This window comes from Anarhichas minor, unplaced genomic scaffold (genome assembly GCF_050575085.1).
Source record: "Anarhichas minor isolate MPS153535 unplaced genomic scaffold, ASM5057508v1 ptg000043l, whole genome shotgun sequence".
NCBI classification, from domain to species: domain Eukaryota; kingdom Metazoa; phylum Chordata; class Actinopteri; order Perciformes; family Anarhichadidae; genus Anarhichas; species Anarhichas minor.
This window is the reverse complement of record NW_027466489.1, coordinates 7,726,413-7,795,364: the sequence shown is the minus strand read 5'-3', so window position 1 is coordinate 7,795,364 and position 68,952 is coordinate 7,726,413. Positions and strand designations below refer to the sequence as shown.

The window sequence follows — 68,952 nt, the reverse complement described above, 5'->3', positions numbered from 1 at the left end:
TACAAATGATACAACAGAAATGAAACATTTGTTATCTAGCCATCACTTTTGTTTATCAGCTAATTCATCTTGCACTGTTATATATATAAATCATTTCTGTCATCCGTGAGAAACAAAATACACTCTCAGCGCTGTGCCAACAACAAAGAAGCAACGTCTCACGCTCACATCGGCAACAGGCTCACTGGAACAGCATTCCGTCTGCTATTTCCATCCATAATGTGCACAGGTGCAGCTTAATTCAATTGGAAGACGTTGCTGTGGTTATACACAAATACGTCCCTGTGTTACCAGTAAAGCCGTTGTCATGGAGATGATAAGGCTTATATAAGCTCAAATGTATTTCTTGTTAAAAACGAGGGTATTGTCTTGACTGTGCTCATTTCATTATGATTTGTTTATAGCCACACATACAAGCAAAATTGATTCGACTGTCTCTGTCTTTTTTCTTCTTCTTTTTTTTCAGACGGGCAGAGAATAAAGCAATACACTTTGAGAAGCATTTATTTCCTTTGGATGGCTAGTAAGGCATGAAGGATCTGCTCTCAGGCAGACATTTTATGCCATCTGCAAAGGTTGATAACAGGCATTTTGCATTTCCCCTCAGTATCACTTTCATCAGTATCACTGTCACAAGCAGAGCTACAGCCTTGATGTTAAAAACTCAGATGTCTGGTTTCAGGAAAAACAATGAGATCCTTACCTTTCAGCCAACTCTGCTCCGACAGTGGAAAATGCTCTTGCAGGGTGGGGGGTTGTCATTCACTTTACCTTTAACCTCCTTCCTGCCTCTCGATCCAGCACCCACCAGCTTTCAGCAGAGGATTAAACAGCTATTGACAGAAGGGTGACGTGATTGACAAGTTAAGGTTTCCTTCCTTGTCAGAAGGGCCTCTGTGTCTGTCTGACCCATGTCTTCCCAGAACTCACATTTCACATTCCTGCGTGACTTGAACAACTTCTGAATTTCTCTGCTGTGAAACGCGAGGGAAATTTCTGTAGCCCCGCTTTTCACACAGTTTGTCTAAAATGACTCCTGTACACCAACGTTGGGGGAATAACAATTCTTGAATAAACTAGTATTTGAGTGTTATGTAAAGCTCTTACTTAGCCGTGAACAGGGTTTCTCTCACGATGCCTGTGTCCAGTGTTCATCAGTGCAGCAACACCTACAGTCTGCAGCAGACGCTCGTCTCAGATGAGGGAATTTTCAGCCTCGGTGGAACATGTGGGAGTAGGTAGTTACTGTATATTCATTTTAAGCCTTTGACTATATATTTCGACTGAAAGAGGGGCAGTTGGCAGTAGGTATCGCCTCTCGTGCTAAAACAACTTCAAACAGACACCGACAAAAAAGTTGTGAATAACCTGTTTGGTTATGATTTTGTCTGGAGAGCCCCTACACTCACAGGTACAGCACTCATGCTTTCATTTATACACACAGCACAGTTACACGATGATAAGCATTGTGTTTCTTAACATTTTGACAGCTAAAGTAGAGAGAAAACAGAATGCTGGAGGAGGGAGGTCAGAAAATGAACTGACGTTCCTCCTAATGTTCTTGTCAGATGATACAATATGTATGGCAGGTAAGTTAGCTCTATATCAATAAGGAGGGACAGAGAGTAATAGCATGAGGCGTAAAGCTGGGAGGACTTGTCTCTCCGTCTCTCTCAGTCATCTGGACCCACCTGTCCGCAGTCAGAGCCCCGCAGAAGATTTGCTGCCGGTTGGGGAATTTGTGGCTGAACGATGCGTCAGGGCTTGTCATATAAAATGTGAGTGCTTTCCCCTGAGTAATTTAATCACAGACTTTTATGGAGGCATCAGCCAGCACACTGAGAGACAGAGTAAAAGGATTGTAATTGGACTTCTTTCATTCAAAGTAATATATGGAACATGTGGTGTAATTACAGCGCCCAGTAATGGTCCGTGCACGACTGAAAAGCTAACGCACAATGATTGGTTTAATGTGTGCTCATCAGGGGGAATTTGCACCATATTGACTTGAGAATTTTCTGCGGTGGTATTTTGTTTAGGCTTGTCAGGCGTTACCGTGTGGCTTTCACAACCTCCCAACGACTCATTGCCACCATCCAAGATGATGGAAAACTTTGTCTTCTCAATAAATGAAACTTAGCAGAAATGGTCTATTATGTGCAAAATGAGTAATTTGCGTAGGCGATATTTAAGGTCAACTCTACCATCATTAACAAGCTCTTGAATAGTCTGGAAACCCTCTTATGCAACTGTGCCGTTTGAATAGAAATTGCTGTCCACTTTATGGCTGCATATTATATTGTTGCTGGAAAAGAGGAATTCATACCCTAGAGGTGCAAGAAATGTCATCAATGTTCACTGCGTTTTAGAAATCTCACAAATAATAAAACTATTGTTTTTCTCACGATATAGTGAAATACAAGTGTATAAAAAAAGTAAATCTCTCTTTTACAAACTCCTACATTTACTGAGATAAATAAAAATTTAAAATACAAAGTTATGTTCTTTTTTATAAATTTGTCTTGTTACTGATTGAAGTGCTAATTACTGTGTTTACTATGCATATAAACAATCGATATTTCACTGATCTTTATCAGTGTGTGGTTTAACGCCCAAACCACCGTAACACCTCACTCCTTGTTCCTGACAAATCGTACATCAAACAGTAACTGCATCTGCGCTGACAGAGAAATAATTCTTTTCTGGAAACCAGGCAGTTCCTGGATGGCTTGGGAGTTGTCATGCTGCATGCTACATGTTTACGGTACCTTGGGCCTTTCAATTCACATCAGCCGACTCGTTTTTCTGTTTCTCAGCTAAACCAATCGTGTGAATCTGCTGTTCCACACAGCCTCTGTGCAGCGTGTGTGTGTGGAGGCATGTTTTACCCGTGTTGTGGGGACATACATCTGTTTACACAGTCACCCTGTGGAGACTCGCCTTCCTTATGGCAACAAAATGCACGTCCCCATAACATAAATTATTACATTTTAGTTTAAAGACTTGGATTAAGGTTAGGGTTAAGGTAAGTCTCCAGGAAATGAATGTAAGTCAATGTAAAGTCCCCAAAAGTCATGAAAACACAACTGCATGTGTGTGTGCCAGCAAAAGTATTGTTGAAACCATAAAGCATACAACGTATTTTATGTAACAGTTATAGAAGACTCAAAATGACAGAGTGGTGCTTCTTACTTCATCTCCTCCACGTGGACTTGTCTAAGATATTTTTATTCGTGTCATGTGACCTCATCTAGATGAGCTCCAGACCTCTGCTCCATATATACAAGGAAGAGGAATGCATTTTGCCTAACAATTAGCAGTGTAATGTAACCTGATGACGGCGCCACCCAAACATTCAAAACATTAGGCCCAGTCACACTTTCCATCATCTCTCTCATCATGAAACATTACTGAAATGAGATCCAGGTTGGGCAAGAAAAAGAGAGAGAGAGAGAGAGAGAGAGAGAGAGAGAGAGAGAGAGAGGGGGGGGGGGGGGGGGGGGGGGAGGAAGAAGACAGCGTTTCACAATCTTCAGATAAACTCAATGTGACAAGATGGTTACTTTCTCCCTCTGCTGTGACAGTTAATTCTGGACTAGGAAAAATGTCAAAAATGTTTAGCTGTGCTTGAGTGGAGTTAATTACAGAGCCCAAGGCAACTCAGACTAGGGCTGCTAATGGCCTTGACTTACAGATAAAGCTGCGTTTTAAGACAATTTTTTTTAGCTACTGATCTAATTTACTTGAAATCAAACATTTTGGTAGGAGCAATTAGATTGTCACTGTTTAGAAAAGCATTAAGACTACATAGCAGCCTGGTTTCTATTTCACCTGCCATCAACCTGATTAATGTTGGTTGCCGTTTTTATCATTTTGTAACACTGTAGTAAGTTGTGCACATGTGTTATGCGAATGGATCGGACAGATGCATGAGAAACATAACCGCATACGTGCAAAAATATCTTCAACACTAGTTTGACATTCATGCTCCAAACTGTCACCACCTGACATTTAGACCCTCTGACCGCCGATAAAACTCCCTCTCTCTCTCTCTCTCTCTCTCTCTGTCCCTCTCTCTGTGTGTGTCTCTCTCTCTCTCTGTGTGTCTCACTCTTTGTGTATGTCTCTCTCTCTCCTTGTCTCTTTCCTTCCTTTGAGGTCACCGAACCACAGTGTTAGTGTTTTCAAGCTGCCCTTACATGTCTTTGTGGTTGCATCACTTCCTCCTTGCAGGTCCCTTCGGCGCTGCTGCATTGACATGTGAAAGTCTATGAAACAGCAATCAAGACATCAGTAGCACAGGGCCAGCGCCAAGTGAACCCAGTCTCAGAGATCGGGACCCAGAGATGGCCCGTGAAATGAGTTGGAGTTGGAAAATCACCGGGGGGATATTCCACGCTCCGCTGCCAATTTCACTATCATAATCAACTTCAGCTTGTAGAATGATATTATGGGGCCAACTATTTTCGCTGACACTCTAACTGTGCATAGATTTTTGTGGTGCAGAAGATAAGAGAGCGGATAAGAAATATTGTGGGGGCTGAATTGTAGGAAGACAAAAATGAAAGGAAAAGTGATGAATTTTTGTTAATCTGATCTTAACTGTTCGTGTTTAAATTTGTAAATTAGTTTTATGAGATTGAAGCTTGGTCTTCGTGTATTAATTGCATTCATAGATGCTGACACTGGGCAAAACCGTTTCAGTGGAAAAGTGCGAAGCAAATGTTTGACCATCATTAGCGTCTGTAAATCTAAGAGGCCATATTAATCTCAATTGTTGTCCATCAGGTGATTGCTTAGTATTAAAGGCTATCTCAACATTTTTCCCAATCTTACACACTATTACTAAAATACATTAATGATCTGTATTCTCTTTATACAATAGGCTACATAAAACATACAGAATGTATCTGCAACAACAATCAAACAGACTAATACCGCTCATTGTATTGAATCAATAAATATACATCCAGGTTTATGGACACACATATATATATATACCTAGGGGAACTACTAAGAAACATATGAACATGTGGCACATCTAAGGCCTCCTGACAATAAATACTTTTTATGAGGCATGGTTGTGTTGTTAAAATAGAAAGTGGTTAGTTGTTCTATAACAGTATTCTTCAGTATTCAGGTCTGAGGTTTATTGTAAATCGCAACTGGGTCAAGTACAAGTTATGATTTCCAACATTTCACAATGTTTTTGATTGACTGACTTGGATGGTTTCCTTACAGTTGCAATCAGCCACACAACTGATATATGGGGAAACATCTAAAACATCATCAAGCAGGGCCTCATGTTTCTGGCCCTGATATAAGAAACTAGACAGGGCTATGTTTGCTGATCATCAGACACATAGATGTGAATGTGAATGTGAATGTAAATCTGAAAATGGTAATCAAAAGCCGTGCTTTCTTATTCCAGCTGTCTCTGTCATGGACATGTATAATGACTAATAGTGCATTTATACTGTATCTGCTCAGGTTTACATTTTATAAAATGTCTCTTTTGACCACATATACATATAAAGGACAAATTCACATACATTGATGAGTTCGACCTGCGGGTTTTGTGTTTTTCAACTGACCTTAACTTAAAATATCCTCTGTATTTACAGACACGACTGATATAAATATGCCTTAAAACAGATTCAATTACTTGGTGGTGATGTGTCTAATTTTAGTCCCTGTATTACTATATCAGATGTGTCAATCAATTTGACAGTGACGGCAGGTTCCAAACATGAGTTTTGAGTTTTGGTGGTTGGGTGACCTATTTGTTTACATTTTTATTATAGATTACACCTTTAATGAGCACATCAACCTATTTTTAAATCACCAGGATCTCTTTAGGACCGTAGATTCAAAAGAACTTAAACAGTTAATGGTTTACCTTAAATAGACCCATGCAATTTCTTAAATGGCCACTTGAGGCTTGCTCCAAAAGCAAGTCAATCCCCATAGACCCCCATGTTTAAATCCCCAGAAAAAAAACATGTTTACAGCCTGGAACATAAAAATAGTTTGATCTTTATAGCTAGTTTCCCCGTTCCCGACAAATGTACGGGGGTGAATTTTATATAACTCACCCCTTTTTCATGTAGAGTAATACGATTTCAATACATCACGTGTTGCACTGTTGTGTTGGCCTGCTCAGAAGTACTTGAACCTGGTTTATTTGGACCTTGAATCAGACCTTCTTCCTGTGTCTCATCTCGAGTTGTTGAGTCTGAAAGACGAATATGCTTTCCTAAATTGGCCTTAAATGTATGGCGTAGTGTGCACATCCGTTGTACTCTGTTTCGTTTTGGTCCAATAAACACTCAAGAAAGCAGTTTCCTACAAATATAAAGTGTATCGTGACACTTGATAATATCTTTCCTTAAAAGTTTTCACTATTGATTTGAAAAGGAGAGAGAGAAATCCAGATCAATATACATCTATTATAGACTACAGCAGGAGACCTTTGAAAATCTATGTATACCGGGGAATAAGCTCCTGCCTCAGTGTGTGTCTGCGTGTTTGGCCTTTCTTACTGTAAACCTCCGGGACATTGCAGAGATTTCTCAGGCAGCCAAAGCCAGTCATCTTCATTCATTTGCAATGTACATCTGCCTTTGGTATGAATATGGCTGTCAGTCCCATAAAGACCATTACAATAGAACACGCTCATTAGTATTGTGTTGCACTGTGCTTCGGCATCAAGCGCCCACCGCCCTTGACTAATTTTCTGTTTGTGTCGTGAAACAAACGCTCTCCAAATCCCCCCGTGGGCTTCAGAGTGGCTTTACTGCACATCAAACTATGCTAATTACCTTTTGCATGATTAATTGGACCAATTAGAATTAGTAGAGGAAGAAAATGATTCTTGGCAAGGTGCGAAACATTAATTAGTCATAAAAAACGTTTATTAGTGTTCAAATTTAATCTCACAGAACACAATGGGATTAAGAGGAAAAGACAGTTAATATGTGGCGTGTTCAATCACTCTCGGCTGCAGATGGAATAATGAGTGTCAGAGCTTGCATTGTGCTCCATCACACAGACACACACACACACACACACACACACACACACACACACACACATACACACATACACACACACACACAGCCTCAATCCCATACCACAGTTACTGTACTGTTAGAAAGCACCCATCTTCATCCATCATACAAAGTGGCAGTTGTAACACAAACATTCCAGCTCTGATTGATGAGTCAAGACCATACAAAGGACTTATACACAGTAATCCCGTACAAGATTTATGGCCTGAAGGCGATGCATTACAAATTTGCGATAACAAAATCAACAACAATAGCAGCGGCAGCAGCTAATGGTGATTTAGCTGTGGCAGCATTTATAATGGTACGATATGGCACCGGTAATAACAACGTTGCATTACACTAGTTTACACACTGTGTCGGTAGCGTGGCAAATGACAGCTGCAGGGCATTTGTATATGATGGTGAAAAACAAGCAGGTAGGCTACAGTGTGGTGAGAAGCGTCTGGGTGTTTCCACAGTTTTTAACATTCATGAAATAAAATAAAACAGGGAGTGGCTTTACACTTAACTAAACCGTGGTCTTTTATAATAGATACATGTAATCTGCACACACACACACACACACAGAAATGGTTGGTGTGGCAGTCACTGCACCATGTGACATGGTTGCAGATTAAGTGTATTAGAAAAGCAAGTTGTTTAACAAAGTCAGCTCACAGCCTGTTGTTTAAGTCCTCCCTCTCTCTTTCTCTTGTTTTCAGGGGAATCACCCAAACATGCAATGAAAAACTGAGAGTTAGAGGTGGAATATGAAACTTAAAGATATCACACTTCAATGTCTTTCCACATCATAGACACAATCAAACAAGGCAACGGCTTCAGTGATGAGAATGTTTGCTGGCTTTTAACTGTAACACGTTTATCATCAGTTTATCATGCGCGTGTGTGTGTGTGTGTGTGGTTTTGTCACTTTTCTACTGCATCACAAAACAAAATGTTGCCACATCGATGAGGTTCCTGTTATGCATGTATTGTATATGTGACAAAAACATGTTGTTAACTCTTAATTTTAAGTGTGAAGCTTCCATGCGGACATTGCTGACTGTGAGACTTTAAATGCTCCAGTTAAACATGGGGGAGTGTGTCTATAAAACATCATACAATGGAGTGAAATCAACTAATATTGTATCATCAACTTGATGTAAATACATAAGTTTTAGTAGTGTCATGTTAAGTCATCTTATAAAGTCAGAAGTGTAATGAATCAAAGAGTTTCCCTCAGCATCAGTTTCAAAAGAAACATGATTAGGCCTACCTTAGATCACATTTGCATTTTCATAGATTCTTGATTTTCAATGAGGGAGAAGGAGCTAGTAGATGTAACTTAAAGAAAGTCAAAACTGAAAGTTCTCTGTAGAAAAACAGACAAATTATTATTCAGAGTATTTTATACGCCTTGAAACATGCCTGGAGGGGATCTTTGAATCAAGTTTGTTCCCTCTGATGTTAATCAGAATGAAGGTTAGTATTCACTTCAGTCCTCACATTACTACATCAACAAATTAAGATATGAAAAGTTCAATCAACGGTTGTTGATTGAACTTGTTTTCTCAAGTTCAGTTAACTCGGGCCCCTCCAAAGGCTCGTCAGATGAATCTGAGGCTCCTTGAGATGATTGATGGGACAGGAAAGAAGAATAAATCAAATGTATATTATCTTTCTTTTGTGTAATATTTAATGATTTGACCTGTTTGGGCCTCAAACTTTAAACGTTAACAACCCTAATTTTTTTCTAAGAGATCACAAGCCAAAAGGATCTAACAATATCCTGAAATGTATACACTTATCATATGTTTTCAGATGTAAAATCCTGGTAACTAAACCTGTCAAATAAAGTACAATATTTGCCTCGTAAATTTAGTAGAGTGGAAGTATAACGCAGAATGAACTAAGTTAAGTACAAGTACCTAAAAATTGTACTTAAACACAGTACTTAAGTAAAGGTAGTTTGTTACTTTCCACCACTGTGACCACAGCAGAATGAATTTGAACGGTCAAATGTTATTCTGTACGAAGAAGTCCCTGGTACAGCTTTCAAGCGAATCAGTTCTAAAATCTCATTCCTTTTTCTGTTTCATGTGACTTATATGAAAATCTTTTGAGCAGAAGTGATATATAGTAGAGCAATAATGTCCAGCACTAATTTAATACCTTATTACCATAAGCCTGGTGCAATGCATGCATAATAAATTGTTGTATCTTTTACACGGCTCAGGCATATGGTTGGGAGACCGGATTCTCTTCAAACTGCACCAAATTTGCATGATAGGATGTGAGAGTTGGATGGATTTGGGGATTATATGAAACACAGCTTCCATTTCCAGTTCATTGTACTAAGGAGAGGTATCACATTCACGCAGATGGCTAGAAACTTGGAAATGCACAGCTTCTGTGAAACACAAAATGTGCACAGGATGAAAAAAAAAAATTACTTCAAAGACAGAATCTATACAGTTTTGTTTTTTTCTCCCTCCAAAGGAAAACGTGTGTCTTTCTTTTTAGCGTTGAGTATTTTTTAAATGGGCTGCAGCTTTCTGCAGATGGAGCTGATCAGTGTTAGTAGTCTTTAAGCCGCATGGTCACAGTCTCACTGTGTTTCATGGGAGAATCCAGAGACCCTGCCAGGACAATCACGATGTCTATTATGGTTAGATCTAGAGCATATTACTGCACGATTGACCGGCATCACCCTTTTATTTTACATACATTTTACATACATTTTACCTACATTTTACCTACATTATATTGTTTTGTCAGGCTACATTACATAATGTCTTTTACTTCAATGCTGTCAATCATCTGATTTGACAAGGACTGCAGTATTTAAAGCACTGATCTTCTTACAGTATAAAAGCTTTCTACTTTGTCATCATAGCGTGTGCATTCACAGTACTTTGCTGTGGAATATTTTTATCACACCAAGCATGGGGGGGGGGGGGGGCAGCGAATGCAATTAACTTGCAGACACTTCAGATAGATTTTGTCGCTGGGCTTGAGGAACATGATCTTTACTTTGCCCCAGATTTTAGTTTCATATAAAAAGAAGAAGAAAAAATGGCTCCCATGAATATGAAAGGTGCTCTCCTACATGCTGTCAGTCTGAATCTGGTTGTTCCTGACATCTGACTTAGTATTCCACCACAAATACCAGTGGCCAGGTAACGTTGATTTGTAGTGACGTCAGGGACAGGGGATTAGCCGTGTTAATCTGCAGCGTTTTGTCCAGGTGACACTAACGTGTCTTCTTTCGCTGTAAAAGGTCAGAAACACAGCGGTGGAACGAGCTGTGGTTTCATTTGTTGTTTTGTTTTCCGTCAGTTTCCAACAGCCATCACTTATACTGTCCGCTGTGCTGACAAGAGTAGATTTTATTTTAGTGACTGCACATACAGTATATGTACAGATGTTTTCTATACATAATATATTATTTAACTAAAGTTCATTCCCTTCATCCCTTAATCTTTTTTTTTTTTTCTGCAATTAATTGGCAGTTAAAGGCCTGTCAGTCCAATATAATACAACATTTTCTTCATGAAAATAATGTCGTCAGCGAAAGCCATTAATTTGGTTGGTAAATTATTTATTTAAATTATTAGATTAAATTCATGAAAGACTTTTTGTTTCTTCTCCTCCACTTGCATTCACTCTTCAAATAAGGTAAAAGGTGTGTTAGCAACAGCAGTTAAAATGTTCATTGGTCCAAGGGTGCAATGGCCAACGTATACAGCTCTGTATGTGTGCACTTGCTCTTTATCTCTTATGCACACACATAACAAACAAATAGCTTGACTTATTTACTTTATTCGTGCTTTTTTTTTTCAACCAGCGGCCTGCTTTAGGTTACTTTGTGTGTTTTGAAAACGTTTTTATTTTTATTTATTTATTAATTTTAAAACCCAAGACCTGAGCTTCTTTCAGCTGTTGTTTTTTGCCGAAGCAACTCAAGAGTTTCCTGCAGATAATAAAATGGTGCATCATGAGAGAGCCCAAGGCATACACTTATGGCTAGATATTTATTCTACAGACAGGGGTACATAAACCAGCTCCATATTTGTATCTTTAGACAAACCTGTAGCTTGTGATGACTCCTGATCAACACATCTGGTTCCATAGAAACAAACTTGTGACAGTTTCATTTCACGTCTCTTCTAGTTACCACATGCACTTGGGGTCGAGGTTGGTCTTTTTACATTTGTCTAAAATAACGGTAAAGGCCACTCAGACCTACTATCCAAATCATCAAATTTCACATTCCACATATATGATTGTTAGGTCTACGTAGAAATGTATTAAAACCACTGAGAAGCCACGAACCATTTGTGTAAATCATCTCATCTAAATACTCAAAACTTGCTTCCAAATTCAAGGCTGTTTTCTCCTACTTTTTCCATTGAGACTCAACATGAAGCGGAGTGTGTTTCTTTCTTTGTCTGTGTCAGTGCGTTTCATGTTTTATAATTGTATACTTCAAGGCTGATCTAAAGCATAAAGCCCTCTAAAATTAGCTTGCCTATGAGTCATCTTTGAAACCATCCCATAAAGGTTACATGATTCTCAACAGCAGTGACTGCAATCAAGGCCTGTTGACTGTGATGGAGGACTCAAACCACAGAGACCCAAGTGCTGTTGTGTTATTTCGTGTACGCTCTCAGTCAGACCTCATCAGGTTCTGTGAATGGAGTCAGGTAGCTTCAAGGAAATGTTGATGGTTTAAAGCAGTGGTCCCCAAACTAAGGCCCGCAGGCCAGATACGGCCCGCCTCCACATTTGGCCCGGCCCCCTGAACAATACCAGAGACGCATTATGATTTTTTTTCAGTCTGGCCACGCAAATCCTAGACTAGCCCCTGTCAAATAGAACGGAATAATAATAAAGGTTAGGTAAGAGAAAAATTGATTCAGAATGCAGGGTATTTAACCTGCAGTGGTCAAACGATTATTTTTTTTGTTCAATGCAAAGAAAAGGCTGTTTGTCTCATCTGTCAAGAGGCGGTGGCTGTATTCAAAGAATACAATCTGCGCCGACACTATGAATCCCGTCACAAAGACAAGTATGATAACTTGCAAGGCCAAATGCGAGCAGACAAACTCTCAAAGCTAAAAAGTGGACTGTTAGCTCAGCAGAATACATTTGTACGCCAAGCTCAGCTGAACTTTTTTCTGTGAAGATCCCGGAAAGGGTTATTAATATTTGGTTATGTGTGGCTTTCTGGAAAACAATAAATGTTTACATTTAGGCACCCCTGCGATCGTCACACTTTTTTCTGTTACAAACTGACCCCGGCCCCCATCAGAGAAGGGAAAAGTTATGTGGCCCTCACAGGAAAAAGTTTGGGGACCCCTGGTTTAAAGGGAAGGTTTGTGAGTCAGTTAATTGTTGGATCCATCGTCTGTTATTGTTGTGATGTGTTGAAGATCACAGGGAACCATGCTGCCGACAAGAATGGCAATGCATCTGTCTGTTAATCATCGGTTCAGGCTGTAATATATCAACAACTGTGGAAGGGATTGATAGAAACATTTGTACAAACATTTGTGGTTCCTAGACAATGACTCCTACTAACTTTAGAGTTACCTTGACTTTTCACCCACTGAAAATGGTACTGTAAAATGCTAACACACTTAACGAAGATGGTGAACCCCTGCCAGGCTAGCTAAGCTAGTATTAGCATTTAGCTCAAGGCGCCTCTGTGCCTAAGTACAGCCTCACAGAGCCTTTAGCAGGGCTGTAGACCAGTGCACAAAATACGCAGGGTCCATTGACACTTGAGACCCCCTGAAAGCCTCAACAGCAAAATTGTTTGTATTAAAAAAACCTTAAACTCTGTATTCTCTGATGAAGGTCCTTTAGACTGAAAGCATAAAGTGTACTCTGCATAGATCTAAGTGTGCAGATACCTCTTCTATCAGTTTTAATTTTTTGATACTTCGAGCACCTTAGCTAAGATCAAGCCAAGGGGAGCGGTGATTATCCTGCGTTTTCAAAAATATATACTTCAAAAAATGGTCCGTCATTAAAATAGCTTACTAATGTCCAGCAGTATTAATTCCTCAAATTGCAAAACATTAATTCACGGATATGAATATATGTTTGAGAAAGGATTTTCTGCCATAAATGACGCAGCGCAACCAGCAGGTATTTCACACACTGCTGTACTCTTTTTTTTAAGCATATGACTGAGACTTGTTTGGGTGACTTGACCGAAACAGTCACAGTAGGATTAAGACAATGCATAATAAAAGGTAAATAGGACAGATTTAACTTACTGTACAGTAATTCACCATGCCTGTCTTTTTCATTTGTTTGCAAGTGTTTCGCTAAATACACAGTGACACGGCGACTCAAGAGCTCATTTGAGCATGTCAATTGATTTGTGTATTGCTGTTTGGGCTATACTTTCGTTTATATAAAGATTCTGATTTTAACAATCACCCGTAGCCCATATATGCTTCCTCAACAGTGACAAGCAAAATAACTGACCTGCTGGGAAAGACTATAGAAAGAAAGGCAACACAATACCTCGACTGAGCAATGACGTCAGACGTCCTCTCACAGTTCAAACACAAGAAGCCTTATTAACATTAAACAGGCAGGATATTTGCAGCTATAATTTTAAGTGCACAAAGACTTTCATTGCTCTTGTTTGCAGTTACACGCCACTTAACACCTTTCTGAAAGCACTGTAACACCTTTCAAGCTCCTGCAACTATTGACGCACTGGTGTTCGCTTACAATACCTGCGGTTTTTATCTATGCACCTCGCCTTGTATTTTATTGTTTCTAAAAATGATGTTCTTGCAGCAGATGGGGGTTGGAAAAATGACCCTGACTGCATGAAGGTAATTCATATGTATTATTCATCTCTGCCTCTTCCATTTATACCTTACAGTTGGCCAGAGTTGTATACGATGAAGTAGCCAGCATACACCCTGCATGAGAGGCTGCTTGCTGCACTCTTAAGCTGTTATTACATGTTTTGTGTTCTCATGTTACTGCTCGCACTGATAATGAGGATGATTCAGCTTTATGTTTTCCGTTTTATTTGACATTCAAGGCTATTCATTAGATTCATCAGAAGCTTTATATTCCTTTCTATCAAAATCAGTCATAATGTGGGGAAATGTATAGTGTGCATGATATGCATCTCCTTTGCTGCTGTTTTACTGATGGGTATCCTCTCTGCAGGAGCATAATGTGGTGTAAATTAGTCATTATTGTAGTTATGAAACAGCAGCAGAGCATGTCCACTCGTCCTCACAGATTTACAGAGAAAAAGGTTGAAATGTTGCCACATGGTCTCTGAGCCTGTCATGGAGGAAGTCATTTTTCTGCGGCACCATTGCTTTCAGATGTGGTCAAACGGCACGGTCTCCTGATGCAAAAAAAAGAACACACATCTTCTGAAAATGAAGTGTTTTGAGAGAAATGACTCTTGGGGGGAGAGTCCCTTCATGGAGACAAGTAATACAAACTCACAAAGAGAAAGCAGTGTGGGAGACAAGAAGCAGTTTCATAAAGTTTAAAGTTTTCCATCAGAAGGGACCACCAGATACAGAGCTGACAAACGATCGGTCACACAGTATGTACACATGCACTATAGTGCTCAGAGCAAACTTTATTACTCATTACATTTGCATTGCATCTAAATCTCTGCTCAGGTTGTACTAAAATGTTTCACTGACATCAAGCAGAATTAATTAGAATGTTTATACGAAGTAATGAAATTATATCATTACTTCAAGCCTGAAATGATCAAATATTGATGTGTGTTTTGTATATTTTTAGCCTTGTACATCCTCATTTGTTGTAACAGCTGGCTTATTGAACAATATGATCAAGAGAGCACCGGGTATTTTCAAGCTTTAAAGAGCAGCCTCTTAAGTAATAATGAGAGTGAGAAATGCAGTGCATTTAAGTGAAAACCCTGATTAATTATGTATGATTAGAGGACTCTTAAAAGCTTTGGGGAGAGAAAAGAAAGAAACTACATAAACAGAACACGAAGTCCAGAATGGCTGGATGGATGCGAGACGTGAAATTGTAAATGAACCTTAAGTATACAGGTGACTGCAGAATGATGGGAGATATTGCTTCTGCGTGGCTGGACACTGGCTGACCGATTGTGTTCAGGTCATGTCACACTTATTGTCCATTGCTTGCAATTTTTATATAAATCCTGTGTTTTATATTTGCAATTTAGCTAACTACTAAAATACTTACTAAATGTAGGGTAAGTTAACTTTTTGTGCTTTTTGTGCTGAATAAAAAATCCAATAAATGATTTTTTTAAATCAAGATGTGTGATTACGATGGATACAGAAATTCTGCAAATGTCCTCGTATTCATCTAAGTCTTATTTGACTGCGGTCCAGATGTAACTGATATTAGGTGTGCAGTGTAAATACAAGAGAAGACAACACTGTTTACCCGGTATATTCCAGGGAGCTACATGTATGTTTTTATCAAAGATGAGTCACTGAGCAGAGGTCATTTGGAAATATCGTTTCAGCTTGGAATACATTCAGGTCGTGCTATACATCCCCGATAACTTCTAGAGACCTCTGTTGTTCCTCTTTCAGTCTTCCTTTCTTTTCCCCACTCTTCCTCCCTGTCAGTAGCATCATGCATGTTTTCACCTGTAAAGTGATTGTACCTGATTTATATGACAGGCCTTTAACCCCGCGTGTGCTTGTCCATCAACATCAGGCAGAAAACACCCAAGGACATGTGTGAGCAGGACCAAATCTGGCTCTCTGTCATGCAGTGGCTGTAACCTCCAACTAAAATGCACTCCAACAAATCACATTTATTCCTGCACTGTTGGGATGTGAGTCAATCGCAAAAGGTGAGAAGTGCCTGGTGGTATACATCCAAAAATAGACTTGCCTTTTAGCAACGATATTACTGAATTGTTTATTTTTGACAAAGTACATCTATGGTTATGTAAATCATAGGAATAGAGAGGAGCCTACTCTGTATGTACAATGATTTGGCAGTTTGAACGAGGTCATAGCATTTGGATCTTTAGATAAGGCCTGCAAAATTAGTTTGGTTATAAAAGGAGGAGCTTAGAATGAAAGAGTACTCACATGGCTGAAAACATGAATTCCTAAAATATTGTAATGAATTCAGAGATTACAGGGAAGTAAACAAAACTGAACGTTGTCTCCACCTGCAGTCAGTAGATGGCATCAGAAGTGAATGCATTAATGTTGTAATAGCCCCACTTACTGGTCATGAATAATAGCACAGGCTAAAATGAGCTTGTGAAGGGTTGCCATCAGTAGGCCTGACGCTGATATAGTTACTGGATTACTTGATCAACAGAAACCAAATCACCAACAAATTGAATAATCAATTGATTATTAGTTGATCACTTATTAAACAAAGAAGCCAAATATCATTGGATCCAGTTTCTAAAATGAGAGGATTTGGCCATTTTTTCTGTTTGATATCATTATGTATATCTTTTTTCAAAATAAATGCTAAACTGATTGAACAAAATAATAATACGAAATCTTGATAATTGTTATCTGAAGCCCTGATATTAAAAGGAGGGTGGAAGAAGTACTTACTAGAAGTACTAGCTATTACTCACTAATTACTTAAAGGGACAGGTCACCCCAAAAATGAATATACATGTTGTTTAAAACGCCCAAAAAGTACATTCAAAAATCATATAGTCCTATTATATTGGAGAGGAGGCAGACATCTCTACTGCCGATACCTCCAAAACATAGGCAACTCACACCAAAATAAACTAGATTGACAAATAGCCTTCCTGGCAAGATGAAAAATATTATTTTTTGATATAGGGGTGAACTGCACCCCTATATTAAAGTGAAGCAATAACAAAGTGTCCTCGATCAATTGAGTTGAGTGAAAAGCTCTGCACAATATTTTATATAATGCATAAAAAGTATCCTATTAAGTAGCACAAAATAGATATACTTAAAGTCCTACTCACTCAAGTACAGTGGGTTACTTACTTGTATTACTAAACTGATTAAGAGTCAGATGAAATAACTCACTTCGTTGATTAAATATTCTAGGTTGGTCCCCTATGCAACTAATGTCTTTTTCTTTGGACATATTTTGTCACTTAGCCTCGAAAGCCAGACACAAGCTTTGATTTATCTCAAACTCAACTGCAAGACATTTGTATAAAACCAATTATTTCTGTTTGGATGATGAGTAAACAACCCTATTCGTGGACAAAATTATGATTATATATTGTTTCCGTCGTCCCCCGGAAACGGATCTTTGTAGAAATTTCAAAATAGAGGTCATCTTCCTTCGTGATCACGTGACCCCTCTGTTTACAGGCATCCGGAGAAACATGGAGGACACCGCTGGCAGTAATCCTCAATCTCTCGGATTTACAGAGAAATTAAAGTCTTGGCTCTCTTGGTCATGGACCTACGTGTGCTTCATTTGGTTCGGCATGGTGCTGATCATGATATACGTCCTGTGGAGCCCGCTGAAACTGCAGGAATCTCTTACCTCAGGTGAATTAATGCAGCTGCTAGCTAGCTATTGTTAGCCTTCGGGTATCTGGCTTTAGCTGACAGCAAGCGCGAGCTGTTGGTTTGACAGTTCGGTGTCGGACTCATTCAAGCACAAATAGTACCGACTCTCTGGTTGTATTTAAATCGAGTTTTTACATATCTATTGCGTCTTTGTTGTATTATTTTCTGACAGCAGGCTGTATTGCATGTAGTCATAATTCGGTAGGTTATTGTTGTATTACCAAGTAGGCTTCTTCACTCCTCGTATAGTCAAGATACTGTATGGGGCTACATGTCACCTGCTATTCGAGACCCACTTCCAGTGTTTGTTTTGATTCTGTTGGCACCGGCATGTATTTTAGTGCATGGTCACAACAGTGGACACTGACTTCTCTCAGTTCTGGTTCTACTATGACACTATCCTGACTGTCGCCTCTTCTTCTTCTTCTTCTTCTTTCAGCCTCAGTGTTTTTGAATACACTGACCCCCAAATTCTATGTGGCTCTCACTGGAACCTCTTCTCTCATCTCTGGACTCATCCTTGTGAGTTATCGTCTCAGTTATTCCTCACACCGTCTAATACATGTTAAATAGTCACCCCTTTGTAAAATGACATTTGCTCGTAGGCCTCTTAGCAGACACAATTTGCAGTGACCTCGTCTTAACTTTCAAATTCGTATTCGGGAATCCAAGATTAGACACGCGTGGGTGTAAGCATAGTTTTAGAGAAGTGTCACTATTAAATGCAAGGCTGTAATGAAAAATAATTATATTAGACCCATTGCTGTTGTTCCTAATACGGGAAGGTGCAAAGCCATTGAAAGGGAGACAAAACATTATGAAGCAGATAAAAAGTTGAATTCATTTTAATTATTTGGGAGCAAATAAACAAACACGAGTGCTTTAATGTTGGCACGGTTGTGTTAATTCGGGTTAGCAAAACTAATGCGGAGCGATAAATTCCATGTAATGTACAAGATGGACAGATTTATGCTGAAAAACAAAATTATGCGCCTGTCTTGCTCTCTAATTCATTGGGATTGTAGCCGCAGAGCTTAGTTTGTGTTTTACGGCAGTGTGGACAGAGTTTAAGGCGCACAAGTTAAATCCTTTTTTTTTTGCAGCGTCCACAGGGGGGGGGGGGGGCATGACATGGAAAATAAACCACTGTTTTAGTGATATGATAGCAATTGCCACTAAGATATAACTCAGACATTTTTGTAAAGCATGTCGTCACCGTGTGTGTTCTCCCCGCAGATATTTGAGTGGTGGTATTTTCGTAAATACGGGACCTCGTTCATTGAACAAGTGTCAGTGAGCCACCTGCGTCCTCTTCTGGGTGGAGTGGAGAGCAGCTCCTCTACTGGTCTGTTTGCATCAGTCAATGGAGAGGCAGAGCCTAGGCCCAGTGTTTCAGGTAGATATGTATGTAATACAAACTATACCAGCGATACTACTCATAATACCACAAGCACTAACATCTATGGCATCCTTTCGGCAGAGTGTAAGGTCTGGAGGAACCCTTTGAATCTGTTCAGAGGAGCGGAATACAACAGGTATGTGTGACTCGGGTATTTATTTAGCTGAGTAGAAGGCATCTAATAGTACTTTAAAATGGATGGTTCATAATGTCTGTTTATAAATACTTTGTAACTTCGGTGAAGAGGAATTTGGTTTAATTTCATTTGATTCATTGTGGAGCATGAAACATTTTTACATCTTACACTACAGGTACACCTGGGTAACAGGGAAGGAACCCTTAACATACTACGATATGAACCTGTCTGCTCAAGACCACCAGACCTTCTTCACAGGAGACACTCCGCAGATAAGACCAGAAGATGCTGGTGAGTTAGAATCAAATACAGACTAAATCCGTTTCGACTGTACAAGCAAAAGACTGCCAGCATATTCCGTTGGAAGATATTTCTGTGGCACTTTATAAATGTTCATATGGAACTGCTTTTTGTTTTTTGTGGTGTTTTTCTGTTGACTTGGAAGCCTGCAATTAAATATGTCGTATGGTCGCATCTGTAATAAGTCAAATCATGTCTCAACAGTGATGCAGAAAGCCTGGAGGGAGAGAAATCCTCAAGCCAGGATCAGAGCAGCTTACCAGGCCATAGAAATGAACCAAGAGTGAGTCCTGCTCTTCCACACTTACATATTTCCTCCTTAAATACTGTGTCTATAAACACAATACTGTAACTTCTAAAACTGTTGTTGCTGAATAGCACATATACATTAATTTAGTCATATTATGGCCTTTTTATGGGCGGTTTTACGTTTTTTTCATGTGCATGCAAACATCCCATTTGTGTGCAGGTGTGCTGCAGCGTATGTGCTTTTAGCAGAGGAAGAAGCAACAACCATCACAGAAGCTGAGCGCCTCTTCAAAAAAGCACTAAGTATCGGTAAGAATGGATTAAAATCTACATTAAGTACTCGCAATGATTGAACCGTGAGGCACAGTAGCAGGAACATAGCTGACCAGTTGAGGAACAACTACACCCGGTGCTGTGCAGCACTTCAAAATGCACATTGAGCAACTCCACTAATTGTGTTATAAATAGAATAGACAACATCTGTTCACGCCTACCTGTGATTGAGGATGTAATCCCAAGTGTGTGTACAGTCCATCAATACGTCCGTGCTTTTTCTCTGCACACGTTTGAAGTGGTATCATACATAATAAAACAAATCAATCCATCTTTGTCATGTTTTTAACGTCTATGGATTGTTAAGCCTTTTGTGCATCAAACGTCTCATGTTTTCCTTTTTTTGCCATCCACAGCTGGAAAAGACATCAACTTACTGGTGTACATAAAACGCAGACTGGCAATGTGTGCACGCAAGCTGGGTCGGATTAAAGAAGCGGTGAAAATGATGAGAGATGTGAGTTTCTGTCCAAAAACTTGACTCCTTCAGAGCAGCGCCTCAAAATGCTTTCTGCTGTAGTGTGCTATTTGTGGAATTACGCATGCAACTGAGTACCGGAGGCAACATAGGGTATTCACTGTATTTAGAACAATGGCAGTACAGTAGTACTTCTGACAAATTGTATTGTTGATGTATGGTGTTTCTTCTCTTTACAGTTAATGAAGGAGTTCCCACTTTTGGGAATGTTAAATATACATGAAAACCTCTTGGAGGCCCTTCTAGAGCTTCAGGCATATGCCGATGTCCAAGCAGTCCTCGCCAAATATGACGGTAACACTGAACCGAGCTCAGTGCCATTGAACCGATCTTGAAAATGTATGACACATGTCACATGACCCCAATTTCTTCTTCCATTATAGACATCAGCTTGCCAAAATCAGCCACTATATGCTACACATCTGCACTGTTGAAAGCACGGGCTGTATCAGATAAGTACGTGTCCGTATTGGTTCATATAGTTTTAAATATATCTTTTCATCCTTGCATACAATTCAACATGAGTATCTCTTAAACGAGTTTCATTTGTCTCAGGTTCTCTCCAGAGGCCGCGTCACGGCGAGGGCTGAGCACAGCAGAGATGAATGCTGTGGAGGCCATACACAGAGCTGTTGAGTTCAATCCACACGTGCCAAAGGTCAGTTATTAGACTCACCATAATAATAACCCATTGATCACTTAATGCTGGGCTTGTTCCCGCTCCTGTTCCACAATTACCAAAGACTTATTTTTGAGTTTAAGTCTATGTTTCGGGCCGCATGTTTCCAGTTTTGTTTCCACACTCTCAATAAAAATGTGTGCGTTAAAGTGTATTTCCATCCACGCAGCTGCTATGCTGCAAGTGGTTTGGGTAGATTTTATTTTTTCTATATTTAGTCTGATCACACAGGTCTCACATGTCTGCCATGCGTCACGGTCACATGCAGAACAATCAGTCAGACAATTCTAGGTGAGGTGTGTCTGCAGTAACAGGTGGTGCGACCTAATAGAGCTTAAATAGAGCAGACGCTTCCATCCAGACATGATGTATAGTGTCCCAACAGCAGGTGTCAGTGTCGGTCTTAATACTTAGCTCTTAATTCATTCGATCACACCTGACGTGTCACCTTAAGCACTTACAGCTGCATGTATATTTGTCTATTATGTCTCTATTTCAGTAATTTGGGTGATTATTGTATTTATCAATTCAATACAATTAAATGGGACAATATAGAAAACATTCGCCCTGATCATCAACTACTGTTACAAGAAGTCGTATTTTTGGATTTATACATGCCTTGTGTGTTTTTACTGATAGTGTAAAAAAAGATAAACTGTAAACATACAACAGACTGGTCCCAGTGCAGAGCAGCTCTCTATAGAACTGAACCAGGGAGAACATGGGACTACAACTGGATATCTCTCTGGCCTTTCCCATCAGTTCCCACAGGATTAGATGACACACACACACACACACACACACACACACACACACACACACACACACACACACACACACACACACACACACACACACACACACACACACACACACACACACACACACACACAGTCATACACAACTAGTTGCAACAGAGGTTTGTCTCCGATTAGCCTTTGTAGTGTGGTGTTGTTTCATCTCACGGACTGAGAGACGGAAAGAGAATCAGTGTGTGTGTGTGTGTGTGTGTGTGTGTGTGTGTGTGTGTGTGGGCGTTGGTGCAGGGGTGTCAGCCAGCACTTTGATCCAGCCTTTGATTTTTTTTAAAGTGAGGGCCCTCATTTTCAACGTCGTTCCAACTGCTCCCTCCCCACTGTGCCCAGAGGCAGCCATCCTCTCTCCTCTCATCACGTACCCTCATCCTGTTTCTTATCCTCTCATGTTCCCTCATCCCCTGTCGGAGCCAAACAGAGAGTCTGATGTTGGCCACCACTGTCAACTTTAGGGCGTTTGTAACACACCTTTCACAGAAGGGTTATTGGGAGGCTCATCTTTCAGCGTTTGACTGGCATCTGGTACTTACTCAGGCCTCATAACAGAGTTGTGTTACGTTTTTTTGACCTGCTGTATATGAAAATGTAACAGAGGGGGGGGGGGGGGGTGTTGCTTTGTGGTGTCTGGCATGACGAGTGCACCTGTGACCTTCTGTTAAGAAGGATGTGTAAAGGGCTTTATCCAGAAATGCTGTACTCTTGTGTAGAGTTGACTTACTTAAGAAGGTCATCATCTAAGAAAATAACACCATCACGTACATGTAGGCCTTCAACTAATGAACGCCTTCGTCAGTGATCAATCCATTCTAGTCTATTCAGTACAGTAACGTAACAAGAAGTCATGAATCTTATTTTACGCCGCTTCATTTCTAATGTGACTTTTCTAACAAATGTATTTTCCTTGTAGCTGATAATAAATAAAGGTGACACTTTCTATGACGCCCATGTCTACAATGCATTATAGAAATACTTGTAATGCGTTATAATCAGCTTATAGTACTGTATTATATTTATAAGCACTCATGAATATTCATTATGCTTCATAACAACAATTATAACACATTATAAAGCATTTTAAATTACTTATAAGGTCAAGTTTGGTAATACTTAATGATTGCTGGTCACTTTTGCAAGGATGATAGTGTAGTATAATTCACACAGTTGTAATTCATTATCATATTTTATCATGCATTATAACCATAGTTATTATGCATTTTAATGTATTTATAACTGTAATCTAAGTGGTCATTGTTTGCTTTCAGTAAAGTAATAGTTCATTTTAAAATGTTTGTTTTTCTTGCATATATTGTTTTACTGTATCATTTAAAGTAACTTATATGACATTATAATGTATTATAAAAGGTATTACTCTATTATAAAAAATATTATAATGTATTACAACTATGGGAATAAATTCAGTGAGTGACCAGCAATTATGATACTTGACCTTATAAATCATTACGTTATGGTTTATAATTTGTTACGTTTTTTGCTATAAAACATTATGACATTATTAAATATACTAATATATATATATGTATAAAATATACAGTATATGTATACTGATATATATATCGGTGTAAGGCAGCAGGAATTGCATCAAAGATGAATCAATAACAAAGTCCGTGTGTGTTTGTGTTGCTATAGAAAGGCCAAAAGAGATACCAGTGTTGCACTGAATCAAGTAAAAAAAAAAAATAAGAAGTGGAGTAATGAAGGAACACTGTTAGTGTGTGTGTGTGTGTGTGTGTGTGTGTGTGTGTGTGTGTGTGTGTGTGTGTGTGTGTGTGTGTGTGTGTGTGTGTGTGTGTGTGTGTGTGTGTGTGTGTGTGTGTGTGTGTGTGTGTGTGTGTGTGTGTGTGTGTGTTATCAAGCATGCCAAGGAGATTATATCTGAATATCACACAAGGCTTCGTCACATGAGTCCATTCAAACTGCTCAAAAAGCTACACTAAACCCACACATGCAGTCTGTTTCAGTGCCCCCCCCCCCCCCCTATATTTCCCTCCCCTCCTCCCCCTATATTTCCCTCCCCTCCTCATCTTCTTGTCTTTCTCTATTGGTCCTCCTCCTCCTCCGCCACCCCGTTCTCCATCTGTCTGTCCATTCCAATCAGCCTGTCTACCAGCCAGTGGTTAACAAACTGACAGTGTGCCGGATGCTTGGACAGCTGATCAAGTGTTCCTGCTCTCTGAATCTGGTCTACATTTACATTTAGCACCACTTTGGTCCGTACGTGTTCATTTTGAGGCAGTCTGGGTGACCCCATCCCATCTACCTTTGCTAGTTTACTCCACTTTGGAAGGCGGTTTGTCACCGCACCCCATTCTGGTTGGCATGTTCTCATTGATGGCCCGTCAAGACTCACAAAATGCAGACCGTTGCTAAGTTTACCTCTGAAATTGGCTTTTTTTGGTTTGTAATTTGAGAAGGAGCAGCAGTCGAGGGTTTTGCTCTAAATTAAGATGGATGAGGTTTGATTCAGACGAGGCAAAGGGAGTCTGAAGGAATTGCCTCGTCCTGGCCCACTTTGGAATAAACGCTGTGAGTTATCCGCCGCTGTCCTCAGTAGAGGTTGGAGTACCTAGTAGATGTTTTTTACTGACTATAAGATTCTTAATCTGCATCACCTGTTTTTTTTCACTGTACAAGTGTATGTTTGTCCGACCCTTATAGAGTAACTACAAGGCTGATGTCATTGTTGCCTGTGCGTCCCATTGTGAGAAGCAAAGTGCTGCAGATTAGAATCAGAAGGCAGCTTGTGAGTTATGCTCTGGGCTTATGACTGCCCAGGGATAAAAGGAGAACACATGAAACTCAATCCCTCCATCAAAGAGGCGACAGGGAGTGGAGAAGCGGACCGAGGAACGAGAGGGTGGGGGGGGTTGGGCGGTGCGGTCGGCCAGCACAGAGGACCGAGGTGTCACCAGGTCTAATGGCGTGGCATGCAAGGAAGGACAGCTGAGCAGCCAGCCTCTCTAAATGGTTATTCTTAAACCACAGAGGACCCAGATCTACATGGCTGCCGTATACTGGTCATTCATTGTCAGCAACAGAATAGCATGGAGGTAGTAATGTGTGTAAAACATCCCAGTTGACCCACAATAACAAATTCGCTCGCTATCAGATCGTCAAAAATGATCGAATCTGAAATTCAGGATTGGCCACCAAATTAAGATCGCCTTCCCTACGCGTCATGCTTCACGTGTGTCCTTAAGCGTTAGCATAAAACGAATGCCTGTCGTTTCATCAGTTGCCGTTCTCTGCAACAGAGAAGCGGCAGGTTTCCTCTTGAGCTGGCTGGCTGCCTCGACACCGATGCCGGGGGGAGTAGAGGATGGTGAAAGGTTTGTGCTCGGAAGAAAGGAGAGCGAAATGGTGAGGAGGATGAAGGCGGACAGTCAAATGTCTTTGCTGGAGCAGAGAGAGCTGATTTTAAGTAAGTCGGACAGCGTAAGTGAGAGGGTCAAACGAGCAGCTTCTGGTTGTCTCGAGCTGCCGAGCGTTGTAGCGGCTACAGAGGATGTTAGCAAGAGAACAGGCTGGAAGACATGACAGTCTGCGGGAACGAGTGGTGTTCACACCTGTTGGGTGGTTGCGTGCCTGATTGAGCTTTTAGTCCGAGTCGGGAGGTGGCGAGTGAGGAGCACACAACAGAGGGGTGAGGGTGGGCCTGCACAGAACACAATATACAGAAATGTTTCACGAATATTGGCAGCAGTTCAGCAATGAGGTAGAGAAAGCAGAGTGAGGACATTGACATGGCTGACGTTGCCAAAGACGGATGAACCAGGGGACACGATGGGACCCGGGCTCGCATCTCGCAAGCTAAAGGAGCACGAAAGAGGGTCGGAGGAAGGCCGGGATGAGCCAGGTGGAGGAGCCCCGGGCACGCTGTGATCACGAGGGTGAGAGTGGAGAAAGAGTAAGGCAGGGGGAGATGGGTGAAGCGGCATGGTCTGGCTGGCTGGCTGGCTGAGCCTGTGACCATGGAGGGGATTAGGCAGGATTAGCTGTGGGGTAACCTTCCCAAAGTGTCAGTCTGAGATCCAGAGCGCTGTGAAGCTGGCCGCCTGGGAATCCAGCCCAGGGGGGCCCCCGCACACAGGTTTTTGTTTAACACGGACCCATGCCACACTGGGCACCACAGACATAAAGTACATAGAGCGAAATGTTATCAAAGTCATCGTACATCTATTAATGACTCCTCTACGGACAGAGGCCTTAATTACAAATATATATGACAGAGAAGCAGCACACGATACGCTCGCGTTGTTATTTCTAGATGCTTGTTTTCTGTTATTTCAGAAGGCATACCTGTTCTATAGGCCGTAACTCTGGGATGTGGGCCTTTGTCAGCATAGTGACTCACTGGGACCAATTTACACAGTAGGGAAAGAGAGGAGGGGTGAGCGGGGGGGGGTGTTGCACATTCATGGAATGAATGTACTGTAACAATAAAACACACTCGGAGAGCTTTGGGAAGGGTCCCCACACACACACACACACGCCTTGAACAATTGCAAAATAAGGCTGTCAACGAATACCTCACATCTAGAAAATATGTTTTCAGCCTGCAGGGAGCTGGCCGGGGGGGAATTGCCCAATAGAATAGAATAAGTGCTGACTGACTGAGAAACAAGGAGGCGTGATGCGATTGAAATCATTAAAGCTGCATCCATTAGTTTTTTGACCACAAGGGGGCAAGAGTTTGCGTTAACAGCTGCCGACCTCGCACAAATAATGTAGCGCCCCATTCGAGTCGCCTCTTTCTCACACAGAATGCAAATATTCACTGGGACTTTAGTTATAGTTTGGTTGCCTAAGAAAAAAATATTTTGGGTTCCTTTTGCTTGCAAAATGTTTAAAAGAAATGTCCATTTTCGTTTATGCGATAAAAGACTGTGGTAAAGGAGTAGGAAAACAACAAAATGTCAAACGTGCAAACGGTGGACGTTGCAATTACGTGCTATTCAACTCAGCCCACGAGTGTCCAGGCCAATTTTACATCTTCATATAGAACTATACTCAACCAAATAAAATGTATGAATAAAAATATTACACGGAAAATGATGTGAATCCAGTGAAGCTGGTTTCATAAGCTGAGAAATCACCGGACATTATCACAGTGTTTCAGTGCACTGAAACGAGACTTCTCTGCTAGTCTTTACGGAGCTCAGGAGACCACAAAGCATCGAGGTACTGCAGTGTATACTCACCAGAAGTCGTGTATTTCTTTCCTTTTCCCCCCCGTCTGTAGTACTTATTAGAGATGAAGAGCCTGATCCTCCCTCCAGAGCACATCTTGAAGAGGGGTGACAGCGAGGCAGTGGCTTATGCTTTCTTCCACCTGCAGCACTGGAAGAGGGCAGAGGGAGCCTTAAACCTACTACACTGCACCTGGGAGGGCAGTATGTGTAACTGTTACTGCTTCTATCCAATACCACCGCTTTGCATGTTTGTTTTATTTAATGTTAATGAGTTGTATTCATTTTAGTATTCCAAATCATACTTTTCTTTCCCTTTGGCTCTGTTGAGAGTGAGTGCACCCCGTTCTATGCATGTTCAGAAGTCCCAATTAAACAGCATTTCAATAGAGCTGGGCCGTCAGAGACCCACAGTGTCTTCTCCTGCTCTTCGTTTTTACATTGTTGTGTCGTGACTCATGCATGCACAGCCTGAGAGGGATGAGATCATTCCTCAAGTGACGCACAGGAAGAATGTTCTATTTCATTAGCGCGTTAGTGTCTTGTCACTGTGTGATATTGAGCTACTTTAGTGATTTACTGAAGATTATGTCAGCTGTTTAAGTCATACCTGTTGTGTTATTCCTCTTCCTTAAATGTCCTCTTCGTGCCTTTGTCCGCTTTAACAGCCTTCCGGATAATTCCCTACCCTCTGGAGAAGGGTCACCTGTTTTACCCTTACCCAGGATGCACAGAAACAGCAGATAGGGAACTGCTGCCCTGTAAGTATATACATAGTCTACATGCAGTCCATTAATGTACCTAGTCGCTCACAATTTCATTGCGTAATCAATCGCCCTCTCACTATTCAAACCCCACGTCTATTCAAAATGCTTTATTTCTTTGTTTACCTGCACCGGTTACGACTTTGCCTCGCTCTCTTGTTCTGACCGTCCTCGTCTTTTTTCGCTCCAGCGTTCCACGAGGTGTCCGTGTACCCAAAGAAAGAGCTTCCCTTCTTCATCCTCTTCACAGCAGGCCTTTGCTCCTTCACTGCCATGCTGGCCATGCTCACACATCAGTTCCCTGAGCTCATGGGTGTCTTTGCCAAAGCAGTAAGTTCTCCAGCTGTACACATCGCAATTTACATCTCAAAGGTTTCTGCCGTACAATTTCATAGACGCTGATTCAGACGGTCCACGGCTTCATATAAGATGAACTTGTGTGTAAAGTTGGCTGACCGCTCACATCTTCGGTTAATCTCTGATTGGGTCTGTGCTTTACATGCATGTTGTTTGTAACCTGAATCTTTTAAATCCCCGTTGGTAATTGCTGCCTTCCATCACTGTCGGTAACACTGGAGGCTCATGGGAGTCGTGGGCTGTAAAGTCTGTGTTTCCCGCCAAAACAAGCTGTAGCCCAGCTTAAGCTATCAGTGACCACAGTTGGATGATGCAAGCGTATCGCCCTTTATAAGCAACATTTTTCCAAACATAATTTCGAAAAAGTTGAACGCACGCATGACTTCCTTTTACTGTTTATTTATGACAGAAGTGTTGTGCTCTCTGTTTTTAGCTAGTTTGGCAAACTCCTACCTTTGGCGCACCCTTTTGTTTACGGTCCCACTGTTTATTAGGGCCTGCCTTTACATAGACACGTAGTAAAAACAAGGCCGCAGAGAACGTCTAGTGCTCTTCCTTTTGTTATGGGAAAGATTGAGGGCAGATAGGATTCTTACAGCAGCCCCGGCGAGCCTGGTTTGCGTAATGTTCAGATGGAGTGCGTGAAAGCCAGTGAGGGAGGAACACGGAGGGACCTCGCTGCCTTCTGAGGAAAACCAGATTCCTCTGAATCTGCTGCTCTTGAACAGACGAGCCAAGACAGTCAGTGGTGGTGGTGGTGGTCTGCCTTGCCTTTATTTATGGACACCAGACATGTATAGCGTAGCAGTTGATTATGCGTCATATATTAAATGGGATTAGAGGCGTACTTGATTTGCACTTGTCTGGCCAGGCTGATACATCCACTTATGAGGCTATTAAAGTGTCAAGTGTATCACGCACACCTCAAGCAGTTTCAGGGAGAAACCATATTGTAATATTTTAGAGGACATTTCACTGTTATAGCGACCTTACATCACTGACTTATACACATAGCTATTATACTGTATAAGCTAGATCCTAATCTTACATCTAAGTGCATATATTCCCTGCTGGTAATAATGAAAATGAGTGTTTGAGCCGTTCCCTCTAAGTATGAGTCGTATTTGTCCGATTTGGGAGAGACAAAGTCATTATTAATCCTAATAAGTCAATCGTCAGATAACATGAAGTGTATCCCTGAATCAGAAAAGTTAATTGAATTGTATGTGAGCAACGCTTCATTTGGAAAGCATCGCTGCTTTGTTTTTGTCTTCCCTGTACTCTGGAAAAGCTTCTGGACTGATCTGCTGCAACTCAAATACATATTGCAAATCCTGCTGAGCATCTTAACTGCATCCTGTTTTTATTTTTCTATTTTGAGCAAGATCAATACTCCTAATATCACACCGGTCTTGTTTCCAGAAAGAACACCAGGGGTCTTTGTAAACACATCAAACTTTACGGTGGATTGAACATTTGTTTAAGTTATTATTTTCCCCGTGCACGTTAGTCTGCCAGTCTACCAGGGATGAGCTAGAGCACAGCGTCTGGCTCTATGTGCTTCTTAATTAAATCTAATAGAAATGTTTATTTTCCCTTTGAAACGTACTTTTGGTTAAAGTTTTACGTCAGGCTTTGAGTCAGAATGTACTGCATGAGTTGCATAACATGTTAGAGAAAACCGTGAGCGTGTTACACTTAAACATTATCAAAGAACAAATGGGAAGAGGTTTTAAGGCTCATTCTTCTTTTCTCTCTCTCAGTTCTTCAGCACACTCTTTGCACCGCTGGGTTTCTTCGCAGACAAGATGGAAAGCTTCATGCCGTCCAGTTTTTGGCACCAGCTGACTCGAATCTGACCCCATCTCACATACACAAACACACACGACGCAGACACACACACACACACACACACACACACACACACCACCCCAAACCCTCAGACAAAAAGTGTTTGCTCTCCTGTCTTCAGCATTACTGTCCACTTGCTGCATTGTTACTGATTATGTTGGCTGAGGTTGTATCAACATGACGAAGCCACTCTTAAGATGCCCTCCCACACTGTTCCAGCGGCCACAGTTTTTCCAAGAACGCATTTAGTGAACACCATCTGCAACGATTCCAGTCGCTCGTGTGTCTTCACGTTAGCCCTCTGCAACATTGTGGTTTTGGAGTTTCCCACAAAGCCTTGTTGCAGATTTTTGGTGCAAAAATGAAGTAATGAGTTAGAGGCACTGCCCTGTTCCATCACAATAATGAATAAATCACACACAACAAAAAAAACAAGAAGCTAAAACGGCATGTTTTTAATACTAACTACTGTCAAGTCAGATGAGTTAGTTTTAACCAGTGTGTTACTGACAACAGTATGTACCTTTAAGGATGTCCCTTGTAGAATATGTTTACCAATATGATCCTATTCCTCTCTTTTACCTGCTCAATTATTTGTCTATTTTACAAAAGATCCCACTGGATATTTGGGATGGGACCCGATGTGTCCCATGTCAACTCTCCGTGCACCACAGACATCCAGCGGGGCAGATTTAAACGTCTGTAAGGCCTCCTAAAAACAGAGCTGTGATTTACAGCCTCGAAGTACCTGCAGTGTATACAACGCCTCTGCAGCTCAGCAGTTGTTACCACGGGATGACACCTCGGCACTATATCACTGGGGCAACCGTCGCCCCAGCAACATTGAAATGTAAATGGGATCGTCACCGGTCACAGTTCCGCACACTCGTTCCCGCTGATTGCGCGACAAGATGTCATGAGTCAGTGCGATAGTCCACTTCTCAAACGCCAAACAAAACAAGTGAAAGCAGCACACGTTGCAGTGGAATCAGCTGAGGCGACGTGAGGCTTGCTGTAATACTGGAGGTAACAGTGTTTCTAAAATGCATCAACATTTGCCGACGGGTGGCAAAGTGAACAGGCATGCACAGACAAATTCTACAAAGTAAGTTATTATTTTACCTTTTTATGTCCAAATATCACTTGCTCTGCCTCTGACTGCGTCTGTTCATTTTGCCAGTAATTGTACATGAGTTGATTCTTCTAGTTCCGACTTTATTGAATTTACTCATCTCTGTATTATCAATTAAGATGCCAGCGTCACCTTGTTGTAAAGTATAATGTAATAACCTGTCAGAAAGAAACAAAAAAAAAAAAAGCCTCTAAATGTGTTAAATAATCCTGTAATTGAAAAAAAGAAAACATTAATTGTTGCACCACTTGGTTCATGAATGATACGAAACATCCCAAATAGTTTATTACATTAACAGGTCTTTTACATTTTGAACTACTTAAGGCGGACACGTTTACTTTATTTTGTAAAGTGATGTTACTTGATAGTTATTACATTATCGTTACAACATTATTACTACAACAATATAGAGCCCATGCCCTGGGATGTACGTGACATCCTACTTACAAATCTTTACTCTACACGTTATCAAACGTGTGACAATAAAGTGCCTTTTAGTACGTCACAATAGTTAAACCATCTTGACAATGGTTTAGCTATTGTGTAATTTGGCATTTACTGAACGTACGATATTGATGTCAAGTCGAGTGGCAACTCTGTTAAATTTAGATGGATTCAATTTGATAAATAGATGCCTTCAAATGTAATGTGTAACAGAATTGTTGATTAGCGTTGCTAGATACAGCAGTCGAGTAACGATGGCAAACGTACTTGTGTAAAAGTAGAAAAGGGCACGCTGGCGATGATTTATATGGTGATACAGTATGTTGCAAAGTTGGATTATGATTTTAATAACCCTTATCCGCTCCAAACTACACAGATTCTGTTTTGCATCTCACTCTGGTCTGTAATATTCAATTTGTGACACTTGAAATGTGACATTTTACAGTGTACAACCGAAATATGAGAGTTCATGCTGAAGACAGGAGAATGTTTGAACAAATTGTAACTACCCTTGGATGAGTTTGAAAGCAAAACTCACAATAAATTTCTGTTTCAGTGCAATTTATTTCCTTCTGTTTTGGTTGTTGACGTCGTCTGGTTTACTGTTTAGAAATGCAGAATGAGTATTCTCTAAATGAATGTGTAGATGCTGATTACTTCAATTTCAGACAAGAAAAACATTTGATAAACAGATAATCTCCAAAGCAACATATTTTCAACATGAAGTGAAAGATATTTAAACTCTTTACTTTTTAAATGTTGGATGGATTGTCCTTCATATTTTGAAATCACGTGTGTATCGATGGGGAGTCGGTATATCTTGTTCAAGGACAAACTCCTCGCTCTGCCACCCTGCTGCTGCTGCTCCTGGACTATATAAAGCCAAGAGCCATCATTATGATTACACCACTCCACCACCATCAGCAGATGCTTTTATGTGGCAAGTTCTCAGCGAGCCATCATACTCCATACACTTGTGCTCAAGTGGCGAGCAATGCGGTAATGAAAATCGCTGTCGAGGATTGTTGACGGGTGCTCAAGTGTCTCGCTCTCAGTGCCAGAGCACGATTTTCTCGGCTGCATGTCGAAACACGAGTTGTTCACTGACCTCCGGAGTGCATCAAAGTCAGGGTAACCAGAGAGAAAACAGAAGATATAGGGTAAACATGTCAACAACAAATATGTAATGAAGACAGAGTAGACGTTTCATTTGATCTTCTCAAGCCCTGTATGATAAGGTAAGAGATGTTTGAGACATTTATGGCCATAGTCAGAAGGGTTAATAAGAAAAATGAACTACTGAAATGTTGATTCGGACCATATAACTGTGGAAAAGCCACGCAGGGGTTAATTATGTCCCATGGAGACACACAGACACTTTAAATCTCCAGTGGGAACTGTCCTGACAGTTGACCCACTAAATGAAAGTTTTGTGCGCTACTGCCCTGCTGCCAGCCCACTAAGCTCACCAGCACGATGAATTCATGAACTCTTGTGTCCCTGGACCTTTGCCCAGTGTGTCTGAAGGTGACATAAAGTTTGAGTTGGACTGAAATCTCCTGCAGAATCTGCCTCAAGTTAAACAAAAATGAAATGAGGTTTCATAGACTTATGAGTTATGACAACATGAGGTATTTCATATTGGGTTTAGTCTTTTTATATTTCCTGATGACCACCCAGTGAGTTAATAATGAGCTAACAGGCAACAATAGACTACAATGAGTCACTGAGACTGCTGCCTTCTTCTCTTTCTCCCAAACTGTCCATCACATCTGACTCAATAAATCCTAAAAAGAAGCATGTACATATCCAACACTCAGCAGTTTTTTTTGTTTGTTTTTTTACCTATATTGTTGTTGGGTATTTGATTACATGTTATTTTGGTATTATTTTAATTGACTGATTTTATTTACCTCACTACAGGCCTTAACTATTACATAAAGTGTATTATGATTATTATACAGTCAGGAGACATATTCTACCTGCTGGAAAACAAATCAAACGCACCCTCGTGTGATGGGGTCAGTCAGTGCCCTGCCCGCTGCTTTAATCTACTAGCCTGCTGCTAACATTGCTTGTTTGCAAACAACACTTCTGAATCCACTCGTTACTAATAATGTAGCGTTTCATTACGAAGCTTTAACGCCACCTGCTCGCGGTCAAGTCCTCCTTAGTGGAGTTAGCGAGCGAGACAGAATCCCCCGACCTTCCTGCTGGCTGTCAGAACCCAACAACTCCTCTTATCAGCGATTCACCAGCTGTGAGCCGGAAGCACGTCACAGTTCACAGAGACTGCTTCACTTCACCAAGGTAAGCGCTGCCTTTGCTCACGTGCTCATTTGCAGCGGATGTCTTGGCTCCGCTCTGACGTTTCTCTGCTTGGCAATGTGAATGACCTTTGACCCTGCATATTTGCTAATGAGCAGTGCTGTTTCTCTGCTGCTGCTGCTGCTTTGTGTTTATTGTTTTGTACAGTCAATCATGCTGCTTTTATTCTGTTGTGAAAATTCTCATGCTTGAATATTATGAGTATTAGTGAGCGGTAAAGAGGTTTGGTGGCATGTTTCGTCCCTCTGCTTCTGTTGTTTTGGCCATTATTCTTTCTATTTACTCCCTGCATGGTCTATAGTGGAGCCTGATGTTGTTTATTGGCTTTAGGGAGGTAAGCATACCTGTTTCCTTGCTACACTAAACAGCCGTAACGTTTTATCCGTGTACTGTTTTCTGTTGCTTATGAAATTTCACTAAGAGGACATTGTCTGCCTACGCCATTTGTTTTTTTTTCTTAATCTGCAGGTGTGTTGATGGTGGATTGACTTTAGTTCACAAAATAGAATATTCCATCATGGTCTGTGGTGCTAAGCAGGAAAGTGGCCACGATGCAGCTGGTGTTTTTTGCGGCCTGTATGAAATGGATTTCACATAATGGCTGGTGTCAGGCTCTGTGTCTAATGTGGCTCTCAGGGGACAGTATTCATCGCCACTCCCCAGTCTCTTCTGTGCTGATCTTGACTTGGTGTATGGTTGTAGTGAGTGCATATATCACTTCTGCACATAATCTGTATCCACAAGATAAATCCGCTGAATGAATTTAGGGATTATGCATTTTGGTCATTAAAACATGTGCGTCAATAGCCGTGTGCCGTATGCTTGAGAAAGACGCTGAACCCCAATATGCTCTTTTATTGTACGTCACTGGGGACATAAGCGTCAGCTTGAGGCCTTTACATGTAATTAACTGGAGTATTGCTGTAGTAACATAATTCACATTGTGTTGCCTTTAGTTTGTGGGAATCTTTTCCTTTGTCAATCCTATAGAAACGTACTGTACGAGAGATTTATAGCTTGATTCTCCCAGTAACAAATGAGTATGATGTCACTTGGCAAGGACAGTAAATATACACTAAAGCAGCTATAGTCAAGTCCAATTGCATGTCCACATAAAGCCTTTTAATTACTGCTGATAGGGTCATGAGGGGAACCCTCTCTTCCAAGAAAAACAATGAAACTTCTGGGACAGATTTTCAACACTAAATAGTCTAGAGAGCAATAATTTCACAATGTATACATATCAACATATTTCCCATATTGCTGTACATCATAGATATTCATCATATGATTAGAAGGAGTACATTGTTTTGGACCAGTCGGAGAAGTTCAAGGAGAATATTAAACATGTTTAGTTTGAGACTGACACCACGCTGAATTGTTCTCGACTCATTACAGTTTGTAAGCATGGATTACAACATTCCTCTCCTCTGGCTTTTCTGAATGTGAAACATCCGTGTGGACCACACTGTTAGTCTTTCCCTCGGGCCAATTTTAGCTCCGAAATGTTGTCAAATTGAGATGCCCATTTGATATCACTATGATGACAGAGAATGCCTGCGATGCCGCTCCTGTTATTTTTACAGAGTTCAACTGGATCACACGTTGTGGGGGACAAAGCGGCGCGGATACTATGACAGATTTAAACATCAGCAAAGTATTATTAATCCACTCTGTGTGTGTGTGTGTGTGTGTGTGTGTGTGTGTGTGTGTGTGTGTGTGTGTGTGTGTGTGTGTGTGTGCGTGTACAGTTTAGCTAATTGCTCGACGAAAACGTAACTTTTCAAAGAAAGTGACTTCCTTGAAGAGAATGTTACATTTAAACGTTGGAGATGTTTAGTGATGTGCCATCTGCCAGTCCAGTTATGTTTCTGCAAAATGTACTCCGGAATTCCCTGACAGCGAGCTGACCGAACTCTAAAACACCGACGCTGTTGGTTGCATTATCTTGATCCTCTCTCTCTGCCATAACTGAATTCTGGGCTAAAACACAGGAGACCGGAAGACCTCTAATAGGAGTGACAAGGTTTAATATAGAGCCAGTGAGGTATTTCGGGACCTGCATTTCAAAGGTAAAAATACCTCCCTAGACAGTTATACAAACTGGGACACTGTTGCACCCAACGCTGAACGAGGAAAATAATAACTTAGGTGTAAAAATGGGGCATCCCCTGCATAAATTCATGCTATCAGTTACAGATACACATATTGTTTTGTGTTGGCTGAACTGTTATATGAGTTATACATCTAAAACAAAATGTATATCTTTGAATGTGATGTTGGAGTTGTGAATAGCGACCTCAGGTACGGTAACTGTGACGTTCACCCTCAACCTATCAGAGTCCATAGTACGGATCAGTGCGGGCCTGGTGGTTCCCAATGTGGATGCAGGAATAACATGTTAAATTTCAAAACGGACTTAAATTGTCAGTGTTGTGCTTTATCACATTCGGTTGAACTGGGGAATGGAAATATGAACCTTTTGAGGGCCAGAGCCCCCCCCCCCCCCCCCCCCCCACTGTACTGTATATGTGAACGGCTCTCACCTTTCTAATCTTTAAGAAAAACACAGCCAACGTGCTCTTCATGTACATTCAAAGTAGGCTCCTTTTGTTTGCAATTAACTTTTGACTTGTGAACGTTTGACACGGCGTGTCATTTGGCTTCGTTCAAAGCACTTCGCTGCGGCTCCCCCCCCCCCCCCCTTTCATTACGTGGACTTCAAAAAATTTGTTGACCCTCAGCATCCACAGCTTGTTGTCAGAGTCATTTAGATCTACAAGCCCCCTCTGAGGGTTGTGTCTCCAACGGCCGAGCATGATGATGTCTGGCTGCAGTACCAGATGTTGAAAAAGTCAAACTCAGGGTCCACAGCTACTTGACTGCTCCTTCTGCAACGTCTTGGCCCAGTTTCATGAAATACTTCACTCCTCAAAAAAAAGCGGTCGGAGCCAGTGAATATGCACACAAAGGACTGAAAGCACAGTTGCTAAAGATTGCCTTGTTAAAGTTTTCTGTCACAATACGATGACAGAAGAAACATGCTGTGCTGGCCTTTGCGATGAAGACTGAGCGATGAGAAAGGCTGCACAACCTTAAGATACAACTCCGCACTGAGAAGCATTGGAGACAGAGGGTGTATGACAACAAGGACCTCATACAAATATACATTTTTAAACAGAAACTTGTTTTTTTATATTTTCCTGTATAATTAGGATCATCAGCTTTACAGTACATATCTTGCTGTTCAGTTCTAGTTAAGATCTGCGACAATTTAGCAGCATATAAATGTTTTCTAATGTACATTCTCAGGCCTTTTAGTTTGAGGGAAGTAGCATTATACGTTGTTAGCAGCGTAAACTGTTGGAGGCACACAGCTGTGGTGTGGTGGTGTCTGTTAAAGCTGGCAGTATTGAAGGTGAACCACCATTGTTTACTGATGTACTGAACCTTCATCACATCAACGGAAAATCTATTTCTTTATATATCCAACTGAGACCAAACAGCACACAGGGGTAAAACAACAACACATTAGCTTGAGCGTAAAGCTCCTGGACAGTGATCCAAGTTAAAAATAATGAAATGTGCCTCAACATCAGTGATCCGTAGCTTTAAGCTACGGATCACTGATGTTAGAGTCAATGCAAGATGTAGTGAATGTTCTTTTCTTTTTTTCTTCTTCTTTTTTTACATAAACAAAATGAAAAGGCTGCATCTGAGTAAAGTACTGTAAGATTTCCAAACATTTCTATAGCATTCTGGAGTTTACTGCCATCAAAGTGGAGGCATGTGTGGTGGATGAAGAAGAAAAGGAAACAAACATGGCCAAGAGAAAGTAGAAGTAGGTAACTTATGGCGAACAACAAAGGCTGCAGGCATGATGGCTAACCGCGGCAAAAACAGCTGCTTTGGTAGAGGCATGGTGTTTAAGGTACTGATTAGGTTGTAACGGTATGAGATTTTTACTGTTTCTTTGAAAATATCACAGTATTAAGGTACGGCGATGTACGGTATTACATTAGTAGTAGTAGTAGTAGTTGTAGTAGTAGTAGTAGTAGTTGTAGTAGTAGTAGTAGTAGTTGTAGTAGTAGTAGTTGTAGTAGTAGTAGTAGTAGTTGCAATGGCCCTAAAAGGAACAAGAACCGAATTTCAACATACAAAATTAAAAACCTGATTTATAAAATAGTATGGAACTATAATATGTTATATGACTGAAGTTTACATGTTGGCGGCACTATAGGATGTTAAATGAAAACAAACATCAGCTGTTTTTTAAAATAATGTCCTATGATTGTTAACAATTACTGTGTATATATATATATATATATATATATATATATATAAGACAATATTTAATACTGTAGGTGTGCAACAGCGGAGTCGGCCTCCTCCCGTCAGTTTTATTTGATAAACCCATGAGTTTTAGGACTCACCAGACACCGAATCACTGCACAGCAGTTTGGAATATTATTGCACTGGATTTGACAACTTTGGATTCCATCACATCAAAAATATGGTCCTGCATGACTATCATCAGGTGAAGGTGTTAAGTAATCTACATAGTACAATGTATTTGATTGGCCTACACAACGTTTTTTCCAGACAATGTAAAAATTTTTTTGACAGAGTAGCCTAATTGAAATGTATATGGGGGCTGTGTTTTTTTTGGGGGGGGGGGGGTTATGCTGTTCTTTTGTCTTTCTGAACACGGTCTAAGGACAATTGCTTGAAGCTGTCGCAGTAGCGCCAAAACACAACAAAATGAAAACAAAGACAAAGAGCCAGAGGTAGAAATGATAAAGTTCTCCATCAGGAAACACAGCCAGAGTGTGTTGGACCAATTGCAGGCAGAATATGTGGGATACTGTATGGAAAATGTTTCAGACACCACTCCAAAGTCCATACGCCGCTTCACTGTTCCTGCTTAGTCCGTCGTTTCTCTCCCGGGAACCTGCTCAAAAGTATGCAGCCACTTTAACGTTCTTCTGTTTGCGGTTCCTTCCGGTTCACAGTGTGATTATTTGATCTTATCCGAGTAGGAACTTTTTCACAAGCTCCCTCCGACTGTTTGCTGGTTTGTTAGAGTTGCACTCATTAGCAGCAATTGTCTTTTTTTGTATTTGAAATGATTTGTTGCAGTACCATACAATGATATCATTTTAAATGATACAATGTCAGTGTTTTTACAATACCTCCAAAGATCTCTCCGTCTTTCTTTACGTGTCTCTCTTCAGGCTAAATATTACTGTAAATATGATCATCGGTATGAGCAGGATGTCATGTTCTCACACCGTCTTAACACTCTATAAAACAAGCAGACATCACCTCATAACTCTGCCTCAAACAAGGGTGCGTTTACAACAGAACAATACAATATATTCAGCCGTTTTGTATCAAAGATTCAATGTTTATCTTAAAAAAAAGCACTTGTTAAAGCAGCACACACTCAGTAACTGGGCCGAATTTCCAGTTTAGCATCAACGTGTAGTCTCTGCTTCATGAAGCGTCAACGGGATCAAAAGCCGGAGAGGTATGACAGTTAAGAGATCCCAATTATATATCCCATAATACAATGCAGTCATTAGCGAGCAGGTTGGTGAGTCCGTCCGTAGGGACTTGTGATTGGTCAGGTCTCCTCGTTAGGTGATGTCCAGCCAATCGGGCCGCTTGTGGGGCTTGCAGGTGTGAACGTCCACCAAGTCCTCGCAGTGGCTGCACTCCACGGCGCAGCACCACTTGAACTTGCACTCGCACTTGGTGACATGTTTGACGCGCATGGTGTCGTAGCCCCGCCCACAGCACATGACCTCGCAGCCGTCTGTGCCTCTGGAGGACTTGTTGCACACTCGGCCTGCTGTGCCCAAGGAGCCTGTGAAGAAGAATGTACATGTTTGCGTTGGAGAGTAAATCATAGTTTTCTTCTGGCATAGGGAAACATCTCATTTGGTTCACAGACCTTTACCAGCGCAGCACGCATTATTACATGAAAATATACATTTCTAGTCTGAAAAAAATGTATGCTACATTGGAAAATGAGTGTTATTCCTATAAGTTTAATGTTTTCATATTAATAAAAGTTTTTTTTTTTTTTTTTTTTTAACATTCAACTAGACAAACCATGATTACAGCCTTACCTTAAAACCATTTTAACCAACAATTAAGTACAGTTGTGTAGCTTTTTAATGTTTAAAAAAATGTGTATTTTTTGTGTTACAGAAACACAATTCTGGTTGAGCTGTGGTTGCATACAAATTGCTTTGACATAACGTAATAGCAGACATTTGATCTTGCTATTTACATTTCTTTTTTTGGGTACAAGCTGCCATTGGCCTCCTATTTCAGCTGGCATTCTCCTCCCGCTAACTATTTTGCAAGAGCACCGTCTCTGCATTTGTGCCCAAGACGATTGTGATCGGTTACAAACAAGTCAAGAGCGTTTTCCCCCTATACCAGAAAGATAATGTGTGGCTCCACACCTTTCTTTAGCGCTGACACATCGCTGTGGAGATAAGTCAGGCTATTCAAAACTAAATGTCCACTAGCTATTTGCTAGCTCTGTCTCTCTGGAGTATCTGAGTGTTGTGCTGAAAACGGATGCATGCTGCTCCTGGAAATGAGGTTCATGAGCTGAGCCTGTGAGCCGGAAAGCCAAAATATAAAGGTGAGAGAGGCTGTAACGCTCTGTAGAGCTGAGGGGGGACAGCAGGGATGGGTGATTTCGCACTACACATGAATGTTTGATCCAGTGCCGTTACAAAAATAGTGATAAGTGCCGCTAAAGGAATCAGAACTCTATTTTTGAAGTGTGAACAACATGCACCTTTTCTATTGCACATACAGTAACTCTATAGTCACTGTTCTTCTTCAGTGGTTGTTTGTCCGAGTCACATATCAGCTCAACTTAATTCCTTTTTGGAAAACCTCCAGTGAGCACATACTGTAGATGTCCAGAACTGCTAATCTTGGCAGTTGACCACCTCTGAACACCACGGTGAATATTTTTGATGCTGAAAACTGAAACAGTTTTTCCAAAGCGGAATTTCCACACTCCTCGGCAGGGTATTGGCTTACAGACACGCTGACAGAACAGTCTCGGAGAACAAACACAAAGATGTCCACGTACTCGGGTGTAAAATCTAAGCCTAAGATCAAATGCCATGTCTAATAACAGAGCGTCCCTGATGCAAAGAAAAAAAGGATAAGAGGAGCTATTCCCCTCAGGCTCTAGGGAGTGGAGCCTAATACTGACCAAAGGAAGGATTTGAAAAATAAGCCTGCATGTATCCTTAGGCTATGAATTCCTATACAATGGAGATTAGTGGCGAGGAGGGTCATAAGCTTCTTTTTAAGATCACCTTTTAACAAGGAAAGACGGCCTTTCCTTTGAGCGAACACACCTCCATTACCCCTCAGTTGTCAAGCTGCCACCAAGCTAACAGCAGGGAGGAGTGGGAGAATCTGGCGGTACCGTCATGTCCCCCCTGCACATGTGCACTACGCTACCTTACCTAACCTATTAACAGTGAGCTAGTGAACTCCTTCACGCTCTATTGAAGGGGGCTGGGTTGGAGGAGAGAGACAGAGCTTAACAAGGTAAAGCAAACACTAGGAATTAAAGGGGATGTGAAAGGTCAAATCATTGAACGGTAAGCTGTGTAGGAATGCAAGCCTCCAGTGGACGAGCCTCTGATTCTCAGAGCTTTTCGAAGTGACCAACCACCTGTTTGACTCGTCTCCTAACAATATACTCAATTGTCTTTTAATTGAAAATTGGAAACAAATGTATTAAATGATTGAACAAAAAAATGCGTCACTGAATCTGAGAATATAGATTGACGGTGTTTTGCTGACCTGAATAAAATATAGATATGTCTTAATTATGAATTATTCCACATACTGGGGATGTCTCAATCCAGTCTTTATGATCAGTTTTATTTTAGCCAATATATGTCCCGATGTGATCCTTGGGATCGGGATTTGGATCATCTCTACCACGTATAATAGTTTTATATTTCATAGCAAGGTACCCAGGACATTATGTCGGCTAAGAGAGATTGCCGTTGGCTTTATCAGATAAACGTTGGTGCTTTAAAGGGCTGATGACCTGTAATGTAATGGGATGATGGCAGAATTCTGGTGGGGAAAGTCAAAAGTAGAGCCATGCCAGTGTGTTTGGTGATATTGGCTTATTCATACACGTTGACCGAAAATGGACCAAAAAAAAAGAAGGGATTTAGAAACAGTGATGTAGTTTGTCCACCAGAGGGCACTGACAAGCGTCTCAGTACATATCTTGGTCACAATTCTTACAAAACAAAGTCAATGGTTCTTTATACAACATTGTTTGTTTATGTTATGTTTTTTATGTAAATACATATTTACTGGATTTCTAAGCTCACAAATATCTCCAAACTTAAGCATGGCTAAATACCAAAAAGGACGTTTGGGAAAACGTTGCGTAACTTGAGTTAACTAACTCTTTTAAAAATGACATGATCAATGTCTTGATTTAAATAAGAGCACTGAGCTCAGAGCAGTGTATCATTTAGTAAATGTAGAGCCACCATTGTCCTACAGTCTTTATTTCCCTCTTGTTAATCATGTGCAGTATCAATAGAAATGTTCACTATTTAAAGAAAATAACGATCAAACTCCACAACGACAAAAACCTAATTTCTTCCTTTCTTCACTCACCTGCTGAGCGGTCCGTGAGACAGTAATCTGGTGAGTTCTCGACGTACACCAACTCATTCTTGGTGCTTCCCTTGAAGTCCTTGTCAGCCACCATGAAGCCCGTCCCGTCCTGGTTCATGGTCACCTCGATGGCTGTGTTGTACTTCTTGCGAAGGTAGTCTCCCGTTCGCCTGAAGTCAGACATCGCCAGCCAGCAGGTCCTCAGAGAACAGGAGCCGCTGACCCCGTGACACTTGCACTCCAGCTTCATAAAGCGCTTCACTGCCTAGAGCAGAGGTCAAAGGTGACAGGGTGTTAAGCCTATGATGTTGCCCACGGCATGATGTAGGTGTGATCAGCTCTGCTTCCCTCTGACTGGAGTTTGCTTTAAGTTCTCTTCCTCCAGAGACCTTCTGAAACAATCTGGCTTGTTTGTGTTGAACCTGAAACTAAATCTAATCTACCGCTGAAAGCAAATTCATAGTATGTATGTGTGAATATAAATATATATATATATGGGTGGTATAATCCCTAATAATATATCATAATTGATGTTTAAGACGCGTACTCTGAATGTTTTAAGGAGTCAGAGTGCATCAAAATATAGCTTGTTTATAAGAATATATTCTCCTACCGAAGCCACAGAGCCCTCCCACGTAACGAATCCCAATTCAACCCCTGCTGCTCACCATCCGTCCGCACCGGTTGTTGTGCAGGTTCATCAGCGCTCGAGCGTCTTTCACCATCCTCTCTCGAGCGTCGACGAACGCCTTGGCAAATTTGATGCCGTAGTTGATGTTGTCGCTGCATCCACCCCAGTCGAAGATGCCCCTGTCGTCGCTCGCTCGCCCCCGCTTGTGGCCGTCGCAGTTGCAGATCTTTAGCTCCCCCTGACTGCAGGCCCTGGTAATGGCGTAGACCACTCCTGCCGAAGAGATTGCGTACACGAACGCTGCCTCGCGGCTGCCTGGGTGCGCGGGAAAGAGAGGTGTTGTAATGAAATCCTTCGGAAAATTTGTTACTTTGAATTTGTTTGCAAATTTTCTTACTGACACTTTTAATTTCGACAGTGTTGTAAACGTTAACGTAAACCGCACCACAACTGGTTTTGTTGCTTTCTTTGGTGGGATTCAAGCTGCTCAGTAAAGCAGCCTTTCTCCAGTATATTCCTGACAGCAGGAGCACAATAATCATTCCATTTATGGTGGATGGTCCAGACAGTGGTAGAAGCATGCTGGCTATAGCACCACAGTCCACCTCACTCTCCTATCACCTTTTTTTATTTTGCACAGATGGCAGCTTTCTCAGTCACTGGGCTGTGTTTTCATTTCAGACAAGAGGAGATTTTGGGGGTTATTTGGTCTGGCTTTCCCACCCACCTCCTGCTCTCATTCCTGCTCACGCAGTGAAGCAGGACACAGGCGATATGTCAGGGAGTAAAGCTTTGTCTGGCTGCCAGAGACATCTACCCAAATATTTACATCTCCTATTACTGTTTATACATCACCAGTGTGGATCTCTCGATCTGCTACTTGTTTTCGGAGAACATCCACTTTCCCAATCTTCCCTCATTCCAGAGAAGGTGAAAACAAAAAAAAATCCACCACTTTCTCTTTCAGTCTGAATTCTAGGACCGAGTTGATTTAATAAGACACCAATTAATTCTCTGCTTATCCGGTAACAGCAGAGGCATTTACAAGGATGATTAACTCGAGTGTCTCTGACATAAACAACCGCTGTCACGCACGCACAAGGAACCACACAGATAGAAAGCCCCCGTCACACATGTGCAGACTCACTTCGCAGCATCACCCTCCCAAACACAGTGTGGTCCCGGTCCAGCGTGCTGCAGTTCCAGCGGTGGTGTCTGAACTGGTGCTGGCACTCTTTGATCCACTCTTTGGCTCCCTCGCCGAGGGACTGCATCAGGTCCGGGTGCCGCTGGCACAGCTGCCGCTGCTTGTTCACCAGGCCGGGAATGTTGTCGCAGATCACCCGAGCACCCAGCGCTCCGATGTACCTGCAAGACACGGTATTGATCGTGTTAAAGGGGCACTCCACCAATGTTACACGTAGTGTTTATTCGTCCTGTGGGCCTATACACGCCTTAGCCTGTGCAAAGTGGAGCACTGTATTGTGGCTCTGGAGGAGCTGTGTCAAGTCTGAGAAAGTAACCCACGATGATGTCATCAGGGTTATCTCGAGGGTTCACGCAGTGTGGGTAGAATGGGATTTGGTAGTGTTTGTGCCTTGTTGCAAGATGGTTACCTCATTTGCAATTGTGGAATAAGTTGTATTGGTTTTATTTTATTTAAGTGTTACTGTCAGCGATGGCGATTTTGCAGACATTTTCTCACTGGTTTGTTGACATTTTTGTTGTTTTTTTTGACCAACTGTGAGATATTTTATCCGTCATAAGTTCCTGATAACTCCAACTTTGTAGTTAGTCATAGTTCCTTGTCCTGACCAAGAAATGGCCAGAAAAAATTTGCCGCCCGCACCCCCCAACCCTCTGTAAAGTGGCAATTTCACTTTTTTACACTTTTTGTAGTGTTTTCTTTTTGTAGTACACAAACAAGACACTATGTGTTAAAGAAATGCAGAGGTGATTGGAGGTGGATTTTGTTATTTTTGGACTGAGCCAGGCTGGCTGTTTCTGGTCTTTATGCTAAGCTATGTCAGCCGGCTGCTGTTTGTAGCTTCATATTTAGCGTACAGACGAGAGAGAGAGACACATCTTCTCATCAGTCTCTCGGCAAGAAAGCAAATCAAGTTATTTCCTCAAAATGTCGAACTTGTCCTTTTAAATCGAGATTACCCGATTGGCCTCCTGCTAGCGTGCCTACATTTCTTCACATCCATACCTTTGTCTTGTTGAGACTCAGATATTCAGGACGTAGAAGAGATTATTAAATTCCTCACGTTCAGTGAAAAGCATCTCTTTCCCTGTGACGGGCCTTATTGCTTCCTGCTCCATTCAGACATAATCCCGTACTTTGTAGCAACTCTTAAAAGGGCGGATCACATGCTGGTGGTATTGTGACACTGGGGGGGGGGGGGCTCTCTTATCAACAGAGGACAGTCATCAACAGTGCAAGTGACCGCTCAGGCCTTTCCCTCCCAGCCAGACAGATCAACCATATGTAGGCGCAGCCCTCCCCCCCCTTTCTCCTGCCCCCCCTCCCTAAACCTGAACGCTCCACTCTCCATCCGGATATCATTATAGGCCCTAATCGCAGCCACATTTGTGTCGCCTGGCCACCGAGACAGAAACGGACGTAGCAGGCATTTTCCACTCCCATTATGGCTGTCCCGGTCCCGGTCCCGGTCAAACTGCGACTATCTGCCTGAGCAGTAAAGCAGAGCAGAAGCACTACTTGTGTTTATTGTGCGTTGTACATGCCGGCTGTGCCAAAAGACCCCTGACCGTCTCCCAGAGGACACACGCATAGAAAGGGAGAGGGAAGTGGGTCCTGTGCAGCAAAGGCACATGGGGCTCATCTAAATTATCGCAATGGTTAAAAATAGGCCCTAACAATATCAACCAGGATTAAATAAGTATTAATCATCTCGACACCAAGCTCCCAAGACTCTCCTGCTCTGTGGCTCTCTCAGTTTCTCTGGAATTGATTTAATCATATTTTTTTCACAATGTATTTGCAAAAGGGATTATTGCACAATGGAAAATAGGATAACGTATGCTTTTGGCTCTCTTGGGACATTACCATTCACGTCGTTATTTACAAAGGGTGCATTTTTTTAAATCTAAATCCATCTTGTAAAACAGAGGCTTATTGTTATGGGGGTGCAAGGCTGCACATGAAGGAAGAAAACGTAGAATTAGAACTGCTTCTCTGCGGTTGGTTAAATATAAAGTGGGCCACACATCAAATACAATTTCTGTAAGTGTGGCCGACACATGAGACCAACTTCAGGTGGGTGGGATGAGGGGGTGCATATCCTCCATGTTTTGGTTTTTTCACCTCTGAGCATTTAAAACCTCAAGAGAATTATCATCAAGGGGCATTTATTCATGCACCAGTGCCAGCACCTGCCACTTGCTTCGGGCAAGATGGATGGATTGGGGAGATCCCCCAACCCCCCCAACACCATTCATCTCAATGAACACATGACATACATTACTGCGCCAAACATTTCACTTTGCATTGATGTTGAAAAAATAAATAAAAATAAAACAAGAACAAATTCCCATGCAGAGGTGACCTAAAATGAATGTGAATGTGAATGAATGTGAACATTATTAGCTTTTATTGGATATAAATGTTTCACTAAATTGTTGTAGTTTCTTTTGGCAAAACCCAGGTGCCTTAAAATTAAAATTACGATTATCCCTTTTTTTCTGCGTTTTTAACAGCATAGTTTTCCATCTTTATACCTGACAGAGAAAAAACATTCGTGGAAATGGTACATTTGAGAATAGAATCTAAACATTTTGTTTTGCATCAGAATCCTTTTCTATAAACTTTTCTATAACTTAACTTAGATTATTAGTTTTATAGATGTTTATGTAATTAATAACAAATACATCGTGCTTGTAAATTAAACGGATCTAAACATCAGCAGACGCGCTGTAAAGAGCTCACTCACCACCACGATGAATCCACCCTCGGTGTGAAAATCAGCAGGAGCAAAATAAAAATGAAGTAAATTTTGATGGGTTTGGAGTGATGTTGGGTTTTTCTCCCATTTCCGCTCCCCATCGCCCTGCTGCTGTGTGCTGCGCTCCGAGACTTCATCAGACAAAACATGTTTCTTCCTTTCATGTGTTGGCAAAAGCTGCACAATCAGGTGTGAATGTCCTTGACGCTTGTCTGCCGTCCATCATCTGGGATCAAAAAGAGCTTCACGTGGAAGGAAAGTGCTTAAGACTCCACCGGTCAACATTTTAATAAAGCCAAGCAGATTTTCCTTCTGTATCCATAATCTTCAGCAGCGTCGGTGATCATGAGCAGAATAAGTCCCGTCTCAGATGTCTCCAACGGTCTTGTATCAGCAATAATTGAATATTCAACTTTTCTCCCCAGTTTGTTGCGCACTGAATTTAATACTATTAAAGCTGCGGGGGGGGGGGGGGGGGGGGGGGACAAATCCGATGCTGTTTAACACGGTGGCGAGGTCGCTTAAATCAGAGGCGCGTCAAGTGGAAGAACCGTTTCCGTGGATCATTACGCGCACCTTTCCTCCTGCAGCCAGGAATGAAGATGCGCACCGTAACGCGCAGCGCTCCGCTCCAGTGCGTCAGCTGTCTGTGACCCCCCCCCCCCCCCCCCCCCCCCCCCCTTCCCCCCTCCCTCCACCCCTTTGTCTGAAAATGACAAATAGCGGTATGTAGACCAACAGACAGCAGGGCAGGAGATGTATATATTTAGTTTGATGGAAAGTAATCCTGCCCGGGATATCTACGGAGCAACGCATCCAACTTGTTGCCATTTCAAGACAACCGTTACAACACAGCCTCGCACAGTGATATTCCTTTAATATGTGCCTGCACTCCCCTACCATGTCATTAGCTCTAAAACATGTGTGGGCTTTTTCTCTGTGTTATGCCTTGGCATTTTGTGCCGTTCATTTTATGATAGGAGTATTTCTCTAATAGGAATATTGAGTTCGGAACCCTTTAGGACTGTGCTTAACACACTTAAACTGAACCAAAGAGCCTCCTCGGGCATCCATGTTAAATACATACTTTATTCACAGAGATTATGAATAGTATCGATACAAATGTAATCACTAGACCGAACATTGGTGTTTCCGATGAATACAAATGAGGCAGGTATAGGTTGTCCCTTTGTGTCGTCGGTGTTGAGGGAGCCTTCAGCTGTGAGGGGTCAAGCTTTCGTGCTTTGACACATCATTAAACAGGAACTTAGTGTCTCCATAGAGATAGGTAAGCCTTCCCAGGGGGCATTTTAGACATCGTTTCATTTGCCCGCTGGTCCAGTATGATGTCTAAGATTTCTGGCTCAAGAAACCCTTTAAAAATCACTTCCACAATTGTAAATACCTGCAGATTGCAGTCGAGAAATCTAAATCACTTTCCTGAAAAGTTGCCAAAAGGTTTAGTCAGTCAGTTAAAATATATCTGCCACAAAGCATTTTACAATATGTACAACATAAGACACCACCTATCATAAGACCCTCAGAGGAGAGATTGCTCTTCCAGGAAGGAGAAGCATTCAATAGATGTCGTGTGCACAGAAAAGACAGGAGAAGAAACAGAATGACACTATTTGGTAAGAAGACTACATTTCAAAGTTAAATGTATGGATCTGGTGCACTTTGAGAGCAAAATGAACAATTGTGTGCTTTAGTGGACAGCCACCCTTTTGTTGTGAAGTGTAAAAATATATACATTATGAAGCCGTGGTGGGCCTAGGCTGCAGGTAATTCATGGGAAACACTGGATTAGTCATGGAAAATGAGAACTGTGGAAGTTTTCCCTTTTGTATCAAGCTGCAAGAAGTTGACGTGTGTGAATTTTGCGATGTGACCGTTGTGCGTGCTCATATCGCAATGTCGATGCTGGAATGATGCACCCTGCAGCTCTACTTGCCCAATACAGTATATCACAATGGACTGGAAGATACAGTATGAGGAACGATTTTAATGTGAATTTCCCCCAGTTCATGTTGAGGTTGGAAAAAGGGTGGAGAAAATACATTGTCCTTGTAATTTATCTGTGTCTGGAACCAGATTTGTGTCCCATGTAACTTGTTTAAAGATACAACTCCACATGCAGTAGTATAGTAGCATCTTACATTTACATAGCGATTGACTTTTCACATGTCTTATACTGTATATCTGGCATGTGAAGTAATGCCTGATTTCTCCAAGTTTGGCATGAGGCCAGATATATTCCTTTTCCGAAGATGAACAACACGTTCTAAAAAGTTGCCTTCATGCCATATGACTCGGGGTGGGCAGAGTAAATACCCCCCCCCCCCCACACACACACACACACTCCTGTGCTGTGTGTGTGTGTGTGTGTGTGTCTGTCTGTCTGTGTGTGTGTGTGTGTCTGTCTGTCTGTCTGTCTGTCTGTCTGTCTGTCTGTCTGTCTGTCTGTCTGTCTGTCTGTCTGTCTGTCTGTCTGTCTGTGTGTGTGTGTGTGTGTGTGTGTGTGTGTGTGTGTGTGTGTCCGTGTGTCCGTGTGTCCAGCAGGTAGAGAGAGACGGTGATGAGAAGCTGTGTGCGTGTGAGAGCGTGTGGTCATTTTAATCAGTGCAAATCCAGGGGTGTTAGTTAGAGACCCACGTAAAGGTCAGCAACAATGTGGCTGCCTAAAAATACCACAGCATGGACCGCAAATGGAATAGTGTGTTTGTGAATGCAACCTGTCATCTGTACGGATTTTCAAATTACACTTTTTCATCTTTTTTCAAAACAACAAATAAATGCATATAACTTTGTGTACAATACAACATAGGCTAATGTTTTGTAGGCTTTGAGCCTGTCCTTTCTGGCATTCTCCACTCTTATTCTATGTCGCACACAGACAGACAGACACACACACACACACACACAAAGCCCAGCTGTTTGTCCTTCAGTTATGTCATATCTAGATTTGGAGCGACACTCGGATCCTCATTACATGTGACCCTGTCTTTGACCCTGTATAGATTTTACAATGACAACTCCATAACAAATTGCTTTACAGGGGAGCAGGTGACGGCGGCGATAACGCTTGCCATCCGGCCCTCCCTCTCCCTCTGTCTCCCGCTTTGAGCCAGCTCCAGCTGTGGTCTTAAAGAGGCTCAGTGTGGGGGGACCGAGCTCCTATTCTAGGCCCATCTCAGGGCCTGGGCTAATTTTGGACGGAGAAGAGGGGCCGACAGGGAGAAAAGGAAAAAAAGAGAATGAGAGGATAAGAAAGAGATTGGACCACCACATGCCACGGCACAGATGAGTGCTCGGGTGACAGCGATCATGTTCTTTGTTGTGGGACCCGTGCAGTGACGCCAGTCATCACTGATACAGACAACAGAATGGATGGCTTGACGGGCTGTATTTTGTGCAACAGGTCCGAAATGAGACGGTTGTAAATTTGTGGTTTAGCTCTTGACAGGTCACGCGCTCCCTCCTTGACCTCGGTTTTGTCGTCTCATTCACACAACATGACACTGCAGCCATGACACCGTGTGTCTTTATTGTACATCTGTGCACCACAGTCGTAAAGTACAGCGCTCACCAGACCTGCCCAGGAGGGACATGTGGCGGCTGTAGCAATCCTTTTCAAGTTCAGGTTCATTTATTTATGCATGTAGTGACTTATCGCAAGCACATCTCACAAAATCTTAGTGGAATTTTTTTTTTTTTAAAGATCTTTAAAATCTTTTTTTATCTTTATGAGGTTGGGTACTTAAAAAGAAATAGAATCCACTGTTCTGTGATTTATTACAAAGGGGGAAAAAAGTTGCAAACAATTTAATTACTACCCCTCTTGTGATGTGGAATCCTAACATGAGGAAAGCCAAGATCCTTTTGGGGTCATGACCCATAGCTTGAATAAACTTTTTTTTTAGAAGGCATCATTTTTGATCCAAGTCATGCAGCCCTAAGCCTGCATCAGAACTTGAATATCAATGCGTACAAATGCATTTCTGGTAATATGCCACATTTTGACTACTCGTACAAAACCAAAAAGGAAACCAGAATGTGTGCTGTGCAAGCTATCATTGACCATTAGGGTTCTTCACAACAATCAAAGAAGGTATTCAAATAAAGACTATTATGCCTTCTGCTCAGTGTTGTGGATCGTGTCCCAGCAGAGGACAACAGTAGAGTGGAGTGAGCAGCCATGCTGGCAGTGACGGCGGCGAGGACGTGGCCCCTCACAGCTCATCAACCTGAGCCTGTGTTTATGGAGGTTGAGAAAGATGGGGCTTTGGTGGAGAACCAGGCGTGCCTGTGCTGGATCCGGGGATGCGGCCCTGCTGTAGTCCCACACTGGAATGTTAATTAGGTGAACTGAGCAGAGGAGAGGTGACCCGTCCCGTTAACCAGCCAACCCTTCCCCAACAACCGGGAGGGGGATTTAGTTTTTGACGGAAAGCCCAGTCAGCATGTGCTCTGCATATATATATATATATATACTGTGACATTAGATAACACAGAGGAGATATTTGTCGAGTATTGTCCGTGCACTTACACAATTCTGACCTCTTCACCACCACGGCCCAGTTTCTCTTATAAGTTGCATCACTTCACCAACATACCAATAGAGTTATAGTTGAAGCAACACGGGGCGGAAATTAACAAACAGTCCACTTAAGGGTGGCAGTCCACTTAAGGGTTTCATAACTGATCTTCGCAACCAAATGGGAGCAAAAGTTCAGTTTCTTCTTTTCATAATCCAAATAGCCATAGAGCACATACACACAAATACATATTAATGTTCTATAGTAGAATAAAGCCACCAATACAGCACTGACTCCATATTTTGTCTTGTATGCCGTGTCTGTAATCTTCAGAGCATCTCCACTGAAATTTGATTTGCCAATTCATAAAAAAAGTGTTGCTACTATATTTAAAAAGATAATAATAAGTATGGTATGTCTATTCTACATGAAACTAACATACCTGTAATGTTCAGACGTTTAGATTCACAAACACATCCACGCTGCATTTTTACAGCTATCTTTCATGCTGCTAACAGATCAAGTGCACGTTGATACAATCTATTAAATATTATTAATTATAAAAACACGGTTGATTGTATATATGAAAGACACTGTCGATGTCAAATATCCGAGGAGTAATAATTCATGGGTTCCCAGCCCACTGATCTGTACTGCTACTTATCAAATACTGACCTCTAGAGGACTCTCTTTGGCTGTACAGTAGTACAACTCCAACCTACATATCCCTACTGAAGAATATTACGTTCAACATGAAGACATAACCAGATCGGTGTCACATAAATGTTCAATCAAATATATTTATTCATTTGAAAGAAATACATTTTCTGTATTAGTTACACTGTTCTTTCTTGGCCCAAACTCTTAAGAAGTAATTTTAATCATTATCAATGAAACATCAATCAATGATATATCAATGAACACATATATATATTTACACTCACCAGCCACTTTATTAGGCACACCTGTTCAATTGCTTGTTAACACAAATAGCTAATCAGCCAATCACATGGCAGCACGCGCCACGGCCTACCTGAGTATTGTTGCTGACCATGTGAGGCCGGTGAGTGTATATATATGATATATTTTATTAGGCAGGCCAAAATGTATTACTATTTATAGTTATCAATAACATTTACTCATGCTTGGAAATGTCTAGATATAAGTGTAAAATGCAATACCGATAAAGCTACTTTCATGTATTCCACAAAGTTTAATCAATTTATCAATTGCAACCATTCTGATAATCGCTTTATTGTTCTAGTCATTTTTCAATCATACATGTCAAACCAATTCCCTTTTTATATCTGATAGAAAATAGTGGAACAATGCTAAATGTTTTCATTTCTGAGTTGACCGACATTTTAAAGACCAAACAATACATCAGTTCATCAAGGAAATTATTGGCAGATTAATTGATAAAAAAAGAAAAGTCGAGTTGCACCTCTACACTAAAGTGTTCCAAGTCGCAGACTGTGAGCAGCATTAATACCTACAAGCACCGCCTACTGCCAACATATAAGTCCTACGAGAGAGCAAATAAAGAAATAAATATGTGACAATCTTTGGGATTCATTTATTATATTTTTCACTTTCCAGCATTTACAGAACTATAAAGGATGTGAAAAAGTAGAAATAACCAACACGGCAGTGTTATGTGTTATGATACAGTATTAATCAATCATGGTTGACTATAAAATAATTGAGTGTTTTATAATGATTTCCTATAAATGACAAAAGCATGACATTCATCAGAATCACTGCTCTGAAACAAAATATTACACAATGGTGCCTGCATATAATCTGAGCCTTTAAGATGATCATAACTGCACATTAAAGTAATGCATGATCAAAGCTCAGCACAACACTTATTAGAATATCTGTTGTTAAACTATTATACATTAATAACTAAGGAACATTATTAAAATAAACTATACATTTTTATAAAAAAAGACAACTACGTACATGAGCTATCTATACATCGTAACACACTACGTGTTACATTTGGTCTGAAGATTAAAGGATTTGTTTTAATAAAAAGCAACGTACAAGGGATCAAATAATACCTTTTCAGATGATGAACTGATTTGTATTCTTTGGAAATATGGCGCCATAAAAAAATATTTAGTGTAATTTGAAATACAAACTACCATGTGGCACTCTTCATTAGTACCGGCCCTTTAACCACTAGCTAAAATAGTGCCTCAGCGCATATATAAAAAAATAAAGAATAAATACAATTGTAACAGTGTTTGAAGGGACCTCTGTTCAAAAAGATATAAATCCTGTCATGTACAAAACAATATCTCGACAATCAGTTAATTAGAAGAGACCACCATGTCCAGTTCTTTGACTGCCTCTTGGCTGGAGGTGAGGCCACAGCTGCCTGAGAGGGGGCTGTCGGAGTAGTGGCTGGCAGACCTGGGCACTGTGGCCGGGGAGGGAGGGGCCTGTGCCAGACCGGGCTTCTTCGGCGGGATGGGTGGAGGGTTGCCCCTGTCTGCCCTGGCGATGGTGGGGGATCGGATCCCCTGCGGAAGTGCTCCGGCCGCCCTCCCGATGACCGGAGACAGGGGCGCTGCCAGGCTGCGGTAGTCTGTGCCGAAGGGCGAATTGTTTGGCGCTGCGAGCTTCGGCGCGGCGCTCTGCTGCGCCGTGGTGAAGCGAGACAGGACTTGAGTGACTGTGCTCCGGGCCATCTGCTTGACCGGGCTGGCCTCGAGGGAGGCGCTGCTGGTCACGGGGGAGACGTCCTTCGGCAAGAGGGGAGGAGCGGGCAGTGGGGCCGGGGCCTGAGGCTCCGGGTCAGTGGTACCCTGGAACTTGTGACGGGCAGCGTGGAAACGCTGGTTGATGCCGGCCTGGTAGGGAGACTGGTAGCTGCCGGGGCTGGGGCTGCCTGGTGGCTGTTTGGCAAGGACGGGGGAGGAGCAGGGGGAGGATGATGTCTGGGTCTGATGAATTTGAGAATCTTCATTCCCGTTCTGCACACAGATGTTATCCGAGAGGCCGTTGTTCGGACCGTGGTGCCCGTCGGTCTCCATCAGACAGTGCTGATCGATGACTTTTGGCTGAGCAGGTTGCTCGTTTCTGTCCACCTCAATGTCCTCGACTGTCATAATGATTACCGCTGTGTTTCCTGGAGGAACTTTAGTGGCCCACTCGTGTCCCTCTGCCTCTACTGGAGCTGTAACATCTCTCATCATATTCCCCTCCTCCAGCGTCCTCTTCAGCTCTTCTACCTGGTCCCAAAATGGAGAAAGAGATTAATTTCAAGCAGAAATTTGGCTGCAAATGCGAGCTCATTTTCTTCTCGCACTAAGATTAGGTGAAGTAGTTCCAGTAAGATGTGCAATCTACTGGCACCTGCGTGATGAATGTGTTCAAGCGTTCACACCTGTTGTTGCAGCTGACAGCAGTGAGCCTCCTCCTTCCTCAAGCGCGAGCGGAGCTGCTCTCGCTCGGTGTCGAACTCGGCCAGCTGCTCCTCCACCCTCGCCTCCATTCTCAGGGCTCTCCTCCTCTCGTCCTCCAACTCCTCTCTCAGGGCCTGACAAGCCTCCTTCTCCTGCGAGAGGGAAAAGTCTGTTCAAACCGGAGCGCAAAAACATATCCAGGCCCAACATTTTGTAACGAGAAAAAGGAAAATAAATTGCCCAGCTTGGATTCAAAATGCAAATACCGTGTCAAGTTTACGGCTCAGCTCGGTCAGCCGGTGGCCCTCCTCCAGAGCCCTGGAACTTGCCCACTTGCACTCTTTGGCCAAAGCGCAGGAGAGCTGTTTGTGCTGAGCGCGTTCTTCTTCTAGCTGGTCGGTAATCCGCCGCTGCTCTTTTTCCAGCCGCCGGACTTGGCTACGCTCAAAGTCCAGCTACAAAGACGGAGACGAGACACACAATAATCAAACGTTTTTGACACCCGATTCTTTTCAAATTCCACCAGTCACTAATAGACTTTTAGACAAATGTTTACAGGGCAGTCTACGTCACTATTCATTAGAGGGCACCTGTTGTTGTAAGCGCTCCCTCTCCTTCTCCAGGATGTAAGTGACATCGTCTCCCTCGGCTGTGTCCTCAGCATGCCTCCTCTTCTCCTCCTCCAGATCTGCGATGACCTGAAGTGAACACAGCGGGGAGACAGAGAGTCAGGAGGGAAGTTATCCCACATGAGTTTGGTGTTTTGAAGCAATGTGATGACTACACTCTAAGCCAAAACATGTAATTCAGCTCATCTAAATGAGTACCATGTTCAGCCTGCCTGCAGAGAAAAGTATAGTGCTCACTCTGCGAGCACTACACATCAAGCCTAAGATGACCGAGTGTCTTTTGTTTGTACAGTTCCTAAAGATGCAGTGGGAATAATTATTTGCAACAGTAATTTAAAATACTAAAACAATAAAAGGTCTAAATTACTCTTTTGATATTAGACATTTTACTACATTTCAAAATGTGAGGTTTACCTTCTGCCTCATATTCTTCTCTGTAAAACAAATGTTTTTGTGGTCTGTGTATTCTAATACTCACATATTATTATCTCAATTACTTATTAATAATCCATTGTATTGTAGCCGTCAGCAAGCACAGCAAAGTTTTACATTTAAAGTGACCCTGAATAGGATAAGCAGTTATTGATAATGGATGGATGGCTGAAATTATAGGAATTTTGTGCAAACACAAGTTAGCCGTATTGTCCTTGTATATGTTTAACTCATAATGAAATCAGGAGACAGTATCATGTTGTGTATTAGTATATTAGTGTATGACCTGAAACAAAAGAAAAAGTGGAAACGTGACATCAGAGTGCAGGTGTTTTGTTTCTTTGTTCATGTCTGTTACCCTACTTCACTTAGTGAGTGTGAGAGTGTGTGTGTGTGTGTGTGCTGAATGCTGTTCTTGGCAGCGACCAGCAGCTCTATAGCTCGCTCTGTCGGCCCACAAAAGAAAACAAATAAACAATGAAGAGGGATGATCACATTAGTGTTGTGTACCAGCAGTTTGCTGAAAGCAGTTTGTGTGTACTTTTAGAGAATACATTTTTTGAACAGTATTTTCCACCACTGAGGCCATTTTTTTTAATCTTGTATGTTACCCTATTATTATTTTCGTAAGGAACCAGCTCATTTCTGCTTCCCCTAATTAAGAACCACACCTCCACACCCACCCTTACCCTTCTGTGCCTGCTTTCCGCTGCAGCCAGCTGGGCCAACATCTTCTCCTGCATCCGCCTGCAGTGGCTCACCACCAGTTTGAGAACCACCAGCGGGTTGGAGGTCGGGGAGGAGCAGCCCGGGTCCTTGTTCTGGTCCCCGACAGCCTCGCTGTCTCTCTGCAAGGCCAGGAAGGGGTCGCTGAGGTTGTACCTGCTGTAGCGCTCCTGGATAAACAGCTCTTTACGCTGGGCCTGAGGAGAGGAAGAGAGGAGTGAGAGGGAGCTCGATCGATGAACTAGTTATTAAAGTATGCGTGTGGTCTGAAGGTTATGTGGTAGCAAATGTCCATGCGTGGAATTGCTTGGCTTGTTTATGCTTTTGCATGAATGTCCTTGTTTACGAAAGGATTACATTTCCTTCTATCACATTTTTAGCCATGTTAGCGGACGAATGACCGTGTCGGTCGGTCTCAACAACCATTGGAGGCAATGCCATGAAATTTGGGACAGACATTCATATTTCTCTGATGATTAATCCTCATTTCTTTGGTGATCTCCTGACTTTTCCTCCAGCGCCACCAGCAGGTCAAAGTTTGCACTCATCCAGTGATAAAATCTCATCTTTGGAACACACGCACATTCATGTACATTCATTTTGTAATTCGTGTCAAGTGCCTGAAACTAAAAGTTTCTATACAATGAAAAAACTGACATCAACACCCCTATTATGATATGATTCGGTAGTTATAATCCCAGACAGTTATGGTTTAACACATGCTGCTATTATTTCTCTCCTAAATGCTGCATTCCGCACAGCATGATCAGCATCTCCAATACTAGAGTGGTAAATGATCTGTAGATAAAGGAAGGGGAAGAGAGGAAATGCAGAAACGTGCAGGATAAAGCGTGCCAGCGGGAGGAAGGAGCAACAGATGGTGAGTGTCTGTCTATCTTTAGCGGGACAGCTGCTCTGGACTGGGCCTCGGCCAAGGCAGACCTGTTCTCTGTTTAACTCGTGACAAAGGAGAGATAATAGCAGCAAGTCATTTCAGGTTCAGCAGATGCCTTAAGGCCTGCCGTGAAAAGGGGCTGAAGGGAGAGGGGGGGAGGGGGGGGGGGGAGGAGGCTACAGCCGAACTGGCAGTGTGTCTTCGTGAGGTTTCAACAAAAGAGGATCAAACGATTAGAGAGAACAGGATCCTCTCTGGCAGGGTGAGGACAGAGCTCCTGGCGACTGATACCACGATTAATTGAGAAGTGAAAAGTGTAGTCGAGAGCGTGGTCTGCAGAGCAATATTCAGCCCATTCAAAGTTCTTGCAGAGCATTGAACAGCTGACTGTGTGTGGTTACAGCCTAGCACAAAGGTACACCATAACAAATCACATAATCCCTCCAAAATGGCACCTTTTCTCATCCAACACAAATACCTCAGCTAACAGTAGCAGCCCATAATACAGAGTACTGATCCAATACCAGTACTTTCTTTTTACCAAATTTGTAAAAAAGGTACGGTAAAAATATGTAAACCTTACTGTGTGGACCTTTTTTATTTAATTTAAGTTAACATGAGGGATTGCCGAGGCATAAAAGTCTGCAACACACTGTGACACGTGTAAGCGATACAGGAAATGAATTTTATAAAAGACATTGACCAAGAAACTGGATGTAATGAGTCGTATCATGGCTGACTCCTGGTCTGCTTAATAAGGTGTTTTATCAGATCCATGCATCCCTAATGTATGCATCATTTTGCCTGACTGCGTATAATTGTCGCAGTATATAAAGACATTCTGACATGACATTTTACGTTCAAACACAGACTTATGTCAAGCAACAGGAGTTATTTAGCCGGCATGAAAACTACAGGGAGTGATGATTGACGGCTATATTCCACCGCCGATCACAGGCTTTGTGATTGTCATCTTCCAACAATATTAGCTCATCCGGCACAAAGAAAGGAGGGCAAGGCTGCCGTTATTTGATCCAGTCCGCTGAGGACCGTGTGAAGGCGGATCAAACAACATGGAGGAGGGAGACGGCGAAAACACACGATGCCCGAGAGAATTCAAAAATGCCTCTCAAACATGGGCGCTGTCTAAAGCCCGATGACCCCACAGGACCGTGTAGACTATGTTATGAAAAAAACTTCATTTGTAGGCCATTGTTCATACAAGAGGAAACATTTTGAAAGACACAAAGAACACACCTATTACTAGATTTTTAAGATAGTCCATTGTTTTCCTAACTGGATAATTGACCTTTTTAAGTGCACTTTCTTTTTTTCCACTTCACAGGACCTCTATTACACAAACGTTCTCATAAACACAGACTGTGTGTCTCTTCCCAGTCCTTCAATGCACAGAGAGACTCCCACAACACAAAGAGAGGCTGTTTTCCTCCCCATCAACCCTCCACCGCTGCGGAGAGGGTGGAGGAAGTGAAAAGACGGATTACAGGAAACACATTTCTAACATCACTTTAATACTTAACACCCAAATCTACCAGAGCTTAGTCATTACATCATGCTGTACATGAGCAATACCCATACAGTCTCAGTGCGTGGCTGCTATGCATCACAGTCCTACCTCCATTATTCATGCTTTTGTCTGTTTGCTACACTTCTTGGCAACTTGTGTGCTTTTGCTGGGGAAGTGCCATGGCCGCACTGTTCCCCTCCGGCTTATCTTTTGCCAACACATGCCTGGACTCTTTCAGGTGTGCAATGCCGGTGACAAGATCTGTATAACACGGAGGGAAGGTGATATATGAACGTCTTACCCTAGAGTCCGATATATCTCAGAGCAGCTGAGGCAGCTTGCTAAATACCCTGAAATGCTCATGCATTTAAATGGAAAGGAAAAGTCTGAAGAGTGCTACACATCATGAGCACACGGTTGATGATGCTTCACTAACTGACACTGAATCAAATCAGCTGATGCATCTCGAAGCTGTTTTTCCCCTATTTCAGTGCTCAACACACGCGGTAAACCGGTTTTAAGCACGTCCATTTGGAAGCCACCACACCATGTGACCCCCCGACAGTTAATTAAAGGGCTCATTTCCATATTTGAGTCCCCATTGAACTTAAAGTAAAGACTTTTATTCCCTTTCAGAAAGAAAAAGGGACAAATGGATCAATGCAGAGCTTTGTGGGCCAAACACGAGCATTGCCAGAGACGAACTTCCTTCTGAAAGCCGCAGCGTGAGCAGCTGCTGGAGTGAGTCACAAAGGGAAAAATGCAGCAGATAGTTAAGAATGCCACTGATAGTTCTGCATAATTACATATAGAGGACCAGAGAAAAGCCGCATCATTAACCTCACATCCTGTACTTACTCACTGATACAACTGTTGGATGTTTAAAACACAGAGAATGGACTCGACACATGAAAACTTGCCCGTTCCTGTGCGAGTTGAACGGTGGTGTTATGACCGTGGTGATTTGTGTTTGAGCTACACATTTCTCACATGACACTCGGTGTAGTGGTGATGCATCAGTTAAGACTGACATGACCAACATGACTGGACCTACTTCTCTTATTACCGTAGCTTCATCTTATTGTTGGAACTAAGTAAATCTTGGACACAACCGTTCTTTTAGCAAAAAGCTAACATCCGTTTAGCCAGTTTAATGCGCACCAGTTTGGTGTCAGTGCCATTAGTTTAGCAGGTATTTTAATAATAGTATATTTCAAATTTGGACTTGATCAGGTGCTAAATAAAAAGTGAAGTGATCACCAAAAATTACTGCAATTCCGAGGGAGTCGGAATCTAATTTTGTGGCAATCCATCCATTCACTTAAAACCACAACTGTTAACCTCATGGGGGTGCTAGAGATAAAGTTAGGGGATCACCAAAGTCATTGGGATTCATCCTCTGGGGACCATGACTAACAGTACGAAATGTTGTGCCAATCCATCGACAGACTGCTGGAATACTTTCACTGGAGAAGGGAACATTTTGACCTGCTGGTGGCGCTAGATGAAAAGTCACGGGGTCACCATTTCATCCTCTGGGGACCATGAATGTGCAAAAGTTAATGGCAATCCATCCCATAACTGTTGAGATGTTTCAGTCTGTGCCGCAGTGATGGACCGACAGACAAACACTGCCGTCCATTGAGCCATGCTGCTTAAATAAACAAAGAATTATGGGGTGATGTTTTACTGGTAACCATCTGCTGTCATGTGAGGACGAGACCCAAGATTACACATCGCCAACTCCTCAACTGCAGAACAGCAGAACGGTATGAGGCTGTGCTGCAGAGAAGAGATCAGTTTCCACTTTCTCCCTGCAATTAACTTCCTACAGGTCAGTGATTATACCCTTGTTTGATTAAAGCTCCATAACAGTTAACACTGCAGCATTGATCCAGTCCCACACCTGAATGGGTTAACGGTTTAGTGCCGTTGGAGCCATGAAAGAAGCACAGCCATATTCCCCTCCAGCTCCGGTTAAGGCCAATGTTTATTTGTTCACTCCTACTCTCGCTCACATTGAGTCACCGGGCACCCGGCGTGCTGGAAGTCCTCTTCGCCTTAGATGGCCAGATCCCAGGAGAGATGTAGGAATGTGGTCTAGACACAACACATGGACGTTCAGCAGTAGGCTCTCTCAGAATGGCTGCTCTCTAGTTCGTTGGCTGCGTCTCCAGTTTCTTCTTTCAATGGTGCATTTTACACCAGGACACTGAATAGCATTCCGGCAATAACGGCTGGAAAGCTCAAATATTTATAGTGAGAATAAAGTCTGCAGAGAATCTGTCTCACAAAGCCAGGGGGCATCTTTTGCAGGAATTACGTTTTTTTGTGGGGGTTTTTAACAGCGTGACCGGGACACAGTGTTGCTGAAGTAAGTTTACAGCTCTTTTTATGACAAAACCTCTTTAAGGACATCAAAATAAAATGTCACTGAAAGCTTGAGTATGTGGGCCTGCAGGACACAGTGTGGGAAAATAGCCTGACAATCCTTTAATTGAAATGACACATTAATCCTAATGCCAAAGTAAGACCTCCTAAGACTGGAACTAGCTAATCTGCGTCAAACTGTGTGTGTGTGTGTGTGTGTGTATAAACTCTACATTGTGTCTATTTCTAATTGAGTACATGTTCCAAGTTCACTGGAATGCGTCTACTCATTTAAATTTATGAAAAAGATGACGTCTGGGACAATTCCCTAAAGAATCCATTCTAAGGCCCAGACAATAGTCTGTGCCGAGCAAATTGTGTCAGCAGACACATGGCTTTATCGTTTCCATTCACAGGAAATGAGTGCCATCAAGAGGGTTACTTAGATTAGATGTTAATTGTTTTTCTCTTCATTTTGTTGCCAGATTGTCATCATCAGATTACCTTGGGTCCAATAACGCCAAAACCAAACACATGACCCGTTACATCCACCCGTAACTCTACATATCCATTACAAACGTATCTTCACAGGCATCCATGACCAGCCTCCTGAAGGCTTGTTTCTCTGCTGTCAATCGTTTTTTGTATATCGCATACAGCATGACAACCTTTTTAATATGTTGCCCATGAAGTGACCAACGTAAGGCGCTCTCCATGCAAACTAAAAAGAGAACATGCAATATGCTAATGCAGTGGTTTGAGAGGTTTCTAGTGAGTGTTTGACATGGAAGAAAAGCAGATGTTGTGCAGAGAGTAGCTTGGATGTTATGACGATGTTACCAGCTCCATTGATAGGTACCTTTAGGGCATCAATGACCAGGTCCCGGGCCTCCAGCTCTCCTTCCAAAATGCTGAACAGCATCAGCAACTCTGGCTTGGTCAAACTCTCCATATTCAGCTTGGACTGTGAGGGCACAAGATCAAAGAGAGGAACTTGGTTGACCAATTGAATTTAGATTTTATTTCTTAAAATTGACTCAAACTGACGTGTTTGCCACTTTTTATTATTCGCATGCATGAAAATAACTACTTACCCTGTACTTAATTTATTCTATTAGATTATTATTCAACTCCAGTTGAGGGAACGCTGAGAAACTATTTACAAACCTGGAAAACTGTTTTCCAATTCCCCCAAAGCAGACCTCCAGACAGACATGTGATCTATCTGATCCAGCCCACTGATTTATGAGCTTTATGTTATGTGGATATGTGGTTATGATCCTGGGGGAGGGGGGGTTTACAGCACAGAATTAGTGTACAAAACAATGTAGTAACATTTTTCTCCTTTGTGAAAAGAAACCAGACAGCTTATTATGGGTGCAGTTCAGAGGTGCAATAAACTGTTTAAGAAGTGTGCGGTATAACTCAAGCTAAATGTGAAGATGTTACATAAAAGGATAAAACTACTAGAAGATAAATAAATGAGTTACCAGGCATCTTAAACAACAGGAGCGAGATATTCCTTCAAAGTCGATCATTTTATTGTCGGATATTTCAGAGACACAAACATGGCAGCGCTACAAGCTGACACAGATGGATCACACATCAAACAAGAGATAGTCAGTCGGCCTCAAGCACCCGAGCTGTTCTATCATCTGTCTTAAACACTTCCAGCTGACTAACTGATAATATGCATACAACTTTAAGTTCAGTGTTGAAAACAATATCACTCTGTTTTGGGGTTTCCCCCCCCCCACCGCACGTCCATTCATTACGGGTCCTGTGACAGTTAGGTTGTTTTGTATTGGAAATGTGATGTGGTCTCTTTGTAGTGTCTCTGCACTCTAATCTCACAGCTGTGTTGGTTCTGCTGACGAGCCCCGCGGTGTCCACACCTCAAAACATCCCACCGCACTCTGGCCAGGAGAACGTATGCGGGGCCCCTCTTTGAAATGAGATCAAAGCTGTTGATATTTTTACACGAAGCATCCGTTCAGATCGCCATGTGGGACGTGTAGCAGGGCTCAACACCAACTTTAAAAATGTGCCTGCCGAAACTGAAAACACGGTTGCCACATTTTAGTCACCTTCTGTTTGAGTGTGTCATTAAGTCAGATTCATTATATCATGTCATGTGTATGTTGTACATGCTTTGCTGTAGAAGTTTCCATCCAGCTCAGAGATGCCGGGAGACTTCACACACTTCCTCTTTGTTCTTTGTTTGGATTCATCTTGTTCTTCGCCACCGCTTGTGATTTTCGCGGGGTTAGTCAAGCTTTTCCCCCCGCAGTCAAACAACTTTCTTTGCTTCGCCGCCACTATCTCTAAAACACATGCCTGTGCGCACACAAACGCACACGCAGCGTTGACTGGTACCGGGTTCTGATTGTAACAACAATGCAAGAAATATTTTTTTAAATCACATTCATTTTGGGGTGCATGTTTTGCTGTCTGGTACAGGATGGATCCACGCTGCACTGGCTGACTACATAACAACAGAAGCAGCCTATAGTCTAGCTTTAATCACACAAAAACGTCCTTCTGAAATGTGGCTAAAGCATCTGAAAACTCACTGCTGTTTATTACGCTGATCCACACCTGAGCTGGTATTCATTCAAGAGGCCCGTGCTCTGCTCTGAGCACTCTGTGGTCTCCACAACTTTCCACATCATGAAGTCACCCAGAGAGGGGGGGGGGCCCATCTCTTGGAGTGCTGGTTGCATAATGACAGAGCGGAGCCACCGGCCTTTCATATCGGAGCTGGCAGCTACAATATTTCCCAGGCATCTTCGACAGCATCAGCAATACAGAAAGATCAACGAGCCTTTATTCCAGCACTTGGTTGTACCGTGACACTTCTGCAGAGCAGTATGCAGGAATGAAAAGAGGAAGGAGCCACGATCCCGATGAACTGCACCTAGAGTGCAGCCTAATCCCTACAGCAGCGTCCTCTCGACAAAGAAGGCACACAGTGTTTAAATTGTGCCTTCACCAGCACTCATGGTCTGTGGCTTAACCACAGGGGTAAAATGCTCATTAAACTACAGCACACACACACACACACACATACATACACACACACACACACCTCCCTTGGTTTTGCTTTTACAGGCCTGCTCGCTAATTTCACAGGGGCGCTGTAATCACTGTGCGAAGAGAGAGTGCGCTGTGGCATGAGAAACGTCTGGCCCGGAGGGAGCCAACATGTGTCATCACGCTTGTTTAGATCCTCATTATTTTATTATTATTTCACCTAATCCCCCCCCCCCCCCCCCAGTTAGAGTTGGTAATCATGAGGGTACACAAACACTGAGCGGCATCATGGGAAATACAAATATTCCCACACGGTAGCTCCACTTCCGATGACGAAAAAAAGGCCTGTGTGCCCCATAATCCTTTTTTATCCCTGTTTGTTTTAAGCCTGGCCGGCCATGTGCCTCGTCTGCAACACTGTAAACTCATTAAAAACACATCGCAGCCTCTACTGCAAAAAAACATATGCTCTGCTCCCAATACAAAGGGGCCCTCGGTTTGTGAGTAGCTGCTGGAGACGGTACACAGTACAAGTGGAAAATGAACCTACTTTACTCAAAGCATATCAAAGTCCATTAAAACACACTTTTCTTAGTCTGGGGACAGTTTCTAAATCAAATGCCCCATGTTGAATCAAAAGTTGTACTAACAATGTGTACAATAATTCAGATTAATCTTACATATGCACAGTCGACATGTAACACTTTGTCTCATCATCTGTACTGGGAAGGGAGGGAGGGGAAGCACAACGTGAAATCTCTCTGGCCCACAAAATGAGGGTCAACTGAGGGGAAGTACACAGCCTGAGGTCTGCCCAGTTTCCGTGTTCTGGTCATCACGACGGCGGACTAGATGCAGTATGGCCGGATACTAAATTGGATTTGTTAGCCAACCTAATTTTCTCAGTAGGCCACTTACTTACTCACTCACTCGGCTTGCTGCTTCCTGGCCTTTGATGCAGCCTAGTTTAAAAAAAAAAAAAAACTATTAAAAACGAATAAATTAAACTAGAGCGTTGACACTGCTGAGTAAATAAACGTTTTGTTTAAACATGTGGAGCCACTGTGACGTTAAATGAATTCAATCAGCGCTCTCGTGAGGATCAAATAGCCATCACCAGCAGTCTGGAGGAAGCAAGAGGACATGTCACTGTCGGAGCTATCGATGTTTGTTTGTTAAGGATACATCTTTAGTGTATTTTACACGAACAAAGCACACCATTCAGTCTTGAGGAGATGCAGTGCAAACGGTTCGGCATGTAGCTTTGACCACTTTTGCAAATAGTTAGCTTACATCTCTTTTTTTCTTCTTCTTTTCTTTTGGACCAAAAGTGGCTAAACACGGTGAAACCCGGCAGTTTATCGTCTCCGACCTCCCGCCGTCGACACAAACACGTTTTCTGCGGCTCTTCTTACCTTCATAAGGCCTTCGGAGGTCTTTGAAAACTCCAGCATGAACTTTTCTCCTGTCAGGAGATTTGTTTCACTTGATTTGCGTCTTCTGATCCCAACGCAGCGGAGCAGTCAGTGGCCAAGCGCTGTTCTCAACTGACAGCGCAGCTAGCCAATGGACGAGGCAGAACGCTGTGCGCCGACCAATGAAAGAAGAGCTTCTGGGAAAAGGGGCAGGGCCACTGGCGTCCCACCTCCTGGATTTTGGTTGGATTTCTTTGTTTAGCATTTCTTGAGTGCCTGCCTCTTTTTTAAGGAATTTCTTATGGGCAGATTAAGGGTTTTAGCATGCTATTTTACTGACTTTACAAGTATTTTGCTGAACGAAATGTTAAAACATGACATTTGGTTTGTTTGTGGTCCTAAATAGTCACTTTATAGCACATTTATTCCATAGTGAACTGGTCTCATTATCCTTTATGACAATATTCCTTTGTAATATTTCTATAAAATCGCAATTGTTGACAATTACATTAATATGGTTGAGGTTTATACTGTAACGTTTGTAGTTTATAGGACGCAGGGGTGGAAGACCACAATAAATAGCCCATTCACTTTCTTTTTACTTCAGTAAAAGTAATAATACAACAATGGAAAAACACTTTTACATGAGTATAATTGTGAATGCTTTCACTTAAGAAGCCTATTAGTAGTAAAATATACTTGTATTAGTGTTATAAGTATTATTTGACATAATAATAACATAATAATTTCACATTTTTGAATGAATTACGTTATTGGAATCATGTTATTAACGCATTAATGTGTAAGCAGCAATTTAATATTGTTCACTAGTCACTTTTAACTACCACACACACACACACACACACACATATATTAGATAATGACTGTAACATATCTGAAAGTACAAGTTCTTCAAAATCGTCCATAAGTATACATGAGCACTTGAGTAAAAGTACTTTGTTTCTTTCCACCACAGATAGGCTGAACATTTGATTTGATTCTGTTCTAAAACTGCATGCACTCAACACTGTCCAAACATTCACAAACAATCAAACGTATTCAGTGCAATATAAGACATGCACAGACAAAGAATAAAAATGAAAACTCCATAAGTAACTTTTATCTCACAAAGACAATATGCATTTAATGTTATACATGTCACCATACAAACCATCTGTTGGCCACTTATATGAATTATTCCAACATGATTAATTATTCCAGTAAAAGCATCCCTTGCATTGATTGATGGATTTGTGGGATTACAGTATTATTCACTGCCATCTGGTGGCATAGTCACTGTAAGTGCCAGAGTAGCCTAGTGTGCAGAGCTGTGAGACAGCTGTGTTGTTGTTGGAGAAATGTGGATTTCTGAGTTCACCTGGGAAATCAAAAGGTTTACAGACTGTTGATGGAGTTAATATAGCAGCCAGCTTCAAACTAAAAGCACTGAAAGCCTTCAGAACTCGGAACAATTGGAGGCATTACAGTTTTATACCCTGTGTTTCTAAAATCACAGGAACAGTCTTCTCGCAACCTCTGTCTGTTATTAGCAGCACTCAGGAACAACACACACGTTGACTGTGGAGGTCTAACTCTATAGCTGGGGATACAGCTGTGTTGTTGTTGTTGTTTTGATCAGCCTTGAGGCACAGGGCTCCAGATCCCATGTGACAAAAATCAAATGAGGTAATCAGTGTGTTGTAGACCTGAAAATGCAAGGTCTGTAATACAGGAGAGCTGCCAGTAGAGTGCAATGCTCACACAACTCAGGTCAAAGTTACAGTAACCACACTTTTCACCATGGCTGAGCAGAATGGACAGACCAGCACTTTTACCGGTTGCATGTAAGCTTATTCTACTAATGCATTCATAAGTCACATCAGCCAAATATACACACACTTTAAAAATGTAATGCAAACCTGCTGTTGAAAGAGGGCAAAAAAAATAAGTGCACTCAGCTGTGTTCGACAGCAATTTCGCTTAATGTTACAAGACACACCACCTTGTGTCAGCGCTAAATTGGCACCGTTTGCACAACAGAGAGCCTCCTATCTATGGCTATGCAGCATATTTGTGCTATTTGATAACCGCGTCCCTTTTTAATGCTATCTCGAGGGTATACAGAGAGGAAAGTCACATAATTGTTGCTCCTGATAGACTGCTAGTGCAGGGAGAATCTTCAGCCCTAATAAAGAGTCTCTATTTCAGGCTCTTCAATTAAGCTGCTCTGTTCAGCCTGCTGACTGCATGGCTGCTGTGGAGATTTCTGTCCTCAGTCTCTGTCGTGTGTCCTCGTCTCCTTTTGCCACACAATTTACAGAGTAAAATTTTCCATTTACTTTGGTTTAGTCCTGAAAATAAAGTGGGTACAGAGGTCATTGCTTTAAGATTGTTCAATTTAGAAAGATTTTTCAGTTTTGTCCTGTAAAACCAGAACATTTTTAGAATATCAAATAATGGTGTAGTTTGATAAATGCAGTGGTGAAATGTTACCATTTACTCAACTGTTTAGTACACATTTGAGTATACTTGTCCTGTATTGAGTATTTCTATTTCATCCTAATTTATACTTCTCATTCTTATAAATAAAGGTGCTTACTAAAACC

The 68,952-nt window shown here is 41.9% G+C and overlaps 3 protein-coding genes across 3 annotated transcripts; 1 reads left to right on the top strand and 2 right to left on the bottom strand.

Annotated features, from left to right (window-relative positions):
- Positions 1–17,388: 17,388 nt before the first annotated feature.
- Positions 17,389–32,304, top strand: LOC142970291 (suppressor of tumorigenicity 7 protein-like). The gene is made up of 15 exons (XM_076110424.1): positions 17,389–17,578; positions 18,039–18,121; positions 18,836–18,995; positions 19,080–19,134; positions 19,310–19,425; positions 19,639–19,717; positions 19,904–19,992; positions 20,373–20,473; positions 20,674–20,788; positions 20,878–20,950; positions 21,050–21,152; positions 27,249–27,399; positions 27,864–27,956; positions 28,150–28,289; positions 30,080–32,304. Exons 1-15 carry the CDS (start codon positions 17,410–17,412, stop codon positions 30,173–30,175), a joined length of 1,623 nt encoding a protein of 540 aa, XP_075966539.1. The 5' UTR covers positions 17,389–17,409; the 3' UTR covers positions 30,176–32,304.
- Positions 32,305–39,710: 7,406 nt separating this feature from the next.
- LOC142970601 (protein Wnt-2b-A-like) lies at positions 39,711–47,528 on the bottom strand. The gene is made up of 5 exons (XM_076110934.1): positions 47,353–47,528; positions 44,544–44,764; positions 43,434–43,711; positions 42,766–43,030; positions 39,711–39,940 (listed from the first exon to the last, which is right to left on the bottom strand). The coding sequence occupies exons 1-5, from the start codon at positions 47,526–47,528 to the stop codon at positions 39,711–39,713; spliced, it is 1,170 nt and encodes a 389-aa protein (XP_075967049.1).
- A 5,884-nt stretch (positions 47,529–53,412) lies between these two features.
- LOC142970683 (CTTNBP2 N-terminal-like protein) lies at positions 53,413–66,627 on the bottom strand. Its single transcript, XM_076111079.1, has 7 exons — positions 66,347–66,627; positions 62,758–62,862; positions 57,069–57,302; positions 55,909–56,016; positions 55,585–55,773; positions 55,300–55,470; positions 53,413–55,144 (listed from the first exon to the last, which is right to left on the bottom strand). Exons 1-7 carry the CDS (start codon positions 66,383–66,385, stop codon positions 54,221–54,223), a joined length of 1,770 nt encoding a protein of 589 aa, XP_075967194.1. The 5' UTR covers positions 66,386–66,627; the 3' UTR covers positions 53,413–54,220.
- Between the last annotated feature and the right edge of the window lie 2,325 nt (positions 66,628–68,952).

Excerpts from the sequence above, each read along its gene's own strand:
- LOC142970291 (XM_076110424.1), top strand. The coding sequence starts at position 17,410 with ATGGAGGACACCGCTGGCAGTAATCCTCAATCTCTCGGATTTACAGAG. Across the intron at positions 20,789-20,877 it reads AGTCCTCGCCAAATATGACG|ACATCAGCTTGCCAAAATCA; the intron begins GTAACACTGAAC and ends CTTCCATTATAG. Across the intron at positions 20,951-21,049 it reads GCACGGGCTGTATCAGATAA|GTTCTCTCCAGAGGCCGCGT; the intron begins GTACGTGTCCGT and ends CATTTGTCTCAG.
- LOC142970601 (XM_076110934.1), bottom strand. The coding sequence starts at position 47,528 with ATGAAAGGAAGAAACATGTTTTGTCTGATGAAGTCTCGGAGCGCAGCA. Across the intron at positions 43,712-44,543 it reads TGGGAGGGTGATGCTGCGAA|GCAGCCGCGAGGCAGCGTTC; the intron begins GTGAGTCTGCAC and ends CCGCGCACCCAG. Across the intron at positions 39,941-42,765 it reads TCTCACGGACCGCTCAGCAG|GCTCCTTGGGCACAGCAGGC; the intron begins GTGAGTGAAGAA and ends TCTTCTTCACAG.
- LOC142970683 (XM_076111079.1), bottom strand. The coding sequence starts at position 66,385 with ATGCTGGAGTTTTCAAAGACCTCCGAAGGCCTTATGAAG. Across the intron at positions 55,774-55,908 it reads GGGAGCGCTTACAACAACAG|CTGGACTTTGAGCGTAGCCA; the intron begins GTGCCCTCTAAT and ends CCGTCTTTGTAG. Across the intron at positions 55,471-55,584 it reads TGAGCCGTAAACTTGACACG|GAGAAGGAGGCTTGTCAGGC; the intron begins GTATTTGCATTT and ends TCCCTCTCGCAG.